Consider the following 71,180-nt stretch of genomic DNA (forward strand, 5'->3'; position numbering starts at 1 on the left):
AAACTCATCGCAAGGATTTTCAATGCCCGTGAATGGGTCTTTGTTGGAAATGTGCCCTAAAGCCAATCATATGATGATACTTTACGGACATTTCACATGTTAAACTAATCTAGTTTAAATATAAAGGGCAAATATTATTGTTTGAGCAGTCTCATATAAATGTTATATGCTTAAACGTAAAGTCCAAGGAATATGTGATTGGGAGAATGCAATCTAATGAAGTTAGATTCATGAGACCATTCTTTCGTAGACACATCCTAAATGTTCCTGATCATAGGATTGTCAATTGGGCATTGACAGTCCGTCAAGATTGGTACGTGCTATGTCTTCTCTCAGGGAGAGTGACTAGTCTCGAGTCATTGGTGTGTGTGACATCAAGACAAGTACGTAGGTGCTCAGTAGAGAATGAGTTCACTGAACGCGATCAACGAAGAGTTCTCATACTCATGTCACATAAGAACTCATGGTTGGGATAATGCAAAGTAGTCCTTTGACCTGAGGCATCACAGTTGTCTTGTGGTTAAGTCCTTGATCTTTGATTATGTCAAACGTCATTCCGTTGGGGTTAAGTCACTTAGCCATGGAGGCAAGTGAATGCGCAACAAGGGATCTCTAACCTTCAAACCGTTGGGGGAGAATACTCTATGATATGATTTAGAATCTCTGGCCAGAGTATGAATGAGATTTAGGAATGCGTTCCAAATCACATTCAAGGTAATCATATAAGCACACAAATCACATTGGATAGTAGACATGAATAAATAAACTATCAAACCAAACAATGTGGTCAAGAGTATTGTATTAGAGAAAGACCGTATTGCATTTGTAATCCCAAACTGAATAGGTTTTCTCTACCTCTTCTGATTAGCTTGGGTAACCATGATATGCTGCAAGGTGTCACTCATGGTTTGTGGAAGCCCTAAACGTGTGTAATCACTAAAGGGAGAATTGAAAGTAAGTTTCAATTCACAATCGATGTAAAATGGTTTTAATCGCCCACTGCCTCGCTAAAAGGAACCTAATGGATCGCACACCGTGTAAGGTGGAGATTGAAGAAACAATGGAGATGAGTAAGAATGATTAAATGGTTTAATCATTTATTTATGGCAAGGATTAATTAATATGTTAATTAATCAAACGAATAAGTTCGTTAAAGACCTCGGGATAGTTTTGGACCTTAAGGCCCAACGGGCTTCGAACGTCAAGCCCATTAACTTAAGTTGTATGACAACTTAATGAATAATGATTCACAAAGGCCCAATTAGTCCAAAATATCCTAATGGCCGGCCATATTGTTTAGGGTAGTGAACTTGGACTTATTTACAAGTTTGCCACTCAAATGAATAAAGGTATAAATATGACTTTATAGCCAAAATTCATTAGGTTTTTCTTTTGGAGAAAATTGGTGAGAACTTGTCTCTCCATTTCTCTCTAAAGAGGCCGGCCACCTTGGGGGGTGCATCTTGCAATCCCACTACTCCAAGGTCACTCATTTCTTTTCCAATCTCTCCTTGGTGAAGAGACTTAGAGGTTCTCAATTTTGGGAACTTGGAGAAACCTATTCTTCCATCCAAATCCATAGATTTAAGATGCAAGGAATGAAGGCCCTCTCTTTGGGTGATTAGCCTTTGCTTATGCAAAGAGGAATCTACAAAGGTATAAATTTCAACTCACTATGTTTTGAGTTGAGTCTTGGTTCACCAATCTACTAGGCTTTGAATTTCATGGGTAATGTTTTGTTTTTGAGTGCATGCTAGCATGATTCCGCCTTTAATTGTTAATTGCATGCTATATGATGTTATTCAAATGAACATGTTTTCACAAAATCATCCTTCAGTCTTTGCTTTTAAAGATTTCATATTAGTTTAGTTTCCATTTATATATTTGATAAAGAATTTTCCATATTACGCTTAGATTAGATTAATGTGCATGAAAATTAGCGTATTAATGGAATTTATGAAATTATGCTATGTCCTACAGGATGCATAGGTATGCGTATTATTATTGATGCCTTAATTGGATTTACGGTCATGAATATCATTGCATTGATTAGAAATATCAAATTATCGAATCTGTGGCATGTTCATATTTACGTTATTTGCTTATTGTGTGTTGCACTGGTGTTAGTACTCGCTCGAGGCCAAGGACAGTCTTTAACGTGTATATTCACATCGAACCGTACACTTACTTTGGATCCATTGTAGGTGCCAGTCCTATCATAGGTTATTACAGGCAATTATGACTCGTATGTGATGCGCGTAGCGCCAATATTTACATGATTGTATTACTATAACGTAAATCATTATTACACCCAGTCCTTTCATGTCGAAATATCTCTGCATGAACTCGTGTGTCAGCAGATGTCGATGAGCACTCGATATAATATGTTTACTTATGCGAGGTTATGCAATTACCAACGTCATGTGTTTATATACGAAAGTTTGTGAGGTATTGCATTCTTAAGATCATGCTAGTTATGGTAAGTATTTTCATATTATACATTGTATGTTATTTTTGAAAACTATATTTGTTTTATGGCGAGGGGTTATACATTTCTGAAAGGTTTTTACAAAACTTTATTTTCAGGCCCACTCATCCTTGTTTTTCACCCCTCCAAGTTTTAGTGGCAGTGTTCGTGTCGACAAGGATTTCTAGCAAACGCTGATATTGAAGACTACTTCCAATGGTATAAGTTTTATCCTCTTTTTAATGTACTTTGCCTATGCTCTGACATCACGTGTAAAATAGGTTCATTCCCTCTCACATGCGCACTCTTGCATCTAGGCACTTTTAGGTTCAAATTTATTCACATTTTCCATCTCACTTACACTGTATGACTTCGTTCCGGATGTCGACCATCACTTCTCGATTTAGAGTCCAGGTGAACATTTTGGGTCGGGATGTGTCAATTAGTTTTTCTGTTATCTGTCCATGTGGACAAACGTATTTTTTTTTTTTTTAAATCCCATTTAAGGAAAGTGTGATTAAAAAAAATATTTTAAAACTTAACAGAAGGAAAAACGAAAAAGAAAATCTGAAAACTTCACTCTCCTTCCTGAAGAGGAACTCATCCTGACGACCATCAACGACGAGGATCAGATGGCGCCACCTTTAACGCGGTGGAAACCGACGAGGATTGGCGTAGAACCCAGTTCTTCCACTTTACCAAATCCATCTCGATAATCCCCAACCCCCACAACTCGGATTCACCCCAGAATCCCATTTATTAGGACAGATGATACATCATCCATTTCTGTTAATGATAAATAGTTTGGAAAAACTAAATGTAGTTAGTTTTGTTATTAGTTGTGGTTAGTTAAGATTGTACAAGTTTAGTTAAGGAAGCTAAGGGTATAAATGTAAAGAGCCAAAGGCTATATAAATGTACATCCATGTAATTGTTTATTCAGTCAATGAAATACAATCTTACAGAAGAAGATTTGTTTCTCTTTATGGTATCTCGCCTTTTTGCTTCACAGCATCGTATCCATCTTCCGCATCGATCGATCTTCTCTTGATCGATTCTTGGTGTTTCAACTCTGATTCTTCACTCTTTCTTCTCTGATTTCTCTTCTGTTCGTCGATTGATTTTTGTTCGAGATCATGGCTTCTCCGTCAGATTCGTCCCCAATTGGATCTTCTCCGACTCCAAACCCTAATTCCTCTTCTAATCCTCCTTCTCTGAATTTGTACACTCCTCATCATTCTTTTACGCTGCAGAATGTTCTTCATGTTCCTTCCATGGCACATAATCTTTTATCTGCTTATCAATTTCTTAAGGATAATGATTGTGAATTAACTCTTGACCCTTATGGATCCACTGTCAAGGATCATACTTCGGGGAGGATGCTTTTGCGGGGACCGGTTAGAGATGGTTTCTATCCACTGCAAAGTTCCAGTACCTCTTCTCCTTCATTACACTCTGCCTTTCTCAGTGTTAAAGCTCCTGTCAAAGTGTGGCATCAACGCTTAGGTCATCCATCTTCTTCAATATTTCGCAGGGTCATCTCTACTAATAAGCTTGCAGTGCATGGTAAATCTTCGGTTGACTTATTCTGTTCAGACTGTGCTCTAGCTAAGAACCACAAGCTTCCTTTTGGAGTGGCTTCTTCAACTACAACTCGCAGCCTTCAACTGTTGCACTGTGATTTGTGGGGACCTGCTTCTGTTAAATCTAGTAGTGGCTTCCAGTACTACTTACTTCTGGTTGATGATTTTAGTAAATATAGCTGGTTTTTCCCTTTGAAAGCCAAGTCTGATGTATTTTCTACATTTGTTATCTTCAAAAACTATGTAGAAAATTTACTTGGAAATAAAATACAAACTTTGCGTTCAGATTCAGGGGGTGAGTTCACTGGTAACTCTTTTGCTTCCTTTCTTCGCACACATGGTATTCTTCATCAATTTAGCTGTCCGCATACTCCTGAACAAAATGGATGTGCCGAGAGGAAGCACCGCCATCTTGTTGAAACAGCTCGTACTTTACTTGTTGCTTCTCATGTACCTCATGTGTTTTGGGTAGAAGCCTTCTCGACTGCCATATACCTCATCAATCGCCTGCCCATCTCTGGTCTTACAATCTCTCCTTGGGAAATTTTATTTAATCAGCCGCCGGATTATTCCAAACTCAGAGTATTTGGCTGTCAATGCTTCCCATGGCTCAAACCTTATGTGCATAGTAAACTGGATGCTAAGAGCAAGAGCTGTATATTTTTGGGCTACAGTCTTCAACACAAAGGCTATCGCTGTGTTGATCCTATTGACAACCGAGTCTACATCTCTAGACATGTAATATTTCATGAAGACGCATATCCTTTTCAGTCCCTGCCTCTTCATTACTCTCGGTCAGCCACTGCTTCTCCAGTTTCTTCTTCTTCCATGGACCTTTACTTTAGCAAGTTTACTCAACCTGCTAATCCAGGTGCTGCTACCTCATCTTCCTCTAGCCCGAGGTCTCTTTCTTCACCGGGTGCTTCTCATCCTGCCTCTATGCCTGCAAGTCCTGCTGTATCACCAACTGCAAATCCTGATGTCTCACCACCTGCATCTCTGCCTGCAAGTCCTGATGTATCACCACCTGTGCCACGCCCTCTTCCCATTTCTGTTAATGTTCATCCTATGATTACTAGATCTAAGGCAGGAATTTACAAACCTAAGGCTTATGCAGCAACTAAACATCCACTCCCAGTTCCTCTTGATTTTGTTCCAAGCACCTATTTACAAGCGTCTAAGTATGCTCACTGGAAGGCTGCTATGCAGGATGAATATAATGCATTACTATCTACAGGGACTTGGTCTCTAGTTCCTTCTCTTTCCACTCAAAATGTCGTCGGCTGCAAGTGGGTGTTTCGTGTCAAGACAAAAGCTGATGGTACTGTTGATCGATACAAAGCCCGACTAGTGGCCAAGGGCTTTCATCAGCAAGAGGGAATTGATTTCCAAGAAACCTTTAGTCCGGTTGCTAAACCGGTTACCATTCGAATTCTGCTTACTCTTGCTGTTCAACACAATTGGTTCTTAAATCAATTAGATATTAGCAACGCCTTTCTTCATGGTGACTTAAAAGAGGTTGTTTACATGCAACAACCCCCTGGTTTCATTGATCCTCTCTTTCCAGATCATGTATGCAAGCTCAGAAAATCGTTGTATGGACTCAAACAAGCGCCTCGCGCTTGGTTTGATAAACTGTTTCAAGCATTACATGCTCTTGGTTTCACCCAATCCTCCTCTGATGCATCTTTATTTGTATTGAATGGTCCTCAGTTGGTTATAGTTCTTGTGTATGTGGATGACATTCTTGTCACTGGGCCTAACTCCACTCTCTATCATCAGTTTATTCAGCAGCTAAGTGACAGATTTCCAGTGAAGGATCTTGGTCCTTTACACTATTTTTTGGGGTTGGAAGTTCAGAGGTCTTCCCACGGGATCTTTCTTCATCAAACAAAATATTTACTTGATCTTCTCCAGCGGACAAATATGGAGGGTGCAAAGCCTTGCTGCACACCTCTTGGCTCTCAAAAACTGGATCACAGTGGGTCACTTCTCTCCAATCCGACTGAATATCGGTCTCTTGTTGGAGGTCTTCAATACCTCACCTGGACTAGACCGGACATTGCTTTTGCTGTTAATCAGTTATGTCAATTCATGCATGCTCCGCGTGATCACCACTTTCAGGCCGCTAAAAGAGTCCTCTGTTTTCTCAAAGGTTCTTTTTCCCAAGGACTGTGGTTTACCAAAGGTTCTGTTGCTCTCTCTGCCTACTCAGATGCTGATTGGGCTGGCTGCACATTTGATCGGCGATCGACTACTGGTTATTGTGTTTTTCTTGGCTCTAATCTCATCAGCTGGAGTGCCAAGAAACAAAGCACTGTTGCTCGTTCTTCTACAGAAGCCGAATATCGGTCTCTGGCTCACACAGCTGCAGAACTCACTTGGGTCTGCAAAATTCTTCGTGACCTTCACTGTTCTATTCCTAAACTGCCTACTCTGTGGTGTGATAACATCTCCGCCATTTCCTTAGCTTCAAATCCTGTTTTCCATGCTCGCACTAAGCATGTCGAGATTGACTACCACTACATTAGAGAACTGGTTTTAGCTCATCTGCTTAAAGTGCAGTTTGTGTGCAGTGCTGATCAATTGGCTGATCTACACACCAAGTCCTTGTCCAAAACCAGATTCCGCTACTTGTGTTCCAAGCTTCCTTTTGGCATCACTTCTGATTCCTCCTCTCGCTTGAGGGGGTGTATTAGGACAGATGATACATCATCCATTTCTGTTAATGATAAATAGTTTGGAAAAACTAAATGTAGTTAGTTTTGTTATTAGTTGTGGTTAGTTAGGATTGTACAAGTTTAGTTAAGGAAGCTAAGGGTATAAATGTAAAGAGCCAAAGGCTATATAAATGTACATCCATGTAATTGTTTATTCAGTCAATGAAATACAATCTTACATAAGAAGATTTGTTTCTCTTTACCATTATCCTCCATGTCTCTCTATATCTCCGCCATGGCTACGCTGTCGACCTAATCATAGAGCAAGAGACAAACCCATTAAACCCCCATCACCAAATTATGGATTGGGATCGACAGCGACACTCGATTCTTTCCATTAGAGAAGAGCTCCAAACCTTCGACGTCATTCTATTCTCTTCAAACTTTTGCGAACCGCCAACATACTCAACGCCTTTGAAGCCTCAAGGCCGCCTTGGAGAAGAGGATCACCTCGCAACTCCACCAAGCCTTGGAGAAGAACATCCCGAGCTACTCCTATCTGCACGAGACGTTGTACGATGTCGAGTGCATCGAGCGGATCCTCGGCTACTTCTTGAATGGCTTGGATCAGGGAAAAATGCAGTAATCAAAGACGACGACAGTTTGGACGGCGGCTTCCGATCCCCGTCGCTGATGGTTGTCGGGATGAGTTCTCTTCGGGGAGGAGAGTGAAGTTTTCAGATTTTATTTTTCGTTTTTTAAGTTTTAAAATAATTTTATTTTTAATCATATTTTTTAAATGTTTTAAGTTTATCCACATGGCACAAATTTTGTGTGGTCCAGAACGTCCACATGGACAGATAACACGAAAACTAACAGAATTTTTAATGGGTATATAAAATTGAAATGAAATAAAAATAAATATATGAATTTAAAATGTTTTAAAGATGTTGTATGAGGTTGTAATTGCACTCAAATCTGAAGATGCAAAATGTAATTTGAAGTGCGTGAATATAATTTTTTTTTTTTTAACCCCTAGTCTCCCACCTCAAAACCTATCCTTCCAAATTCCACGCCCAATTTTATTTCCTTTTTTCTTAAGAAAAAAAAGTAATACAAATCCTTTTATAACATACAATAGACAAATTTAATTGTCACTTACTATTATGATTTAGTAGTATTCCTGTTCACTTCTAAGTGAGAGACCTTAGGTTAGATTATCGCCAAAGGTGAATTTGAACCACATTAATATTGTTTGTTCAAAAATATACAAATTTAATATGGCTAGTATATATGAAGGTGCATCCCGAAATAGTGAAACATTTAAGATACCAGAGGTTTTGTGGAAAATTTCATATCTAAAACGGACTCTGTATTCGAAAGAGAGAAATGAGGGTATATATTTGAAATTTTGAAAAATTCTTTTATCAACATTGTTCACCCGCCTCTTGAAAAATAACAGCTAGTTGGTAGGCAAGAAAGTGAGAGAAAATTTTGCCCGAATGATCAAGGGTCATGAGTAGATCTAGCATTTTAGACCCAACTTCGTTAACCTAACTCAACCAATTCGTTAAAATTAGTATTTGGGTGGAAGATTAATGAGTCGGATCGCTAGTGGATGAACCTGTTAAATAACGGATCATTTTAGATCAACCTACCAAACCCATTAACACCTATTATTTAAGGATGTTCGTGTAATTTTAGTAAAGTCTTACCAACAACAAAACCTTATGCTGACTCTCGTTTTGCATTGTGCGACTCGCACTCTGCTTCTGGCTCTCTACCCTCCCGTGCCTCGCTTCTGGGCCTTTGGCTCCTTCTCGCTCTCTACTCTCTCTGCTTGACTCTTGATTAAACAATACTACAAGTCTTCCATCTCAGCCTTTATACTTGATTAACAAAGAGAGGAGTAGTTTCTTTACATTTTCATCTAAACGATGTACTTCTTAGATCTTCATGTAGATACCATTTTAGATTTTTGGGTTTTCTTCCATGGCATCGAATTCATCCATGTTTGTTATTAGTTCAATTATGAACTAAATCCTTTTACTAGGGTTACGGTGTACTCTTATCATGAACATATAATTCTCGTTTTTATATTAATCTCAGTTATTTTCCAAGTTGAGTAATTGTTATTGTGCTATGTTGTTCTCAAATGACTTGTCCATTATTTGTATGAAGAACTAAATTGTGACTAATAGGTTGAGTTTAGTATATTGCTTTTCATAACAATTACCATGAATTCATAGCCAAGTAGACATACTGGTTACGATTTGTGTAGTTCCATATAATTATTCATTGAGCATAAAGGGTTTCAATTATCTATATGTGGCTAGACATAGCATGGGTAGAGAGTTAGAAACACGGTTAGTATATTTTGACAGGAAATATTGACGAATCAAGGGATAATTGCTAGCAACATGAGAATAATTTGATGTTAATATGAAGAACGTGGTTAGATGGGATTGAGAATGAGGAACTTGATGTCTTAGTGTTTCCATACATTAATATTTTATAATTCATTCACTTTTTCTTTGTCTTCGATCAATTGTTATTTTTATTTGTGTTTCGTTCTTTTGCATAATTTAATTTGTCAATGTTACGTCTTCTTTTATTTAACTTTAGTTTAAAGTTAGTCACAATAGTAATTTTAGGATAACCTGATTCTTGTTAGAACGACACTTTACTTATCACTATATTACTTGGACGATATTGTGCACTTGCAATTATCACAACACAACCCATTTGTTTCCACTTGATGCTCCAGGTTTTCATTGTTAATATAAAAACAATATAAGAAAATTAGAAGTCGAGTATAATAAAGCATCATTGTTATAAGTAGAGAGTAATAGTAATAACATATAAGTGGAGAGTAATTGTTACACTAACGCGATGAATTAAGTGAAGGTCGCGCAAAAACAGCTTAAAAAAAAAGTAAAAAAACTTGTGCGACGAAGAATCGCGTTGTGGAAGACACATTTGCACGATTGCCTAATATCATATAACATATGAACTATAATTGTACACCCATATTCCACATAGACCGTCGCACTAAATATATCTCCTACTCTTCACAAACTCAGCCAACAAAGACGGAAATAGATCTCTTCCACCAAATCCTCTCAATCAATTAATTCGGGTCCTTAAAATTTGATCCAACGGCTACAAACAAAAAATTCATTTTAAAGTTATAATAATTTTAGCCGTTTGATTAAATTTCAATGACCCAGATTAATTGATTATGAAAATTTTGTGGAACAGATCCGGAGATGATCAATTTCCAACAAAGACAACCCTAATCGGGCAACCCTACTGGAAATTTGCTTAAGTGGAAGATGAGGTTTAGCAATATAGTAAAGCAAATAGAGTCGGGCACAAAAGAAAGAAGACCCATCACCTATCCACGGATTATAAAGTAGAAATTAAAAAACTGAAACCCAAAACTTCGAAAGCACCATAGAGAGAATTGCATGACGCATGCAGGCGCGTGGGTTTTCCCACGACAGAAAAGCAAGAATAAATAAATAAAACCCAATTTGCCTCTTGCCCTCTCTTATTCTTGGCAATTTTTTTATTATTTCTTTTCTTTTTCTTTACTCGGATGCCACTTTTCCTCTCTCTCTCTCTCCCTCTCTCTCTCTCCGTTTCATGAGTTTTTTCTTGTTATCCTCGTCTCCCTCTCTCTCTCTCTCTCTCTCTCTCTCTCCCTCCCCCTCTCTCTCTCTCTAGGAACAAGTTCCCTGGATAAAAATAGTGTCTTTGGCTTTTTTGCCTCCTCTGTTGAATACAATGAGCAACCCAGAAGAAGAGAGGGCTTCAAACATGCAGTCTGTATTCTCAGGTCACTTTTCCCACTTTATATTTCCCATTATTTTTTTATTTCTTCATATAAATTTGGTGGGTTTTACTCTTTTGCAGTTGATTTGTTAGTTTTATGTACTTTATGATTATCGTATTCCACAATGACAATGTATGTCATCACAAAAGTATTATTTGCATCTGAGTATGCCTTTCTTTTATATTTGCCTCTCCCCCTTTTTTAGTACACATAAATATTGCTGTTATCCCCAATGTATATGTTGCCCAATGCCTAATTTTTTATTTTTTTTTTAATAATTAGGTTATGCTGATGATTCAGGTTATGATTTTTCTGGGGTTTTGGGGTTTTTTGTATTTTTTTAAATAATCAGACATGGCTGTTTGTTCTTGCTAGAAAGTATTTAGGGAGACACTGTTTAGATTGACTAATGACGGCAACCAGCATTGCCTGTCGTAAAACTTTGTTTGCCCTTGAACAATTATTACTCATTGATATTGTGGTAAAGCTGTTTTGTCATAAGTTATTTTTTTCGTTAAGTTTTGTGAACTCGGAATCCTAATGGGGTTTTAGGAATGAAGTTTATGTTTCTATGGGAGTGGACGCTGAAATAGTAGTCCGTCGTTTGTCATTGTCAAATGACTAATTTCTGTCGATATATTTGAGTTATACGACGATACATCTCAAGAAGAACAATTGTGATTTGAGAGCTACTTGTTTTATAAGAACGAACAACTTGTCTGGTGGGGTTGTAGCTCGTGTGGTATGATGTATTTTAGTCACACTGAAGGCGAGAGTTCGAACCTCTCCATTAATTTTCCTTGTGCCAAAAGGAACCAGAGTCCATATGTGAACACCATTTTGGTAAAGTCTACCAAAATTAAAGGGCTATCTCAGGTTCACAAATTAAAACTTACCTGGCAAAAGAAAGAAACAACTTATGGTTGAACAAATTTGGAGAAGACCAAAGAGGTAACGAGTTATTTTGCAGCAAGCTTAGGTGTGGCCTGATTCCCTTTGGTACTTTGTCAGTGCATGGATATTCATTTTCAGTCTGAGTGTGGTTGATTTATATGAACACCAAAGATAAACCATGAACGTGAATCGTATATTGTCCTGTATGAGTATCTACTAGGTTTAAGTGATTATATTCAACATTTTCTTGGTTGCAGATAATCTGTAATTTCATCAACTTGTGTTATAAAACATAAGACATGAAATTCAGTTTGACATTTGGTTTTTTTATTTCCTCAGGTTTTGTACTTGACCCTGAAAAATGTAGCAGCCTAAGCTTGGGAGAAAAGAGAGAACTAGTCCGTGAGATCGCCAAATGGTCAAACGATGCCCCAGAGATTCTAAGTTCCTTTACCCGTAGGGAGCTTCTTGAAATTATCTGCGCCGAGATGGGTAAAGAGAGGAAGTACAGAGGATATTCAAAACATCTAATGATACAGCAGCTTCTGAAGGTAATTGATTTGAATTCTAAGAGCAATACTAATGGTAATCCTGAAGTTGCTCAAGCCAAAATTCAAACTGGAAAGAAAAGGAAAAGGGAAGCTTCCTTTCAACCTCTCTCTGACACAGGTCATGTTTCTCCGGTGACAACTAAAGAAGGAAATCCTAAAATCCAAGTTTGTCATAATGTAGCATGCAGAGCTGTCTTCGGGTTAGAGGAGTCTTTTTGCAAAAGATGTTCTTGTTGTATCTGTCATCTTTTCGATGATAACAAGGATCCTAGTCTATGGTTGACCTGTGGCTCTAATTCTGCTGATGAGAATGGTCCATGTGGAATGTCATGTCATCTGGAATGTGCTCTAATGCATGAAAAATCTGGCTTTATGAAGAGTGGGTTCTGTCCAGAATTGGATGGAAGCTTCTATTGCGTTGCTTGTGGAAGGGTTAATGATTTAATGAGGTAATGAATATTTTTAAGCACCTATGACCATTTAATCTCAATTACTTACTCTTAACTGCATTGTATGATATTATGATGCTAGCCGTGTATGTCTTGGTCAGTAGGACAGAGTCCCAACCTAGAAAACCAATTGCCTATTTATCAACTTTAAAGACATCTACAGGTGTTGCGTTTGTGTGCCTGTCCACGCATGCGCACACAAAGGAATGCGGACAGCAAATGCTACATATTTTGCTTCTCCGATGTATCAGTGATTGAACACTACAGAATCTACCAAGCTATCTCTTAAGTACATAGGAAATGGCACACTTTCTACAGCTAGAAATGAAAGATGTAGGTCATGATAATTCCTTCGAAGTATATAGAAACAACCTTTTTTTTTAATATGTCACCTGTATATGTTTTCGTTGGTAATATTTTTGGTTACAAACTATTCCGAGAAAATTTAAATCAATCCACAACAAACTGGAAACTAGAAGTAAAACAGTTAAGACTAACAACTTATTCCAAGGAAATATTTTCATCGATACGAATGTAGAAAATGGTTGGTAAGGATGAGGTTGACAATTCAGGTTATTTGACCTAATCTAGAATGAAAAATATTTCACTTTTCTTCAATTGCCGAATAAAACTGTTTGCTAATTAGATGGTTGGTTTTGTTTACAGAACCTGGAGAAAACAATTGATGATCGCAAAGGAGGCTAGAAGAGTGGATGTACTGTGTCTACGAATTTCTCTATCTTACAAAATTCTTTTAGGAACGAAGAAATACCAAAATCTGCAGAACACAGTAGGAACTGCGATGAAAAAACTGAAAAATGAAGTAGGGCCTTTGGAACAGGTCTGTGCAAAGATGGCACGTGGAATTGTTAACAGGCTCTCTTGTGGTGCTGAAGTTCAGAAATTGTGCAGTGCAGCAGTGGAAACGTTTGACACAATGTTTTCTGTTCCTTGCCCTGTCCATGCAGAAAAGGAAGAGCAAGCCAGTAAGTTATTGTTTTGTTGTTTTCAATAATTTGATGTCCGCATTCACATATGCAGCATCTAGATTGAACACAGCACCATGCATTTCATTTTATATGAGTTCCGTCTGACCCTCTGACTACAGTTGGGAATGAAAACTATTGGCCAGTATCATCACCCTAGTTAGTTAAGTTATAACCAATTCATATATATTTATTGTTCACTGATGTTACTTAATAACTCTATTGTATCAGCTTGCTGCATCCAGTTTGAAGACTCATCCCCGACTTCTGTTGTCATTGTGCTAGAATATGAGGACCGACTTTTTAATAACTTCTTGGGTTGCAGGCTGTGGTATCGTAAGTCTGATGCGAAGGATTACCCAGACCAACCCTCTTTCATTGTTTTGAGGCCTGAGAAGAAATTTAGCATCACCAATCTCCATCCCTCATCTGAATATTTCTGCAAGGTTTCTCTGTTTAGCAACTCAGGAATATTGGGAGTTTGGGAAGCTAAATGGGTCACGCCTGCATCATATGATAGCTCTATTGTGTCAGAGAAAAAGCGGAGGGAAGAGAATGTAGTAGTTGTTCAAAATCATTCCCAAGCTGAATCAACCAATTCTAGTGACATCAAATTAGCTTCTGGAGACCGTCCCGCAAATCTTCAGTTATCAGATGGCGTTGGCAAGAACCAGAGCAAACGTCTCTACTCATTGCCTCCTTTAACTGAAACTGTTTCTTTGATCAAGGATGCAGTTTCTCCATTGACACCTTGTAAATCTAACGGAATGCGCAAAGTACCAGTTTTCAGATGTGCAAAGCGAGCAGAGGAAAGTGATTACGACTACTCTGTGAGAGCAATCAAATGGTTAGAGCATGAGGGCCACGTAGATGAAGATTTTAGAGTAAAATTTCTGACTTGGTTCAGTCTGAAAGCAAATGTGCAAGAACGAAGGGTGGTCAGAGTATTCGTGGACACCTTCATCGATGATCCATCAAGCTTGGCTGGTCAGCTCATTCACAGCTTTGTGGATAAGATTCGCTGCCAGCAAAAGGAAAACCAATTTCTCAGCATGGGTCTTCCACAAGGTTGTGCCATTAAATTTTGAACAAGGGGATCAGCTTTATGCGAAAATGTCTAGTAGTAGGTAGGACATGGTTTAGAAATGTAGGTCTTTGTTTTTTCCTTCTGTTTTATCTTTTGGTTGAAGAAATGTAGGATGTTCAGGGAAACGGGAAACATAGTCAAATGCTTGATCGAAAAGGGTTAAGCTCTTTGGTATTAAATGTCCTACCCTTCGCCTTTGGGTGAGGGTGGACACTTTGCATCCTAAAACATCTTACTCGGAGGAGCTAATATTGAATAGTCCTCAATTTTTTTTTTTTTAACAAACGATATTATTTACATTAAAGAGAATGGGTGAGTTAAGTCTTATAATGGGCTAGCGATAAATTAGACGTTAGATTCACAACTTATATGAAATGTTAAGGGCTTAGAGGCGAGAGAATGACGGTATTACACTCTAAAACGTGTCAAATAACTTAAGTTGACCAAAAATTTGGATAAAATAACTTAGAATATAATAGTAGGGATGAAATTAACAATTTTTAATGGATTTAGGGACTTATTTTACCGAAAAAATAATTCAACGCCTAATTTTCACTTAGGTGATAGTTTTGGGACTAAATTGGCACTTCCCTCTAAAAAAAAGTTGCAACTTTTCAACCAATGTTTTTTTTTTGGGCGCGAAATTTAAGCAATGTCTTTTGAAATGTAATGAAAAGTCACATGTGGTCGTATCATTATGCAGAAGTAATATTTTCCGATGAGGTGCAAACCAAGACACCGTTTAACTTCGAGATTCTTTGCAACCATTTCAAGCCGATCAACATAAAGAAAAATGTCACAAAAGTGTCTTTACGTGGTCTCCTTAGCATTACACTTTTTTATATTTAAGATGTACTGTTTTCGAAATTTGCGTTTCTAATGAGTAAGATGTGCTATGACAGTCAGTAGTCGCACACATAAACACAACTAATTTATCAGGTCTTATGTAATTCCATTTATTACCGGAGGATATATATTCTTACATATAGGCTAGTGATCGATCAGGTCGAACAAATTCAACTAGATCAAGTTGGTTTTTGGTTTGTAACCTAAGCAACATCCTCGGCTTCAAGAAAATAGCAGATGGGAACGGTTCCTCGCTCAACGTTGTTCTCTTTGAAGGCAGAATGATTTGGTTACCATTGAGATGTGTCTTGATGGCAGGCTGCTACTGCTTTGGCTTTCGACCCGTCAGCTCCTTGCAGAGGCACCACATAAGTCGTCGTTTTTTCAATTGAATGGCAGTAGAAGACGGCATACGAATAGTTCATCTTATGACACACCATGATGTTGCTGGCTGCCAGCCTCTTCGCTCCATCTGCGGTTATTGTGCACTTCTGCATGGGGGCAGCTCCTTGTTCCACCTCCGTTGCGATTGCAAGAACATTTCTTGATCCCAGCGTGGAGGTGGCATAGTCGATCATTGACACTAACGAGGTGGCACATTGTTTTGCTTCGTCACTCGCGCCTTGACTTTCACAATTTTGAATGGTTACCTTAATCAAGTCAGCTTCATCAGACCCCGGTTTCACTGATAATTTATCCAGAATTTTTGGCGGTTGGCTTGAACTGAAGGGGATCGACTCTGCAGTTTTTCGGGACAGGAAAGGTGTGGTACTAGAATTTCCACTTCCAGCTAAGCGGTAATTCATTACCCTGCCAGGATGAAGGTCATTCTCCAAGAAGAAAATTGTTCTGTTTCGGTCGACTTCAACTTGTGTTTCGGCTTCAGCGCGAGCGTTCTCTGCAGCAACATTCTGGAAACGAAACAGAGTGCTCTCACCGCCGCCACCGCCTGAATATTTCGCATAAACCCAATTCTCTTCCTTTTGAATTGGGTTGTGAAGAATAACTCCCCCTTTGCCAACACTAAGGAAGTCTGCAGATTTAATTAGCAAGAACATGATAAATCGAAAATAAGTAAGATTATGAGTCTATGAGCATCAGTAAATCAATGGTGGAAGAGGCCGATCGAGGTCTATATGAGAGTGTATGAGTTGTATATATTCTATATATACTAAAACCCAAACACTGGTTACTGTTCTAGGGCAGTGTGCGGACCAAAATGCCCCTCAATTCGTTTGTTAAGCCAATTTTTTGCCAACTTTTCTACAGTAAAATGACTTACTTACCCTCCGAGGCCACGCGTTTATCCTCTCCGGTTTCGATTTCTTTGGGTGCTTCGGTTCTCTCTCTCCCCATCATCAGCTTTTCCTTATTTTGTTTGACTCCTGCTCTCCCCGTCTCCCTCCTCGCCTCACTCTTCTCTGCACCAAGCAGCTCGATTTAGGGCTTCACCATTTCTCTTCGAATCAAGGTCTCTATTTCTCTCCCTATTTTCCGAATCTAGGTTTCCTATCTGTCTGTGGAAAACCCTAGATCTCGCCACTGCCGGAGAGTCCAAGCTCGGCCCTTCGAGCTTCAATCTGCCTTGCAGATCGGCTCTTCTCGGCGCCTCCACCTAAACCCCTCTGGTAAATTTCCCAACTTTTCCCCCAATTCTTTTCTCTCTATTTCTGCGCTTTCGATAGGTTTCAGATTTTCCCTTTCTTAAGCTTATTTTTCTGAAAGGACCTTGATTTTGTGTTTAATTCGGGTTGTTGCGTCGTGAATTTTGAATTTTATGTTTAATTTGGGTCTTTACATAGTGAATTTTGAATCTTTAGCCTGATTATGCTGTAATTAATTTTAATTTTGTGGGTTCGAGTAAATTCCTCACCTTTTCTTTTCGTTCTTTAATTTTTGAGTTCGATCTGTTAAATATGTGTGATTACTGGGTTTTTCCTATCTGTTAAAGATTGAGACTTTTGTTCTACCAAATTTGAGTTGCAGCAGAAGGAAGCTAGGAGGTGCAGCAACTGGAAGTCGGATTTCACTCCTGTCATTGCAATTAGATCAGGTTCTGGCTGATTTGATCTGAGCATGCACATGTACTCTTCTTCTACTCTTTCCAATTATACACTTTCCATTAAAAAATTTCATGTAAAACCTGAAATTTGTAGTGACTCATTGTTTACGTTAGTACGTGGGAGTAATAAGGTGGGGGAGCTACTCAGCTGATCTAATTATGAAAGGGGAAATCAAATGGAAACAGAAGGTTTCAATTTTTGTACGTTTTTAAATAAAATGGAAATCAAACTTTTATGGGTAGGTAAATAAAAACAAAAAGTTTGATTATTTTAACTCTTTAAATGTTTAATTAAATTCCAATTGAGGAAAGTAGTTTAATTTTTTCAATTTTCAGATTGAAAATCTGAAGGTTGTCTGTAATCTTTGAATTCCGCAGGACTCCGTTTGAAGCATCACCAGGAACTAGAAAATTAAACACTTACAACACAGCTGTTAAAGACGTTAAAGTATTTCAATTTGGCTATTGGCAAATATGTTTGGTGTTTTATGGCGAGAGATGGTTGGTTTCTGCTTCTAATTATGTTAGCAGGAGGTACATGAGTGATCACTGCGACGGTTGGTGGACCTCAACAAGAGGTATTTACTCGAAGGGTGACATTTTTGTTCAGTTGCATTTAGAATTTTAGTTAGAGTAACCGTTATTTGATTAATATAGTTTGCTTAATATTGTTTGTATGAGTTGTTGGGATAAAGATTTCCCATGAATGTTGCATCATATATGCATTATTGGGCATGTTTATTGCATAATGTTGATGTACTTTTGGAGTTTCCTTTATTGATTTTATAATTAATCAAAATGTAGCATATCCAGGAGCTTATTCGTTATCTGCAATTTGGACTCTGATGGCTGGCTCTTGGTGTAGCATCATCTATTGGTCTTGGTAAGTGCGAGTTATATTCAAAATAGCATGAAAACTCACAACCTGGATACTGGAAATCATTATACAATCCATACTTGAGGGCAAGTTCTCTTTTCTTTTTTGTTTAGTGTGGATTCTCTCTCTTTTGGAGTTTCCTTTATTGATTTTATAATTAATCAAAATGTAGCATATCCAGGAGCTTATTCGTTATCTGCAATTTGGACTCTGATGGCTGGCTCTTGGTGTAGCATCATCTATTGGTCTTGGTAAGTGCGAGTTATATTCAAAATAGCATGAAAACTCACAACCTGGACACTGGAAATCATTATACAATCCATACTTGAGGGCAAGTTCTCTTTTCTTTTTTGTTTAGTGTGGATTCTCTCTCTTTTTTTTTTGTAATTTCTGGTGCTTTCAGTAACTTAAATGATAATTAGTTTTTTTTTTTCCTTTTTGAGGTTTTCTTTTTTGTTTTAATTTACAATTTTACTGATTTTTATGTATTTTTTGAAGGTTGTGATACACTCATAAAAAGCATACGATTTCTTCAGAAAATTGGCAATTGACTCATCAGTAAGTCTATTTTTTGAATAGGAACTATTCAAAACGATGTATGATTTATTTTTTCATAAACTATTAAATCACGTGCCTTTGTTATTTTATAAACCCTCTATAAATCCACTATGTAGCGCCATTTTTACGTTTTTTTTATTATAATTGACTAATTTGTGATTGTGTTTGGTTAGGGAAATGCAGAGAGAAGACGTTCCCAGTAGGTTTAGCAGAAATACCAAAGGAAATGAGGCAATCCAAATCAATGGCATACAGAGTGTTCGGAACTCAACGAAAAATGAGAAAGGAGCTGTAGTTGATTAGAAAGAGCAACAGGTTTGATGATGGTTGCACTGAATTCCTTATGTGATGATTCAATTTTGGGTTTTAAATAATGCTCCTGTTTGAATTTTAAACTCTTGATTTTCCATTCAGTGATTCAACAAAAATTCTCCCCAATGCTGATTTGCTTACGGCGGTGTTTAAGGTAAATTTTGCTCCCTTCCAAAATAATTTTCAATGAATTATGTCTTCTGAGTAGTATTGAAGCCAGACATTGTATCTTTGAGAAAGTTTATGTATAGTTTCTGCAAAAGTTTAGTTTGGAAGTAGTATATATCTGTATGTGGAGTTTTGCTTTTTTCCACTGTGAAATCAAACCCCTCTATCCAGTCTCTTACATTCTTGATATGCTCATCCCCCGAAATCTTCCTTTCTCATCTAAAGGCAGATCAGAGAATTCAACATTCTCAGTGGTCAAATTTTTTACCCAAGGTGGGTCTCGAGTCAATCAGCGGTATGCCTTCAGCTTTGAATGAGAGCTTTGGCATGTACTCGGGATCTAGGGGATAGTTGGTTCAACCTCTCCCGTGGTAGGTAAACTTAATTTGGAAGGAAAGCAACTCAATGCTTTTTTTTTTTTTTTTTTGTAAGAATGCTACTAGATGAATGGCAGATTTATCATATGAGCGTCATTGAAGTTTTATCTTGAATCTGAACAAGTTTTTGTCAATTGTTATTTTCAAAGGTTGTGACAGTTTGTGCTGGCCTTGCAGAAATTTTTGTGATCATAAAATTGTCATGTGATATTACTATTGTCAATGTTATGCAAGGAATAAAGTTTGTAGAAGGTTGCTGATCTACCTATGCTGCCACCAAAATAATGTATGTAAAAAGTTGCTGATCAACGATAATAGGTAGCTTGCAATTTTTTTTTTAATGTATCTTATTAAATGGATTTGAGAGCTGCGATATTACTGAATTATTTTAACAATTTACATTAGTAGCTTTTACTTTTTCACATTGTTACCGAGAAGCATGAATATCATAAAAAATAAAAGAAGTTCTGAAGTGATGATCGAAGAATTTAAAACTGCTGATTAGTGTATGTGTGCAAATACTGTAAACAGGAATACGAATCCATAATTGAATCCCTATTTTGGTTGTACATGTGTGTAGAATTTTTTACATATTTTATACGCTTTAAAAACCCGCAGCAACGCGCGGGTACTTATACTAGTAATATACTATTTGTTGGAAAATATTGGTATATTATGATTATTTGAGTTTGTTTGTTAGTTAGTATATCGGTCTATCCCATCCGAATTAAACTTTCTAGGTTTTGCTTTCTATAAATATATCTTATGGTTTAGCATGAATAATAAGCCATTCACATTGTAGGTTTTGCTTTCTAGGTTTTGCTTTCTATAAATATATCTAATAGTTGTGCATTCTGATATTCAACTTGGTATCAAAGCAGGTTTGATTTTTCGAGACTTAATCTGTTCTTGATAGGTATTCATGTTGTTTGTTTGATATTAGTATTCAGTATTAGTTTTGAAAAAAAAAAGAAATTTGAATCAGTTTGCTGCATCATGTCATCATCCTCTGCTACACATCGAAACATCACCGCATCCCGCCGACCGAGATCTTGTGTACTCGCAACATCGACCGCCATTGGTTTTGACGAAGCCCAGACTCGAGAACCACAAACTCGGATCCAGTTCGTCTCCACCTTGGATCACTGCCGTTGTTTCTGACTCGCACGCCGCTGCACCATGAACCAGACCCGCATCGTACCCACACCCCACTGCCTGCCTGAACTTTCCGCTGCATCGTCACCACGCCACCAAGTCCCTCCTGCAACCTCGCTATCTGACCACCACATGCTATAAACCCACATCGCTTGCTGCCTTGCCTTCACACTCTGGAGCCTGCGTGTTTTATTGCTTGTCTTGCTAATCTAAAGGAAAAAAATTCATTTGCTTAAGTCACTGTTATTTAGTTGTTTAAAAAGTGTGATGTTGCACTTGTTCGCCCAGAAGAAAAGAGAAGGAAAGAAAAAAGAATAAGAGAGAAAAAAAAGAGAGAAAAAAGAAGGAAAAAGAAAAAAATTGTTTGGAGTTTTTGAGGCCCACACAAGTTGTTAGCTTGTTTGAGATTGTTTTGTGACTGTCACTCGAGTGTTTGGAATTGTGACCACTCAAGTGATAGTGTTTGTGTTTGTTCGGTCGTAGTTACAATTGAGATATGGAAATCTCGTCCGTTTAGTAACGGGTTCTTTCCATATTCTTAACTCTAGCCAATCAGAACCAGAATCAGTTTGCCATCAAGAATGAAGAATCAGTTTGCCAGTTAAGTCAAGTTTGCATGCCTACCAGTCCGCATCTGCTTGTTTGTAAACTCATGTCGTAACCGTCATGAGTTTGACGGGGGGGGTGTTGGAAAATATTAGTATATTACTATTATTTGAGTTTGTTTGTTAGTTCGTATATGGGTCTAACCCATCCGAATTAGGGTTTCTAGGTTTTGCTCTCTATAAATAGAGCTTATAGTTTAGCATGAATAATAAGTCATTCACAACGTAGCCTTTCGGCGTTCTCATTAGTTTAATAATATTCTTATTTTATTAGTCTTGTTCGTTGCGCACTCTGATATTCAACTCTATTTACCCTGCCTGACGAGTTGGCTGATATATTTCGGCATTGGTGTGTTTGGGAAGACAGAGTTCCAATAACGTTGCGATAGTGGTAAAGGTAAGGTAGCAGCATGGCTTCCCACCATTGTGAGCTGGCATGCAACATTTGAGATCTCAATTAGTACGAGATATTAAAGAAAGCGATGAACTTAGTAAATTATGAGTTCAATTTGAGATCTCAATTTGTGGAAACTATCAATCATATATATATATATATATATATATACTGTAAAAATGAAAAGACCCACTTACCTAAGGTCCGCGCTACAACTCCTTAGCACGAATATTGAAGCGTCACAAATGATCAACACCTAGAACAATTATCAAATCACGTCTCAGAATTCTTATCGATTGAACACGTAACTTATATAAAACACATCCCCAAGGACGTTCTAGAATGATTTGAAACCCATTGACCAAAAAGTCAACCGTCAGTCAAAGGTCGACGGTAGGGTCCATGATCCTACATAACTCAATTCAGAAGATCCACTCCTCGGATTTCTGATACGTAACTTCCAAAGATACACATTATGCTTCTAGAACATGATATTAAAGTTTCATTACGATCCAACGGTTAGATGTCCGCCAATTGCAAATTCAAGTGGCGGTCAACGTTTTATTTTACGAACTTACAAATCCAATTTGGGAAGATCCGTACATCGGATTCCCAATCCATAAGTTTCTAATATTCTCAAATATTATGTACTAGAATGTATTAAAGTTTAGTGACGATCAAACGGTCGAATCGTTGATTGCTATAATATTTGAATGGCGGATCTTAACGAAATTATACTCAAACAATGGAATTCCGCCAATCAGGTATCAAATATGGAATCAGGGCATCCAAATTACCCTAGGATAGGCTGGTCAGGTCTCGACCCATGCGCCGCCGCACGTGGTGGTTTCCAGCAACCAGAAACCCACGTTTTTTACTAACTCCAAATTCTACCAAAATTACAGGAAGTTAAAGCTCAACAAGAGGAACAAGTTTTATACATGCCACGAAGTCCAGAAGTGGACGGAAGATGGTTAATTTCGCCAATAAAGCCAGTGGGTGCCTAAAGCTTCCCGGTGTTGATTTGTCGCCTACGGTAGTCCAACGTGGTCAAATCTAATCGGGATTTACTCCTAGGATGATGCGCTACAAAACCCAAGTGGCGGTGTCGGCCATCATTTTTCCGATTCACTAGAAAAATGAAAAGGGTGGCCGAAGCACCATTGGTTTCCATCAGGTTTTGTGGCCTCGCACCGCCACGCACAGAGGTTAATCAAGGTGGTTCTTGGTTGAGTTTTGTAGAGAGGAGTGAGAGCTTCAAAAGGGTGGTGGTGGTGTCGAAAAATTCCACTGGAGTTGGCCGAAATCGGCAACGAAAAATGGGAGGTCACGATGGGTAGATAGGAAGAGAAGGCTGGGAGCTTTCTCTCCCCTCTCCTAATTGGCTATCTCTCTCTTCTCTAATTTCTGATTGGTCCTTCCCCCTTTAATTTGATTGGTTACAATTCCCACATGGTGGGTGGGAGTTTAATTAGTTTATAAACTAAAATTTGAGTAAACAGTTTCAAATGTCCATAACTATACCGATGCAATCCGGACTCGCAAACGACTTTCGTCTATCCGTTCGAAGCTTCAAGATCTATTCAGAAACATTAATTGTGAGAAACATTAATTGTGACTTCGAACGGTCAACGAAGGTCAAACATTTCATAAAAATTACTATTTTAAAATTTATATAACTTAAAATCAAGGACGGGTTGTTGCAATTAATTTAAATTGTATTTTTGCCTGAAATTTGTCTTCTTTTTAAGTTTCATTTATGTGGGAATAATAGATTATTAATAATACTTGCATTTTTCCTTCGGATGAGCTCATTCAACTTGCAAATAACGTATCTTCATAATAGAAATTTCATATCCAGAATTGCTTTTATTTGAAAATCATCCTTATAAAAAATCATTCAAATTGGAGAGCATTTACTCATTCAAATGCATCAAATAAATCAACAATATTATGGGTGTCAAGTAACATATTAATAATGAATTGTCCATTTATTTGATACATTTGAATGACCAAACAATCTCTTATTTTAAATGATTTTTTGCAAGGATAACCTTCAGATGAAGATTAAGAAATTAAATAGTTCTGATTGAGAAAATTCTACGATAAAGATATATTATTTACAAGTGGAGAAATGACTGCAGGTATTATTCATATAAATGTGAAATTTCATTTATTTTTCTCTCTTTAATTGGTAGGACCTAAAAAATGTGGAAAAACAAATTTATTTTTTTAGGGTTTTATTAACACCTCGCATATTGTTGAATACACCCCACTTTTAATTTTTCAATTAAATTTATCTTAATACACCCCACTAATTTTTCTGTATTACCCTCACACCCTACACTTTCTACATACACCCCACATTCTTCACATACATTCAACATTCCCTCATTATTCATTCTCTCCACACCTCCAAATTTCAACACTCTTGCTAAACATGTAAATGCTAAGGCCATCTCCAATCAAAGGGTCCAGAGGGCCAGAGGGCCGAAAATAGCCCTAAAACCGTCTCCAACCGAGGGCTAGGCCAGAGGGCTTGGGAATCTGGGAGGGCCCCACGGGATCGGAGAGGGCTGGAGGGCTGGCTATTTTTTTTTTTAATGTTTCTTATTTCTGTCGGTTATAACCGACAGAAATAATATAATATATATTATTTCTGTCGGTTACAACCGACAGAAATAACATTTTGAATTCAAACTTCCAACGGCTAGCGCCACTAGCCGTTGTAAATCCTTTTTTTTTTATGAATTTAAACCTTTTTTTTTATGAATTTAAACCTTTTTTTTTCTTTTTTTTTCTATAACTTCCTATAACTTCTATTTTACAAAATTTGTTTCAATTTTTTTTTAATTCTATTTTTTTCCTATAACTTATATTTTACAAAATTTGGTTCATATTTTTTTCATATAACTTCTATTTTACAAAATTTGTTTCATATTTTTTTTTTAAATTCCATTTTTTCCTATAACTTCTATTTCACAAAATTTGTTTCATATTTTTTTTAAATTCTAATTTTTTCCTATAACTTCCTAAGCCATTATACAACATTAAATTAAATTAAGTAACATGAAACAACATTAAACAATATGAAACAACATTAAATAACATTAACCGACATAAAAATTATACAACACTAACCAACATGATTTTTAAATAAGTTGTAGTTTTTAAATAATAAATTATGTTTGGCCCTATGGCCCTTTGGCCCTCGGTTGGAGACGGTTTTTTTTTACAGGGCTAAAACGAGCCCTCTGGCCCTCTGGCCCTCGGTTGGAGACGGAGGCAAATATGACCTTGTACTGTTCATTAAAATATTAATATCTTGGAGAATCTTGGAGGGCCAGAGGGTTAAAACGAGCCATCTGGCCAGCCATCGGTTGGAGATGGCCTAATGAGGTCGATTACATGGCATTCAATTGTTGGTTGATATTACTGGGAGAGCACAAATCCACAATTTGCAACCCTCTCTGTTACTCATTTAGAGTCAATCTCACAAAATTTTGACCCAAAAAAGAATGACACGACATGGTGAACTTTTATCTTTTTGAAAATTATAATGGGTTCAATTCTTTTTACTGTAAAAAACTTAAAAGAAAGCTGCCAAGCTTATCACTTGGAGAAAATTTGTTTATATTATAATGGATTTATTCATATTTTTTCAAAATTATAATGGGAACAATTACAATGGGTTCAGTTCTTACATTTTTATTTTTATTTTTAGGGTTTAGGTTTTTATCAATTCGGGAGTTTCGGTGAATTAGGGATTTTTAAGATTTTATGGTTATGGTTTCGACATCTATGTAAGAACGTATAAACATAGGAAAATTTTCATATTAGTAAATAATTTTTGTGTGGTGTGTATTCAATTTTTATTTTTTTAATTTGGGGTTAAATAGTCATTTCATGTTAAAATACATGAATCATTTAATAATAAATATTTATGTTGGCGAGTCAACAATATGTAGTACTAATAAAAAAATCATATTTTTACTTCCATTTTTATGCCAAAATAGAAATTCTACATCTCGTCCATTAGAGAGCTTGCCAGCCGAAAATGTAAAATACCCGTTTCAAAGCATGATAAGAGACTTGGGAAGAAAGAAGATGCTCTTAATAATCCATGGGAGATACGATCGATCTTAGCCACTGAAAGTTTTGGATATTTAATTGTTTAGAAAGTGTGTAATTGTTAGAGATCTAATATCTATGGGTTTTAAATTCTAGTTGTTTTTTTTTTTGGTTAACAAGGTAAACGCCAAAAAAATAAAACAATAAAACAATGCTGTGCTTTGAAAAAAAAATTGTTGTAAGAATAAACGGCTGTGAAATAAATCAGCAGAGTGTTTGGTAAATTTTTTTGTAAAAGTGATTTTGGAAAGAAAAAAAGCAATTTGATAGTGGGTGTTTTCATTAAAGGAGCACTGTAGCTCCGTGTGCTTTGCAAAAAAAGCCATTTTTCCAAAGCTGCAAATAGCAGCTTCAACTTTTTCCTTTGATTTCAGCTTATTTTCACAGCAGCTTCTAAAATAAGCTTTTTTTTTTCAGTTTACCAAACACCTAAAACCCTCACAGCTTTTTTTCATTGGTGCTTTTTTTTTAAGCACCTCACTCTCAAACCACCCCTAAGAGGTCCCAACCGAGTCCACCTTGTCGAAAAGAGGCAAGAGCTTGATCGAAATCAAATGAGCCAAGAAAACACAATAAACACAAATTAGTTAGTTCATCCGTCGTAAAATACTTAAAACGATAAACATGACAAAGTTTATAAATCCAATTCATGTGTAACAACTCACGACCAGCCTGCACTAATTCACCAAGAAGATAATTGTCACTAATTCACCAAGAAACCCATTTTGCCACGGGATTTCTAATCCCAAAATTCTTATTGGTTTTTTTAACTTACGATTAGAGGTTAAGTTGCATATTATATCATCAAAATTTATTTTTCTTTCTTTATTTCAAATTGAAAAGCAAAAGGATATAGTGGTTTGACAATTACTAATATTTGTACAATAAAGCAGCCAAGTAAAAGTTTTGAAATGAACTGCAAACTAGTTTTGAATTTTTACGAGGGGTAACTAGGGATTTTCAGTATCATTCATGAAATGAACTGCAAACTTGAACAAAAAATTTCAGCACAAGGAGATCTTTCTTGGGTGAGCATAACAAGCAAAATTGAACTTTTCCTGCAAATGGAACTTCTGTAATTGCAACCTTAACTTGGGAAACATACAGACTAATCCCGAGATTACATGTTAAACAAATCCAGAAACCAGCATCCAGTTGATAATAAAGCCACGCTGGTTTTCGAAAATTATTACAAGCCAACTCATCAAACTTCAGGCGCTTTTAGAAATACATCGATCCAGTTGGTGCCTATCTAGCACCAGTTTTGTTTTCCGTCTTGCCCGCAAGTGCATTAGTATTGCTTAGTTCTTCCTGGAATCAGGAACAACTGTTGTATACTTGGTGCACTGTTGACAGCTTTACTGAATGAGGTAGCCTGAGTGCTCTGTCAAGCTTGGCAGCCAAATGCAGTTGTTTGAACCTTCTGAAAACTTGCTTCCGTGCTCCGCTTTGCCATCTTTATGACGGGTGCATTGTATCGTGAGAGACTCTCACTAGAACTCAGGAGCAAAGGTTATGTACTTGGTGCATCATTGACAGCTTCATTTAATGAGGCGGCCAAGAACTCTGCCAAGCTTGGCTGCGGCATGGACTTGTTTAACGCTTCTGAAATGCTTGCATTATTTGTGCTACTAGATCTACCAATTGAGGGTTTTGAAGAGCCATGGGTGTTCAAACATCTCAAGGGAGTATCTACCCCCTTCCAGATTACAGGTTCTAGAAATTTCCATGGGTCTTCAACCATGGAAGCATTGTAAAACCGCTCTGGCCCTGATTGTCTGTCCATTGCCCGACCATGAGAACCACGCCACCCACCTCTTCCTGAACTTGAACTAGGACTAGGGCTGCCTCCATGTACTGATTGAGGTCTTGGAGTATGGCTGAACCAGTGCCCCCTGCCTTGCCCAATAATGGAACCAGGGCTTCCTGGTGGCCTAAATCCAGGGCTTGTCGGTGGTCTAAATCCAGGGCTTCCAGGTGGTTGAAATCTAGGGCTTCCTGGTGGTCTAAATCCCGGGCTTCCTTGTGGCCTAAATCTAGGGCTTCCTTGTGGTCCATACCCAGGGCTTGCTGGTGGTCTAAATTCAGCTCCATTCCAAACTTCAGGTCGATTCCCGTGATGCATAGGGAAAGGTCTTTCCATTCCTATGGGGCTTCTTTGAGGACTAAAATTTTGATAGGAACCTAGTACTTGGTACATTCTCTGGTCAGGCGAATAAATTCTTTGAAACTGATGAGCAGGAGAAGCAGTCATTTGAGGGTTCCTTGGTCCTCCTAAATCATGATTAAGAGAACCAAAATTAAGACGAAAGAACAACATTAAAAAATAAAATAAAAGGCAGAAAACAAAGACGAATTTCAAGTGTTCAACACTTTGGCATAGAGCATCCAAGCATGCATCAACTATTACAATATTACATTTATTTGATAAGAATACGACTCTAACAATAAAATGAAATTAAACCAAAAACGACCAATTTTTTCCATCACACGTCAGTGAGAAAGTACTGGTCTAGTGACAAGGAAGCATAGTGTTACCGGTAGTTTCCAACTCCATACCCTAAGCTTGCAAAAGTTATCCAAGAACAAAGTTTGTGCCTTAGAATACGAGTTATGCAATACATCGCGACATGACTAGAGTGTATGAAATTTGAAAATAAAGTCAAATGCGAAATCTACGTGTGATCATACGACAACGTCAAAGAAAACTTTGTTAAGATAATTACACATTACCTGAAAGAGGTGACGGAAGCCTTGCCCCCGGAAACCCACCAGTATTTGAATGACTAAAATTATCTTGTGCAATCTGGTCGCCGACTTTAATCCTTTTATTGTCGGAAGAGAAGGCTGCCATAGGATCTGAGTAAAAGTCAAACCTAAAAGGAGCACAGGGCTCCTCCAGGACTGGTATAGCTGTAGTATCTTCGGCCAACGGATTGGAAAGGTAACCAGGGACGGCTGAAGTTGTAACATTATGTGAAGCTTCGGTCTCTTCAGCTTCGACGCGCATTGCTCTAAGCCGTTCCTTTCTCTTCTCGGATTCGTCCATTTAACCTGGATACACAGATTGCGCAAAACCCATTTGAATAAAGTAACGTTCATCAACCTAAACACTAAATTTTTGTCAAATTAATATGAATTGAGGCTAATTTTGAAACCCTTAGTAAAAAAAATCTTCAAAGCAAGAGCCTTTCGACTAAGCCCTAATTTCACATGAAATTGAAAACCCCAAAACCCTAAAAAAATTTTATGATTTTAAATTTAACATGGCAATTGTACATGTATCAAATTCTTCAAACGCTGAGTAAAAGTAAGGATTTGTATGAACTGTATTATGAAAGGGGACTCACAAAAGTTAGATAAAAAAAAAAACAACAATAATTATTCTGGAAATAAAACCAGGGAGAGTCTGCAATTTAGAAAAAGCTATGAGACTGTTATAATATGAGTCTGAAATTAAACGCTAGCAGAGCAGAGAGCGGGAGATGAGGGAGGGAGAGGGAGAGGGAGAGAGAGTACCTGAATCGGAGGCGGTCCGTTTTGTCTTCTGTTGGGAATACCCGAGTTTGTCTGCCTTGGGCTGGGATGCAGAGGAAGAGACTGGTCACTGGTTGACGAAAAACCAGCGACTTTAATGAAAAGTAACCTAATTACCAAATATATATATTTTTTACCAACGATATTATCTATGCTAAAATAAGGGATGAGCTCCATAGTCGGTTAAAATTAATATTCTTTAAATTTGTCTTTGGTGGGAATTGAACATAAGAACTCACACTTATAAAGTGAAGTTAATTGTAATTTAAGTGGCAATTACCAAATTATTTCTTTTCACAGGATAATTTTGTTCTATATTTTACTAAATAAAGTACGGGTTATGTCTTAGGAAAACAAAATACTAGTTTAGGAAGATTTTGCCTTACGTGATTTTAAACTCGGAACGTATAGATAGAAATTCAACACCGTATCTATTAGGTTATTGGATCAGGTACTTAACTTGTTTTATTGAAGACATATGCTAAACATTTAACAGTGTGATGCTTAACTAATTCTCTCACATTCTTAATGTAGATAATATCGTTTATTAAAAAAAAAAAACTATGTGTCAACAAATGAGATAGGTCACAAACGGACCAAATGCAATTTTGAGTGCTGAAAATTTGAAGTCGGATGATGTACGGTTTGGAAGCGTGTTACTCATGACATGCTAACTGGTAATAAAAAGTAGGATAAAAATTGAAAAATTGTTTCGAATCCAATCCTTTCGAAAAATCAACCCATGAAGTGGTAGAAAAACAGGAGTATTTTGCTCACCAATATAACTGTAGTGTATGATTACTGTATACATATTATTTGCTATATGTCTTTTTATTTAACGTTAACTTTTACATTAGATGCTATTTTTTAATTTAAAAAAAATTAAGTAAAATTAAATGAAAATACACTTAATAAATTATTAAGTATATGATAGGGATGGTGAGTAAAATTGCTTCCTAGAAAAGGACAATGATTCACATGCCCGCGGTCTTTGTTTTATAATTTATCTTTTATTTACTATTGAAATATTCACATGTATTTGATACAATCCCCATACACCGGTCAAATATAATTCATATGAATATATATATATATATATATATATATATATATATATATATTAGATGTTAGATTAGCCACCGACAGGATTCAAACTCACTCCGTCATACAAAGGCCCAACTCATTTCCACCACTGTGATAAAGAACCATTTGCATATATATATATATATATATATATATATATATTTAATAAGATTACCATTTGACCATCTTGTATTAAATACTTGTAACTATTGTAGCAGTCCCTAAAAAAACAAAGAAAAACTAATAAAAAATGCTTCAAATTTTTGAATTTTAACCAAAAACCATATACAAACTTTATTTAATGATAATGACAAGAAATAAAAAACAATCCAACCCAACCACATGTAAGCACACACCAACCAATTCAATTATCAAATCAAAACTTTGCTGTGATTGTGAGCAGATATAATTGATAAGAAGACTAACGTGCAGTGCAAAATAAGTAGTGGAAGTAGTACAATGAATGATGAGATGGAATGGATGGATAAAATAAATTATTTTTAAAATGATGAGATGGAATGGATGGATGAAATAAATTATTTTTAAAACATTTCATTGGGAAGGAAAACGTGAGAGTGAAGTTTCAATGGTTTTTTTTCTTAGAAAAACTAATCAAAAATAGTTTGAAATCTTTGAGTTTTAAAAATAAGGACAAAATAAAAGGTAAAATGAATAGTACCAGGTTTGACTTTTAGTGTAAAAATATGATTTTTCGTTAAAGTGAACAGTACCGCGGATTTTTTGTTATAACTCTCTTTCTTCTTTTAGAGAGGGAGAGAGAGAAATCTGTTTACGTACAGAAAGAAAGAAAAGAAAAGTAGTAATTTTCAACAAAAAATCAACAGTGCAAAAGCAGCACCCAAATTACTTTTTAAATATTTCATCTGGAAGGAAAAGGCTCACAGAGAGAGAGAGAGAGAGAGAGAGATGGAGTGTAAGGAAGAGATTGTGGGGGTAGAGCCAACCACATCCTTTCAAACTGACATCAACAAACTCCAAAAAAAATGTAAAAAGAGAGAGAAATTTGAGATTAAAAAAATATATATATTGCTGACATCAATACATGACAGTAATTTGTAAGGAAATAGTTTAAAAAATAGTGATAGTGATAGTGCTAGTGTTCGATTTTAAGAAATAATCAGTATTTAGTTTCCGAAATAGTTAATTTTTTGTTTAAGAAATAGTCAGTGCTTAGTTTATGAAATAGTGACAGTACTAGTTTACGAAACAGTGATAATACTAGTGTTTGGTTTGAAAAATAGTCAGTGCTTAGTTTACGAAATAGCGATAGTACTATTACTTGGTTTAATATATAGTCTATTGTGTTCAATTTAAGAAATAATCAGTGTTTAGTTTACGAAATAGTAATAGTACTAGAGTTCAGTTTAAGAAATAGTCATTGTTCAGTTTACGAAATAGTCAGTGTTTAGTTCAAGAAGTAATGATAGTATTAGTGTTCCATTTAAGATATAGTTAGTGTTTAGTTTAAGAAATATTGTTCAGTTTAAAAAGTAGTCAATGTTCAGTTTAAAAAATAATGTTCAGTTTAAGAAGTAGTCAATATTCAATTTAAGAAATAGTGTTCAGTTTAAGAAGTAGTCAATGTTCTGTTTAATAAATAGTCACAGTATTAATGTTCATAAAACTGAATAATTGTTGTGGTCTATTTTATCTGACAGAGGGACTAGGGCCGGCGGCAGAGCGAGAGAGGAGAGAGATGTGTGTTTGTAGAATTGTAGGGGAATGTGTGTGTTGTTATCCCTCCTACATTGTGCCCTTATTTATAGTAGTAAAGGGAGAGAAGATATTTCTTCTCCTCCAAGTAATACAAGTTGTAATAGGAAAGGATAACTAGAATCAAATCTTATCTAGGATTTACACAATCATACTTAAACTAGGAATGTTTACAACACTCCCCCTTGAGTGGGTAAATACTCAAGGTAGATTCAGCATCATGCAGAAGTTGAGGAAGTCGACTCGCCGGCACTGATTCCAAGGAACAACGCTTATTCTCAATAAGGTAGGAACTTGCATAAGTAGTAAGTCTCACTAAAAAACCCTAAGGCTATGGCAAAAACCCAAGTAGGGACAAAATCCATAGTCTAAGGAAAAATGCGTGAGAAATGCAAAGTCAAAAGAAACGTCTACAGGACGTCATCAGGGATATGACCAGCCCAAGGTGGGTGCCTCGTTAAAACCTAGTTAGGTAGCAAAAACCCAGTGGGAAAAATGCTCCTAATCGTAGGGAAAAAGAGTACATTAAGATCAAGCAAGTATCTAGAAGATACTCCCCCTGAGTTTGACATAATTCCAAAGAGAAATAGCAAAGTTACAACTCAGAAAGTTTACGCATACCAATTCCATGAACAAGCTTCTGAAACGTCGCCTTCGGTAGTGATTTGGTGAGGAGGTCGGCCAGATTGTCTTGTGATCGGATTTGCGTGACTTCAATCTTCTGATGCTCTTGTTGTTGATGTGTAAAGAAAAACTTCGGCGCAATATGCTTGGTGTTGTCTCCTTTGATGTAACCCTTCTTGAGCTGTTCGATGCAAGCTGCGTTGTCTTCAAAAATCGTCGTCGGGGCATTAACGGCGGGATGAAGATCACAGGAGCTTCGAATATGGCCCACTACTGCTCTCAACCAAAAGCATTCCCGAGTTGCTTCATGTAAGGCGAGAATTTCAGCATGGTTAGACGAAGTGGCAACTAAGGTCTGTTTAGTTGACCTCCAAGATATTGCGGTGCCTCCAACGGTAAAGACATAACCCGTTTGAGAACGCGCCTTGTGCGGATCAGATAAGTATCCAGCGTCGGCATAACCAACAAGGCGAGAATCAACCCGATGAGCATAGGGTGCGGCATCACTCGAGGATTCGTAGGGATAGAATAAGCCCAAATCCGTAGTACCCTTAAGGTAACGGAAGATGTCTTTCACGCCAGTCCAATGTCTGCGTGTTGGTGCATTGCTGTATCTTGCCAAAAGATTAACAGCGAAGGAGATGTCGGGTCTAGTGCATTGAGCTAAGTACAATAAAGCGCCTATCGCACTTAGATAAGGAACTTCAGGCTCCAAAATCTCTTCATCATCCTCCTTCGGACGGAAAGGATCTCGCTTTGCATCTAGCGTACGAACGACCATAGGAGTACTCGAAGGCTTCGCTTTATCCTCATTAAAATGGCGCAACACCTTCTGGGTGTAGTTCGATTGATGTACTAAGATTCCATCCGAACAATGCTCTATCTCGAGACCGAGACAGTATCGAGTCTTACCTAGATCTTTCATCTCAAATTCCAACTTCAGGTGCGAAGCAGTTCTCGCGAGCTCTTCAGGAGTTCCGATGAGATTCATGTCATCGACATATACTGCAACAATCGCAAATCCGGAATGTGACTTCTTAATGAAAACACAAGGGCATAGTTCGTTATTCACATATCCCTGACTAGTCAAATACTTACTTAAACGGTTATACCACATTCTTCCGGATTGTTTCAAACCGTATAGTGAACGCCTCAGCCGAATTGAGAGCGTGTTCCGGGGTTTGGAAATATTTGAACCAGTCAATGTAAGTCATTCGGGAACTTTCATATAAATTTCCGTATCAAGATCCCCATAGAGATACGCGGTTACTACGTCCATCAGCTGCATATCCAGTTTTTCGGAAACTACCAAACTGATAAGGTATTGAAAAGTAATCACATCCATAACGGGTGAGTAAGTTTCGTCATAGTCAATCCCGGGGCGTTGTGAGAAACCTTGTGCTACAAGACGAGCTTTGTAACGCACAATTTCGTTCTTCTCATTACGCTTTCGAACGAAAACCCACTTGTAGCCAACGGGCTTCACATGTGGAGGAGTAGGAACTACAGGTCCAAACACCTTACGTTTCGCAAGTGAATCAAGTTCGACTTGGATTGCTTGTTTCCAGTTTGACCAATCAGCTCTACGTCGACATTCATCAACGGAACACGGTTCAATGTCATCGCTCAACATGATCTCAGTAGCTACTGCAAATGCTAATGCATCGTCGACAATCATCTCATTTCTACGCCACACATCATCTAAGCTAGCATAATAGACCGAAATCTCACGATTTTCGGGAGGAGGATTCGTCTCTTCAAGGACGCTTCCATAATCTAGAATTTCCTCATGAGTTGGGTAAAATGAGTAAGCGATAGTCGGATTCACGGTAGGCTCTTCAGGACCTTGTGCCGTGGTTTTCCTCTTCCGAGGGTGTGAATCCTTTGAACCAAGGGGTCTGCCACGCTTTTGTGTAGGGGCAGATGATTGGCTAGCCGCTAATGTACGTGGATCACCAGAATTGGCGTCCCGGGCTTCTAGGAGGGTAGTCCGTCGTACATTTGGTACATCCATCTTTGCAGGCGTATTCGCAGCTGGAATATGTGATCTTGTCACGCGCGCTAGATCGGTGAAAGCATCTGGCATACTCTGAGCTATGCTCTGGAGATCTAATATGCGCTGCACTTCAGCTTCAGACTGAGCGGTGCGGGGATCTAAATGAGACAAAGTGGGAGTCGTCCACGATAATTCGCGTCGTTCATTAGAAACGTTGACGTTCTTATCTCCCCCTAACGACGGGAAAACTGTCTCATAGAAGTGACAATCCACGAAACGAGCGGTAAACAGATCGCCTGTCAAAGGTTCTAAGTAACGAATAATCGAAGGAGAATCATATCCGACATAGATTCCCATCCTTCGCTGAGGCCCCATTTTTGTACGTAAGGGCGGCGAGATCGGCACATAGACCGCACAACCAAAAACGCGCAGATGCGATATGTCGGGTTCGCATCCGGTGACCAACTGAAGGGCACTAAATGGTTGTGTCGCAACAGGCCTCAGGCGGACCAACTTTGCTGCGTGCAATATTGCATGGCCCCAAGCAGCGATCGGGAGCTTGGTACGTATGACCAACGATCGAGCAATCATTTGTAAACGCTTAATGAAAGCCTCTGCCAGACCGTTCTGGGTGTGAACATGGGGTACAGGATGTTCAACTTCAACCCCAACCGACATGCAATAGTCATCAAAAGTTTTAGATGTGAATTCTCCAGCATTATCCAATCGAATAGATTTGATCGGATAATCAGGGTGGTGAGCCCTGAGCTTGATAACCTGAGCCAACAGTTTGGAGAATGCAACGTTCCTTGTGGACAACAAGCACACGTGTGACCAACGTGTAGAAGCGTCAACCAAAACCATAAAATATCTAAATGGTCCGCAGGGAGGTTGAATCGGTCCACAAATGTCCCCCTGAATCCGTTGTAGAAAAATGGGAGGATTCGAACGAATCTTGTCATAAGAAGGCTTAGTAATAAGCTTTCCCATAGAACATGTTTAACATGCAATTTCATGGATCGAACCTAAGCTTCGGGTTAGTGGATGCCCGTGTGAAGTTTTGAGGATACGGCGTATCGTTATTCGTCCAGGATGTCCCAAACGATCATGCCAAAGTGTAATTTCGTGCGCGGTCCCTATGGTAGGGCCGGCCACATAGTGGCATTCTATGGGGCGTATGGTCGTAGTATACAGACCACTCGGGTTACGCTCCATCTTCTCTAGAATACGCTTCTGGCCATATTCGTAGGAAGTTACGCACAGAAATTCAACTCCGTTTTCTACGTGGGTTTCAGCGTGGTAATTGTTATCTCTAATGTCCTTGAAACTGAGTAACGTTCTTCCGGAACGTGGAGAATAGAGTGCCTCAGCAATGGTCAAGATTGTACCATTGGACAACATTATACGTGCCTTACCGTATCCTTCGATCAGGTTGGATGGGCCTGAGAGGGTTGTCAGAGGTGCATTCTTAGGTACGAAGTTAGTGAAATAGATGCGTTCACGCAAAACAGTATGTGTGGTTGCACTATCTGCCAGACAACTAACTTTCCCACTAGTCATACCTAGAATGAAAAATTAATTTGAATCGGTCACATGCATAAAAGTTTATACAAACAAGTATCAATTCAAAATAATTTCATTTATTCAAGGATTAAAAACTTAATATCCAAAATAAATCGCCAACTAATAATCCAAAACATAAAGGAAAATTGTTCAAAATCAACCAAAAAAACAAGGTGGGGTTCTGCCACAAGGTGGAATTCGGCCCCAATTGTCTTATTTTAACTGAAAAAGAAGTCTATGTCTAAGATTCTAATCTTCCATAGGAGTGGTATCCTCCTGAAAATCAGAAACCTCCATCTTTGTAGTCTCCGGTTCGTCCACTTGCAGGAAGTTTGATTCAAACTTCGTACGACGAGAATGATATGCATCCACAACCTTCTTGGGAGCACGGCAAATACGGGACCAATGGTTCTTGGAACCACAACGATAGCACATATCGTCATTCATTGTGGCAGGTGCTTTGCCCTTATTCTTGAAGTTCGGGGCCTTGGGAGCGAGGTTTGGGCACTTCTGGGCTTTGTTTCCTCCCGTGGATGGGCCTTGGCTCTGTTGACCTTGGTGGGATGGCTTCTGGCCGCCCTTACCATGCCTCTTTTGGCGTTTTGGGTGCTGATTAGTGCTATAATGTGCTTCAGGCACAGCAGTAGCCCCAGTAGGTCGAGCTTGATGATTCTTCATTAACAGCTGGTTCTGCTTTTCAGCAAGAAGTAAAACAGAGATCAAATCCAAGAACTTAGTGAACTTCTGAGCTCTATATTGTTGCTGCAGGACAATATTAGAAGCAGAGAAGGTCGAGTAGGTCTTCTCCAGGAGATCCTCTTCAGTCAAAGTTTCATTGCAAAACTTGAGAAGTGATCGGATTCGACAAACTTCAGAATTATATTCATTCACAGACTTAAAGTCTTGGAAGCGCAAGTGCTGCCAGTCGTGTCTTGCTTCAGGCAAGAATATGTCCTTTTGGTGATCGAAACGATCAGCCAAAGCGACCCATAATGCACGTGGATCCTCCTCAGCAAGGTACTCAGTTTGTAGAGCGTCATGGATATGTCTTCGGATGAAGATCATAGCAGTGGCTTTTTCAGCCTCGCCAACAGGTTTATCTGTTGCTTCTTCAATAGCAGGACGCAAGTTCTTTGCAGTGAGGTGGAGCTTCACATCTTGAACCCACTTGAGGTAGTTCCTTCCAGAAACCTCCAAAGCGGTGAAGTCGAGTTTGTTCAAGTTCGACATGTTCCTATCACAAAATAGATGGACAAGATGTGGTTAGTATAATGGAGAAAAATCAATCCATTCACATAGGAGTAGAACATACAGGTTCTAATAGACATGTATTGGTTGAATTTTGCATGAAAAACTTCGGGTTTTCATGGGTGATATGTTTAAGTGAAAACTTCGGGTTTTCTAACAAGGCATGTGTATAAGAAACTTCGGGTTTCAAAATAATTATGAACTTCAGGTTCATATATTCCTGCAGGCAAACACAAATATATATGCAAACAAATATGCAAAGAATATATGCAGAAATATTGTATAATGATAAGTGAATTAATTTATTTTTGGTCTTCGGGGCCAAATTAAAGTGTGGGTGAAAATATAAAAACCCATATTATTTAAAAAAAAATTAAATAATAAAATCTCGGGGCCTAAAAATATAGGCCGAGGACCCCCGGGTGTAGGCTGCAGGCCCACGGGGTGAGAAGGGAATGGGCTGCTGTGTGCAGCCCTAAAAAAAAATTTTTCGTCAGCCCAAGACAGTGGGCAGAGGAATTGTTCGAGTGGCAAGCCCTAAATGATGGGCTGGATCCAAAGTGGCCCGTGCAAGGGCAGTGATCCAGTGCTGCGAACAGAACATCAAAGCCCAAAGGGCTGATGTTAAGGCTGTGTGCAGCTAAGCCTTAATGGGCTCGGGTTGCAGGACCAAAACATCCCAGCCGTAGCTGGGTGTGTCCATCGGGGAAGAAGGCCGGTCTTTGATTGACGGCGCCAGTGCAGGGGACAGTCCATGGTCTGTGCAAACCATGTGTCGTCGGAGAACCAAGTACTCATCGACGGAGATGAAATCTCGACGTCGGGGCAAAGAGAACCAAAAAAAATTCAACTGAATTCAAATGAAAAAACCCATGGAATTCTTCTGGAATTGCACGGAATCGTTATTGAAAACGATGGGTTGTGTCCAAGTTGCATGACTGCCTGTCGTGTTGCGTCGGAAGACTCGACGGCAAGGACCTGGGCTTCAGGCCGTAGGTCGGGACAAGGTGCTTCAAACGCACCGTGTGGTTCCATGCTTGCGGGTGTGGGTTCTCGGTTTGGGTTGGGCCATCGCAGGCTGCGGGCCTAGTGGCTTGCGGCCTTGCATGGTGCAAAGGCACGGGTTCGACTAGAACCCTAATTCCCAAATCGCAAAAAATATTTTTTTCAATTTAATTATATTATATGCATGTATAATTTTAATGAATCACATATTTATGTTGATGCATATGCAAATAATAGTTTCAATGCATGTACATATGTAAGATTCAATTCATGACAAATATCAAATTCACATAATTGTAGCAATTTTGATTATGAAGCATACACAATTTACGTAGAATCTAAAATACGTAAAACGTAAAGTTGGGTCATGCATCATGGTGAATGTTCATGCTATCAGGGCTTGCAAAATATCGAGTTAAAAACCGTTGTTTGGAAAGAACCTGATTGCGTGATGATATGGATGAACTGGTTTGATGCAGAAAAAATTTCCAACGTCAGATTCCTAAGCGCAGCGGTAGGAGCGTGCTGATAACGTGTTGTGGTCTATTTTATCTGACAGAGGGACTAGGGCCGGCGGCAGAGAGAGAGAGGAGAGAGATGTGTGTTTGTAGAATTGTAGGGGAATGTGTGTGTTGTTATCCCTCCTACATTGTGCCTTTATTTATAGTAGTAAAGGGAGAGAAAATATTTCTTCTCCTCCAAGTAATACAAGTTGTAATAGGAAAGGATAACTAGAATCAAATCTTATCTAGGATTTACACAATCATACTTAAACTAGGAATGTTTACAACAATAATGAAATTTTTCTTTATTTTTGATTTTGTAATATTATTACTTAGTTTGTTCTAAAACAATTGAAAGAATAGTCAAATAAACAAATAATAAAATAAAAATAAAATGTTTATGGAGTGAGGTGAAAGGAGAGAGAAGAGTGGGGAGAGGTGAAAAAAAAATAAAAAAGAGAAAAAGTTGATGAGGATGGGTGAGGTGAAATGAGAGAAAAAAATGGATGAGAATATATGAAAGAGGAAGAGAGAGAAAAAGGTTGAACGGCTAAGAGCAGTTCCACAGTGGGAACCATACCCCCAGGCAATACACTATGCTATCCACCCAGTGAACAGTAACTGCCGTTAATAAACAGTAACCGTCTTTTGCATCTCCACTGTTGCACTTCAATAGCCCTGACAATAGGCAATAAAATATTAGTATTTTTTTTATTTATAAAATAATACAAAATAATTTCATTTGTAATTTCGGATAAGATTTTTAATCGTTCTCGTTGCGCTACGTGTCATTATCCGAAAAGTTATAAAATAATACAAAATAATTTTATTTGTAATTTCGAATAAGATTTTAAATTGTTCTCGTTGCGTCACGTGTCATATTCCGAAAAAGACAATTATTGGTGATGGATTTCCGATAAGATTTTTAATCATTCTCGTTGCGCCACGTGTCATTATCCGAAAATACAATTATTGGTGATGAATTTCCGATAAGATTATTAACCAATCACGTCGCGCCACGTGTCATAATCTGTTTACAATCTTTGAAGATAGATTTCCATCATATTTTTAACGAATGACGGCATGCCACGTGACATTATCTACAACCTAATCATTTCTGAATCCTCCATATAATCCACCATCCATCCTCATAAATCTCACACCAATTTTCTCAAGATCTCTATCATTATTCATAGTTTATGCTTCATTCTTCACCAAATTCTCTACCATTTTTGCAATGTCTTCTTCTTCAAGGATGATGTGGGAAATCGATCAGCAAGAGGAAGAATTGTTTAACCAATCAGAAGGAATGTTTAATCACCAGGTGGTCCAAACTGAAAGGAAAGATGATGAGAAGCGTAGAAGGAGAGATGACGAAATAAGAATGGCCAAACTTAGACGTGCTAGTTTCAGCCCCAACTTTAAGGCCAAGTATGTTAGTAAATTCTTGTAAGCATTTGCAGTTCAACCATAGAGACATTACAGAGTGTGGGCTAATGTTGTAACTGCAGACGGGGGAATGCAAGACTTGTTAATTTTATGATGCCTAATTTGGTTAGCCTTTTGCGGTCCTTTTATTCCATTTTCTTATGTTGTTAGTAATTTCTTTGTTACACTATCTACGTGGGCATTAATATGCAGAATTATTAACTATCATTTTTACAAGAGAATTTATTAACCTTTTAGGATGGGTGGTTTGATGACTTGGCCCTTTATTTTTGCAGTGAAGTTGGAGATGAGGCGGTCCTAAACATACTTTGGGATTGATATGAAAAAGCTGTTGATAAGGTATGCTTGGAAGTTTATTAATTTCTCAAATTCTTTCTTCGAAGATTCTTCATTGTTCTTCACAGAGGCTACTTTAAACTTTTTTTCTTTCTGATGTAATAAAATGAACTATGCCAAAAACAAGGGTTGTGTGTCGACAATTACATTTTGTTGAGCTATTTATAAACTTTTCCTCATGCACTATGCTCAAGACTGGCAATGGATTTTCTGTCTTGTGTTAGTTTCTCTAACCATGACAATATATATATTACATGCTCAGACAAAGACTTATAACCTAACCTTCATGAAATTAGATATCCTTCAAGGAATTTAATTTACAGGATTTGAGAATAGATACTGTGGAATTGTTTTCTATCTTTGAACACAACTGTTTCGGAAGAATACATAATCTTTACAAATGAATTGATATCAAATAATGACAATAATATCTTTTCTTGTTCCTTGTGCGCTCTAGTTGTCTTATGCTTTAACTTTGTGATATATTGTATGTTATATATAGGTGGAAAAGAGGAGGCTGTTTCATGTTTTTCTTAAGTAGTTTCTGGATGTATACGAGAATTGGGAACCAGTAAATACAGGCCAAATGTCAGAGGCTTCTTCAACTACCATTCAATCTACAGAATATTCATCACATTCAGATGATGTTAGTTATTGGCTGCTTTGTTGGACATCCTGCAGAAGTCATCTTAGCATTGACGGAAGAGATTAGACAATTAACTTCTATGGTTGCTGAATGTAAGTTGAAATTCATGTTTGCTTTTTAGCAATTGGCAATTTACTTTGGTGTGCTGTATTAAAAATTTTTGCGAAACATATTTTCTTTTATTTTTATGAGAGAATTTTGGCAGTATGCTTGATACCGCTATAAAATCCAACTAAGAATAGTCTGTATGACTAGCCAAATGTTAGCTGCCCGATTTTGGAAATTTTATTGTTTAAATTAATTTATATATTTGACCTTGTACGTGAAGATAAACATTCTCTACTTGAGTTGAGTAAGAATGGGAATTGGCTCTATAGCTTCCAATCTTCTTTCCAGCCAAAATGTAGGTAGTTAGTTGTTGTGTCTTTATGTTTTTTTTTTTTTTTATTATTGTTATTGCGTGAGTTTGAGTTTATTTGGGATCTTGTTGTTGATCAACTGCCAGGCATACTCATCATAAATTGATCTAAAGGAAGGATCTTGGTTTTGTTTTCTTAAATATTTAGAAAAAGAAGTAATTCATTCTGTTGTCATATATTTTATAACTAAGTTGATTTTACTTGTGCTCATCAGCATGGTAGGTGTGCATGAGGAAATGATAAGCGATTTTGGACAAATTTGTAACTGCACATTATTCATTGGACTTCATCATTGCCATCTAAATTGTATCTTGTTCCTTTTCTTTTCACTTTTGGAAGGCGTTTGGTGAACTCTTTTCAGGATTGTGGTCAGGGTACCATACAATCATATTTTAGCTATTCATGTTTGGTTGATTAGTTCCTTATGGCCCTTTTGTCCCTCCTTTATTATTTAGTTATGATCTTCGTTCCTTCAAATCGGGTTTTCTTGCATGTAATTTATGGTTACTTTGTTTCTCCCATGGTTAATACAGTAAACACCAGTACAGTGCAATCGTCAGCAGGCTTCTCTGATCATTCTGCAACCTTAAATATCATTGCAGAATGAATGCCACTCGTGGAGGCTCTTATGATTGTTACTGGTTCCTTGCATAATTGCAGAGTTTTTGGATACCACAGTGTGATTCAAAAGCTAACGGCATTAATGAAAGGTATTAGTAGTATTACTCTCCTAGTGTAATTTCTCTTTATGATGACATATTTTGAAATGGTGTTCAAATAACTTGAATTGTTGCAATTGTTAACTTATTTAAACGACTTTTTTTGAACGGCTTTTGACTTAACTTATTTCAGTTGCTAACATTTTGAACGGCTTGTTTTGTAAATGCATTTTCTAACTGTTATTAGTTTGGGTATGTTAGTTATATCATGCCATGGTACTTTTGGGTGTTGATCATCAGTTGAAGTTAGACATAATGACTCGTTAGGTTTTGACTGCATTGCGATTTTTTTACCCAGGTGAGAAGCCTCTAGCCATGAGGTCCTTCTAGGACACAGATGTCAAGCTCCCACAACCCACTACACTTCAAAACAAGACCCCAGCCATTGTCCAAATCACTGCAGAGCAAACCCTCCATGAGGCATATGGGCATTAGGAGGCTGATATCCAACTTCCCAAACAGGAGATTACTGATCCCACTGAGCTTGCAAATCACTGCTCCCAAAATTGCAAGGAATACGAGGACCAAGTACGTGTTGCTATCACTGCTTTCCTAGAACATTGCAAAGAAACTGATGGTATACCCAAAAGAAGGGCCGAGGACTTCCTGGATGCTAGGAAGCTGAACAAAAGGATGCCAATAGTAACTGAAGCCGGCCTTGCTGGGCATGTGGAGTGGCAGAAGCAACGGGTGAAACAACATGGAACCACCATCATTTTGGTGGCTTTACCCCATCATGTCCTTATCGCAGCAGATTCAAGACTGACTTCTTATACATATGAAATCCAGCGCTGACCACAACATTTAAAAATTTGTGAGTTAAGTTTCTCACCATCGGCATTTGGTTGCTTTTGCAGGGATGTCGGTGAAGGGACACAACTATTGGCTCATTTGGAAGGGATGAACGAGATGTACTTAATAGATAGCGCAAGGCAATATCTGTATCAACTCGTGCATCAAGAATATGGTGCCTTTCTTGGCTTGAAGCTGCTAGAGTCTGAGGTGTGTTTTATAAATTTTAGCATTTGATTTTTGAAGTTTTAGTTTTAGTTCAAGGAAATTGGCATCCTAATTTATTAAATTTGACATGTAGGAACCCCGTAGGATATAGGTTATTCAATACAATTGAGGTCCCCGAACATCGTTTTGGATGTGGATACAAGCTAAATTGGTCGACGGGCAATTGCCCACGGTCTCAAAATGACAGTGGTTTGAGCAGGATGGAAAGAGGAATTCACTTTATGGGAAGTGGTGCTGAGCATGCAAGGAACTATTGCGATTTTATATGCAGGCAAAACATATTAAGGCCGGAGGAATATCATCGGGCTTACTGTCTTTCGTTGTTAGGCGATATGGATATTGGGGTTAATGAAGCAACGCAGGTTGCATTTAAAAACTTCTTGATGACTTCTCTTTTTGATCCATCCTCAGGCGGACCATTTAATGGTTAGTGTCTTTGTTATTATCATTTAGTGGATAGTATTTTGTTATTATTGATAACATTTACAGTTTCTTGTAACTCTTTTTTTATTTTTCCAAACTTATGACAGTCCATCGCATGAGCAATGGGTAATCAACACTGATGGAGGAAAGGCAAACTTTTATAGAGGCTGCCAGGACATATTATGACTATCATACATGAGGAAATGAACCTATCAATTTTATTCTGATAGAGTCATAATATGTTCTGGTAGTCTCTATAAAAGTTTGTCTTTCCTCCATTAGTGTTGATTTGCCATTGTTCATGGGATGGACTGCCATAAGTTTGGAAAATTAAAAAAGAGAGTTACAAAATACTGCAAATGTTATCAATAATAACAAAATACTATCCACTAAATGGTAATAACAAAGACACTAACCATTAAACGGTCCGCTTGAGGACGGATCAAAAAGAGAAGCCATCAACAAGCTTTTAAATGCAACTTGTGTTGCTTCATTAACCTCAACATCCATGTCGCCTAACAACGAAAGACAGTAAGCCTGATGATATTCCTCCGGTCTTAATATGTTTTGCTTGTACATACCACAAACCTAACAACATATTACGTAGCCCTTGCCAATCTTCGTTACGCCATCCGGGACACGACACAAGTAGGGGCAGAATGACATCCAGTGGCGACCATGAATGTAGTTTGGAGTTGTATCATCTGGATGGATTGGAATTCTCTCCTCTGGAGAAACTGGAGTTGTATCCTCTGGAGAGATTGGAGTTGTATCCTCTGGAGAAGCTAGAGTTTTATCCTCTGGAGTTTCATCCTCTTGGCATATTGGACTTCTCTCATCTCAAGAAGCTAGAGTTGTATCCTCCTCCATAAGTTTGAGAATTCCTAGTTTTCGAAACCTAAAACAAGTTGCATACCAAGAGGAGTCCGTATCTCACCTTGTTCCTTCGGTTGGCCTCGATTATACCAATTGATTGATTTTGAGAGCTTGGCCACAGATGGACGATCACTGGCTCTGGGTCAACAACTCATTTTGGATAACTGTGAGAGAAAGTCCTCTGATCGGCGATCATTGGCTAAGGGTCAGGAGTTCATGTGCTCTGTCTGAAGAGAGATTATTTCGAGTTTAGGTTTAGGGTTATCTTACAACATTTTGCCTTTATTTATAGAAGTGGGCAAAGTAAATTTCTTATCCCAATAGGATTACAACTCTAATAGGATAATATCTAGTCCAACGGATATGGTAGAATCTCATAACGATATGCCGGATATGATAAGATTTATATAAAGGAAAACTAATGAAAATAACTTGAAAACTTTGAATGTTAACAAAAAAACCATGCACTAACTTTATTTAATGGTTAGGACAAAATCCAACACTAAACTAGTCCAATTAAAATGGCCCAAACAATGCGTTTTCGAATTTGCCCCTAAAGGCAAGTCTTTGTCCGTCTAATCTTCAGGATCTTTTTACTATGCTGTCTCCCCCTTCTCTCCATGACAGATCAACGACGATCTCCTCTCGAAGAAGATGAGGAGATGAGAGGAGAGATCGTTGTGTTTTTGAAGAACATTCGGGTACCGCCACCACTGCAACCTCAGACCTGCCCCGGCCCAAAATACCAACCGACGAAAAGCTTAGGTCCATTGACCTCAATTCAATCTTCCAATCTTTGGGTCCATTGCTACCACAGAGCTACATCAGCGTATACAACGATGACGTTGGAGTTCCTGTCGAGATTCACCAGTAGGAGAGGGTCTACGTCCCGAAGTTAATCTTCGGACACCTCCTGACCAGTAGCAATTAGGATTTGGTCTTCTATTTAAAGGCTAGTGCATATAAATTTTTGTGTATTTTGGTTTGCCCTTTGGACTTGCAGAACTTTCTGAAATTAGTTGCTGCCCCTCTAAACACTCTTCCATTTGCTAATGAGCCCTTCACCCTCTCTCCAACATTATGATGATGAAAGGGAGTGAGGAAGAAGCTGAACTTTGAAGCTGCATTGTTTGATCTAATACAAGCCAAAATCAAGTGCAACAAAATTGCAATCTTAGCCAATCTCATTAAAATTGAGATAGACCTAGAAGAGAATAAGGAAGACCGAAATATATGTAGGAAAATCCCACAAAAACACATATAAAAGGACCTTTGAGAGGGGGAGATAGAGAGGCCGAAGGGAATTTGGGGATTTGATATTTTGGAGAGCAAAAACAAAAACAAGGACTAAGAGCTAGATTTATATGGGGGTGCATTTTAGCAACAACTTGAAATGGAGAATTGGCCACATCTTACTGTAAAGTTGAGAAAAATTTGTATACATTCAGTTGTTTATTACATACAATGTCTCTCTTGCATATTTTTGTATACACCTCTTGAGCATACAATTGTACTTGTGTAAGATCAAGTCACATGCATAGGCATGCATGTGAAGGACAAATGTTCTCTAGCTTTAAAAATGAAAATATTTTTAAGGGTAAATTACACTTTACCATCTCAGGTTTGAGGTCTATTGCAACCTCATACAACATTTTCAAAACATTTCATTTTCATACCTTAAGTACTATTTTATTTCAATATAATACATCTGTTACATGTTCTATCTATTGTTCCATTAATAGTTGACGTGGCAACTACGTTTTGTGCCATGTGGCTGCCAAATTTGTGCTGGCAAAAAAATAATTTTTTATACATTAAAAATTAATTAATTAAAAAAAACGCAGAAACTCATCCCTTCCACACAACCCCCACCCCTCTCCTCCATTCTGTTCACCTCCCCCAACCAATCCATGCCTCCCATAACCACATAGCACATCAAGTGCAGAGACGCCCCGAGAGCTCTAAACTGGTCGGCCAACTGGTACGCTCCCTCGTCGGCGTGACCACCATCGCAAAAACCCCAAAAGGGTTCTCAGGTAGCCGCTACAGAATCGGTAGATCGAACGCCGCCATCTTGCCACTGCCGATTTGGGCGATGCCCAGCACATCCCGGCCTGCTAGGATTTCAGGGCGAATGTGGCTGCGGAGTCGGGGGTTAGGATTTGTGGATATTTCGATTTTGAGGTCAGGGGCGGAGGAGGGTACGACAGTTGCGGCGGGAATAAGGTTTTTTGAAGGTTTTGGGGATTTGGGGGCATATTGTGTGGTAGTGAATATATTTTTAGTCCTCTATGCATCCAATTGAAAGGACAAGGATTGTCTGCCCTCCTTGTTCCCGTGCCCTCCCATGCCCTCTTGTTTGTGTGGTCACGGTTAAACCACGTCAACATTTTATATTACTATTCATTTTTGTCTTATTATCTCTATAAAAAAAACAATATAAAATATTGACGTGGCTTAACCGTGACCACACAAAACAGGAGGTCACGGGAACAAGAAGGGCAGACAATCCTTGTCCCAAGTGAAAAGCCAAAAATGTTAAAGTGCAGAACCAAAAAAGAGAGAGAGATATATATATATATATATATATATAAATGTCGTTTAAATTCTCCTTGGCGAGAACCGAACCTAAAATATCTCACTTACAGGTGAAGAGGAATACCTCTAATCATAGTACTAAGTGACAATATAGGTTGTGTCTTAAGAAAACAAAATACTAGTTTAGGAAGATATTGCCTTACGTGACTTTGTACTTTAACTTGTTCTATTGAAGACATATGTTGAACATTTAACAGTTGCGGCGGGAATAAGGTTTTTTAAGGGTTTTGGGGATTTGGGGGCGGAGGATTTGGGGGCATATTGTGTGGCAGTGAATATCATTTTAGTCCTCTATGCATCCAATTGAAAGGACAAGGATTGTCTGCCTCCTTGTTCCTGTGCCCTCCCATGCCCTTCTGTTTGTGTGGGTAAGGTTAAACTACGTCAACATTTTATATTAATATTCATTTTTGTCTTATTATCTCTATAAAAAAAATATATATAAAATATTGACGTGGCTTAACCGTGACCATACAAAACAGAAGGGCACAGGAACAAGGAGGGCAGACAATCCTTGTCCCAATTGAAAAGCCAAAACTGTTAAAGTGCAGAACCAAAATAGATATATATATATATATGTCGTTTAAATTCGCCTTGGTGAGAATCGAACCTAAAACATCTCACTTATAGGTAGGGGTGGTTCGGTATGGGATCCCATACCGAAACCCTTGTCCCGATTCCCAAACCAAAATTTTCGGGAATCCCAATTTCAATACCGATCCCAAACCAAATTTTCGGGAATCCCGAAATAGTTTCGGGATTTCAGGACAAATCGGGAATCCCGAAATGGTTTTGGGCTTTTGGACAAAAATTTGACATATTATGCTTTTGGGCTAAAATTCAACATTTTATATTGAAAATTTGACATATAGGCAAGCCCAATCTGCCAATTTGTTTCTACTAATCTGTGCACAAATCTGCCAATTCAAAAGCATCTGTGCACAATCTGCCTATTCAAAAGCAATCTGCCAATCTGCCTAATCTGTGCACAAATCTGCCTATTCAAAAGCAATCTGCCAATCTGTGCACAAATCTGTGCACAATAGCATCTGCCTATTCAATTTCTACTACACATGCATGCAATAACAATGCACATTAATATATCACAACCACAGTTCAACATATATCCAAATTCCAATAAATAAATAAAATAAATGGTTCAAAAACCTGAGTATTCAACATAGAAATATATGGTTGTGAGAAAAAGAACTCAAATATATCACAACCACAGTTCACCTTGGTGTTGCTGCCACTTAAGAGCCTGACCAATTAGAGCTGTTAATCTTGATGGTGGGACCACACTAACTTCCGCAACAAGTGCTGAGAAATTCAAAAGAAAATAAAACTCGTCAAAGACCACAAACTTCAAAGAAAAAACTTCAACAACTACAAAGATTTTTTCATTTGCTATCTACAATTTTTGTCAAATTTCAATGTCAGACACCTCTGACTGTATATCACATTTAAACTCTCCATATCCAAGGCCTGGTCTAAATCCATAAACAGGAACAAGTAAAACAAATTAAAGGAAATACTAAACGGAAAACTGGCATACATTGATACAACACCTATTACAAATAGCATACATACAGATACAGAGGCGGATACAATCATACAATTAGCATACATACATACATACAAAACAAATAGCATACAGAATCAGAGAATCCCCAATTTGGCAATTTCAGATGGAGTCATGGAACTATATAAAAACCCCAATTTCAAAATCGGAGAATCAACTATTTCATAATCCAAACCCCTAATTTCGAAACCCCATTTCCGAATCCCAATCCCTAATCCCCAATCCCCAATTTCGGAATCCCAATCCCTAATTTCGAAACCCAGGTCCCCAATTTCAGAATCCAATTCCAATTCCAATTCAAATTTTCAATCAAAAAATTCCTAAGTTCGAAATCACAAAATCCCTAAGTTTAATACAAATCAGAAACCCCAAACTCCAATTTCAGAAGCCCTAATCCCAATTTGAATTCAAACCAAAGTTGGCAAATGAAAAGTATGAAATGATTCAGGAAGGAAGGTCGCAATTTCTTACCTTCAGCCTTGTGCAGTGTAATGCAGACCAAATCGAACGAGAGAGAGACACCGATAGAAGTCTCCAGGGAGAGAGAGAGAGAAAGAGAACCGAGACTGACAGAGGAGTCTCTAGAGATCGAAGATGGTGTGGTGTAGGTGTGATCATTGGTGCGGCCGGATTCAAAGACGGAGAAAGAATAGGGAGGAGAGGTCGAGACTTAAAGCAGAGTGGGTGAGGTGAGTAACGGAAGTGAAATGGGAGATCAGATCATCAGACCTAAAAACAAATGAACGGAATAGATTAAATCCAAAATAATGAACGGTTGAAATAATTTTCTTATAATTAAAAAATAATATATATATATATAATATTTATTTTCGGTTCGATATGGGAATACCGAAAAAATGGAGATGCAAAACCAAATCCCATACCAAAAATTTCGGTTTGGTTCGGGATGTTATACTGAAAATTTCGGGAATTTTGGTTTGGGATCGGGATTTTTTCGGTTTGGTTTGGGATTTTTTTCCAACCCTACTTATAGGTAAAGAGGAATACCTCTAATCATAGTACTAAGTGACAATAGAGGTTGTGTCTTAAGAAAGCAAAATACTAGTTTAGGAAGATATTGCCTTACGTGACTTTGTACTTTAACTTGTTCTATTGAAGACATATGTTGAACACAATGTGAAGCTTAACGCACTTTCCCACACTCTTAGTATAGATAATATTATTTGTTAAAAAATTAATTAATTAATTAATTAATGATCGTATGTCAACAAATGAGATAGGTCACAAACGGACCAAATGCAATTTTGAGTGCTAAAAATTTGAAGTCGGGATATGTGAGGTTTGGAAGCGTGTTATTCATGACACACTAACGGGTAATAAAAAGTTGGATAAAAATTGAAAACTTGTTTCGAATCCAATCCTGCGAAAATCAGCCCACAATTGCTAGCATAGTAGAAAAACGAAAGCATTTTTGCTCACTAATATAACTATGGGGTATATTTACTATATATCTAATTATTTGCTATTTATCGTTTCATCTAATGTTAACTTTCACATAAATGTGTTTTTTTTTTTCAATTTAAAAAAATAACTAAAATTAATTGAAAAGACAGTAACAAATTATTAAGTATACAATGAGGATACACCAAAATTAAGGGGTGGTGAGCAAAATTGCCCGCTATAAAAAATAAAATTTTAACAAAATATTTTTAGTTCTATTTATTTCAACGAAAAATCACATTTTCATACAAAAAGTCAATGCTATGATTATTCACTTTACACTCCTATATTTTGTGCTTATTAAAACTCAAAGTTTCTTTAGTTTTCTTAGAAAAACGCTAGTACATGAAAAGTCCCAATTCCCAGACGATCTGATCTTATTGCCCCGCAAATTTCAAATCGCGAAAGCAATTCGATCCTTCGCCCCCGCCGGAAAGCAGAAGCAAAATGCACGGACGACCTCGCAAGCCCGCGAAGCCGGAAGACGAATCGGCTTCTGCCGCCAGAGCCGAAGCGCTCCGAGCTCTCCAGTCGCAATTCTTCTCCAACCACCACAACAAGGTTTACACCGACGAAGCCCTACAGTTGAGCGGCAGACTCATCGAGCAAAACCCCGAGTTTTACACTGCTTGGAACTACAGAAAACTCGTCGTCCAGCAAAACCTCGATCGGTGCTCCGAGTCCGATCCCGACGCGCTCAAGTCCATCATTGACCAAGAACTCAGACTCGTATGCACGCATTTACTTATTCGATTGTGGAATGTCGAAATCGTGTTTTGTTTTGTTGAGATGAAGTTCGAATTCATTAAATTGTTGAATTGATTGGGGTTTGCTGTGTGTGTAGGTAGAAATTGCTCTGAGACAAAATTTTAAGTCCTACGGAGCTTGGCATCATCGAAAATGGGTGCTAAGCAAGGGGCATTCGGTTTTGGACCGCGAAATGAAGCTTCTCAAACAGTTCCAGCTGCTGGATCCCCGGAATTTTCATGCTTGGAACTACCGCAGGTACAAGTTAGTTACAACTCCTGTTTTAGGAATGAGGGGTCTGCTATTTCATATCTGCGTTGGATGATATTTTTTTTATGTTGCTACATTTGCAGATTTGTAGCTGCATTGTTGAACCGATCGGACGAGGAAGAGTTGGAGTATACTAGGGAAATGGTAGAAAACAATTTCAGCAATTACTCGGCCTGGCATAATCGTAGGTACGGTACAGTGGGGTTTGGTTTTAGTTTTGAGCACTCTGATACTCTTTTGTCAACTAAAAGTTTAGATTGGATTGAAAACATTGTGAAACATGTGGTTTATTTTCCATTTGCAATTTTTGATATTATGAATGCTACTTGTTTTATTTAATTAGTGCATTTTAAACATTTCATGCATGCTGTATTGCGACAAGCAATCATACAGATGATACATGAGCAAGTCTTAAGCCCCGTTGTAGAAAGAATAAATGGTGTAATTGGTTACCAATCACTGCAAGACAAAATATAGCAGAAAAAAAGAAAAAGGAAATGTGGATTGAATATTGAAACAAATAATCTAAATATGGGAAGTATCTCTGTGTTACAGCTAACCCCTTTTCAGATTCACTTAGCGCATGTTTACTTAACAGATATTGGAGCAGGAAGGAATGGAAGAACTTAGAAATAGGGGAAGTAAGGAAAGTGATTCAGATCACCTAGACCTTCCTAGTTGATCCATTTTTTAGGTATTTGATTATGGATTGCAGAGAAGACTTGCAGTTAGTAACTGCAGGAAACTAAAGTAAAGATCCCCTTAGTTGAAGAGAAATACAGTCATTTGGTTACATTTCTCAATAATCTTTAGATAAATGTTTTGTTTCTCTCTCCTTGGTTATTTCCAAGAATGTGGAGAGAATGTATAAAGAAAATTTTACATATCTTTGTCACTAATTGCTTTTTTTCTTCTATATGTATATAAAAACGACTTTCTTTCCTCTGCTTATTTACAAGCCAAATGAATGTAGTAGTCTCTTCAAATGTTGAACTGAATATGCTGCCTGTTATATTCTGTCTCCAGGCTAAGTCAAATTGAAAAGATAATTGTGTAATTGCATCAAATAATTATATCTTCTTAAGGATTCTTTCCACTCTTCCCGAGTTGCACTATATCTACTCATTGGTTATATTACAAAAAAATTGCAACATTGCGAAAAGCTAAATTTTTTATTTTATGTTTTATCTCACGAAACATGTCTATTAACTGATTGAATATATTGGGAAAATTGCAGTGTACTCCTGTCTAATTTGATGAAGAAAAAGGCTGAAGGGTTTTTCCCAAAAGCGAAGGTTCTGAACAATGAGTATGAACATGTACACGATGCTATTTTTACGGATCCAGATGATCAAAGTGGTTGGTTTTATTATACTTGGCTTCTTGATCAAACGGTGAAGACAGATGCTCCTCTTCTTGTTTCTTCTTGGCCGGCCCATGGATCTTCCGTAATTTTGTCGAGAAATAGGCACTCAAGTGACTGTTCTTCATCTCCATTTGATAGTTTCCGTTCTGATTCCGGAACAGTGCCACTGCTTATTTATTTCAATCAAGCAGTTGAAGGTGTAAATTCATCCAGTATAACCATTGAATCTTCATTTTGCACAAAAGATCTTATTTGGAAACCAGTCTTACAAAATAACTCCCAGCTCTCTCAAGTTTGGGTTACTCATATTAAATTTCCAAATGCAAAGTCTCATTCTTCAGAAGCGTATCAGCTGAAAGTTAGTGTTGGGCCGATTCAGGGTATCATTTCTGCAAGTGGCTTTGATTATAGTCATCCTACACAGTTTGCATTCAAAGTGTGTGTACGCCCTATTGAAACTGAACCAGCTGAAAAGCAGGGCGAGGACATAATTTTATGGACAGATGAAAATTTTCATGCGTTCCAAACACAATATCAGGAGCTACATGAAGTAGTTCCTGTTGATCAACAAAGTGTTAATGATGTACATGAGCCAACGGCTTCAAATTGGCGTGCAGAGACTATTGCTAAGGAAATAGCTCTCTTCCGAGAATTGGTGTCAGAGATAAATTGGTAGGCTTCTTATACTTTATGGGAACCTTTAAGGCTCGAAATTTCTAAAATCTTTTAATAATCCTCTTTTGATATTCCTTTTGCAGTAAAATTGGAAAGCTTACACTAGCAAGGCTATTAACAGCTCATGATGTTATCTTGTCTCCATGTACAAGCAAAATGTTCCACTCTGACGAAGTTCTTCAACTATATATCGACTTAATAAAGTTGGACCCATCACATTCTCAGTATTACAAAGATGAGCACAGCTTAGTATTCCTGCAGAAGGTAATTATCTCTTCTCCACCTCTTGTAGCAATTTATGATCCTTTATTCTATCAGTATGCCATTGCATGTGCATCTGGATTTGTATTCTTCTTCTGTGACTATCAGTGGCTGAAGGTCCTTACCTTTTTATGGATTACACCGACTCATAGATTCTAATTAAATAATCTAATTTCTTCAGCAAAAAAAGTTTATGTATATGGTAATGCCGCACATGTTTTGTCATTGCTTTTGACTGAGTACGACCAAATTGGGTACTATGGGATCCTGGCTGATAGAATGGATTACACTTATGCTCGATTGTTTAATTTATGACTGTTATATAAGTGGTCCCTTGCTGAGACTGGTCCAATATAATGTAGGTATTTGTTTATAGAAGCCTCATTTGAATTTTGGTAGGCAACTACTTTTGTGTTCTGGTGTTCATCAAATGAGAACTTCTTAGAACTTTCATTTACTTTAGGCTTCCCATTTTGAAGTTTTGCAGTTTGTTACATGTTTATAACTATTGCAGGTAACTTCCAATAGGGAGTCTCTGCTCAGGCATTGCTTTAGCCATAAAAACTTGGCTTCTTCGAGCATTGGTAATCATATATGCCTACGACTAAACAACTTATCATTATCGCGGATGGGGTCTGTTGAGAAATTACTGTGGGTCCGAATGCTGGACCTCAGCCATAATGAACTTCATTCAATTGAAGGTATGCTTCTTTTGCTCACGTTGTGCATCTTTTATGACTCTGTGGTGTCCACATATTTTTATTCAATTATTTTCCTCAGATTTATTTAAAAGTTGTATAGTTGGAGTTGCATATGTGGTTGACTCAATATGAGGAATTTGAACAGTCCTATTCATATATAAAGGGGTTGTCTTATGGTTTTCACCTCATCCGAAGGCACCTAAGCCCTAAGTCTCTAATTTAATGAGGCTTTGACTGTACATTATGCATCATTGTACTCAATAAACTTTGTGGTTGATTGTTTCTCGTTAAAGAGGAAAATGTCTTACACTTGGGCCTTTGGACAGGATTGGAGGCCATGCAGCTTCTATCTCGCTTAAATCTGAGTAACAACAAGCTCGGCAGTTTTACTGCTCTGGGTCCTTTGAAACAGTTGAAGTTACTGCAAGTGTTGGATATCTCATACAATGAGATAGGTGCACACTCTATCGACACAACACGGTATCAATGTTCTACTCCTCTTTCTCATACAGAAGAAGCTAGTTGGAACAGTGAAGAAATTGGGACTGGGGGTGCCGGTGTGAAAGGTTATTGGGAAGCTTTTCTGATATTTAAAAGCATGAGCTTGACGCAGTTAGTCACTCTAGGAAATGCAATTCCTGGCGAAAACTTCAAGTCATTTGTGGTCATGTTTGTTCCTACACTCGAGTGGCTGGATGGCGATAAGTTGCATTGACCTTTAATTCTGTTTATTTTTACAGTTAGCAAAAGAGAACTACTTTGTTCGATACACTGGTCCTCAATACATGATACATTGTCCAGTTTTAACCCAGATTATTAACTTGTCGGTAGAGAATAGACTGCAGAATCTAAAAGTTTGAATGCAAGTTTTACATTGTCGTATATTCTGGTGAAAATGGGTGTGTTTTGATGAATGTGCATTCTTTTGCCTAGTTTTGACTGAAATTATTATCTTATCACAAGGGGAGGTCCGTTGCCGGACATGGAAGAAACCGATCGAATAAATGCTTCCCAGGATAGCATTGAAGTAGAAAACGGCGGTGGCTGCAGCGGCGACAAACATCGGAACTGTAGAGACCTTGAAAGGAAGAAATGGAGGAATTTAACTGGCAGGGCGACCAAGCCATCTTGTATTCTTCTCGCTGCAGTGTCGGATTGCAGAATAATATCACAACACTAAACAAATGTTTTCACTAAAACGCAACTTTTTCATTTTAAAAGGTTAACATGTTTGTTTTATTTTATTAAAAAAAAAAACGGGAGAAAAAGATATTTTATTTCAACGTTAAGAAAAGATGTACTGTTAAACTAAAAATTAGCCGACACATGAGGTAGACAACGATTGCGAAGATGATTTAGAACTCACCAAACATTGTGCAAGACTGACGCTGTTATGTTGTTCCTCAAAATGAATCGGAATCCCATGAAAGCAGGAGCTGAAAACAACACCTGCAAAAATACCTAATAAGGCATAAAGATAAAGGGAAGTGTTATTGACACTCCAAAAATTTCATTCTACACTCTTTACAAGTGTATTTTTCTTTCTAAATATAGAACGTTTGAAGTGTAGAATAGGAATTTTGGAGTGCCAATAACAATTCCCAAGATAAATAGCCTTGTTCTTTTTGTTCGACTTGAAGCCATTCTCTCGCTCTCTAGATCCCTGTGGCTGCTAATTAGCTCAGAGGCAATCACTCTCCTCTCTCTCTCTCTCTCTAGATTTCTGTGGCTACATTTGAATTAGCTCAGAGGCACTCCTTTTGTGTAACAAGAGACTTGACGCCCCCAAGTCATGTATTCTCACTAGTTTGGCCCCAAGTCATGTATTTTCACTAGTTTGGCCTGCTGTCGAATTTCAAGCGTTTTTGTTATGACCGAAGTTATTACTGAGGTTTTATGCTTTATTACTGTGAGGAATTTGTTAATATGCCAGCTAGCATTTAAAAGTGTAGAGGCTGTATAAAAGGAGCGCAGCTCCCTCAAATGTATTAGATCAAAATTTACAAAAAGAAATTAAACACAAAAATATTTGGAGTTGTGCTTCTTCTTCTCTCCTTCTCTCTTCTTCCATAGCTTTCTTGTGCTACTTACAGGTTGATTAAGGGAATTGAGAATTGGATCATATCAATGGTATCATCCTTCTCGAATCCTGGTTTCCCTCCTGTGCACACCCACCCGACCCGTCTTCCTACCATGGATGCACACCTCTCTGCTGCAATCGACTCATTTGAAGCTTCGATGCGTGCTGCGATCCGTGATGCGATCCGCGAAGCTATGGATTCTGCACTCACAGCCATTCACAAGGCTGTGAATCTTGTACTCGTCGAAATCCGCAATGACCTTGCTCAGTTACACCGTGACTTGGCTCTCGACGTTGCGGGAGATTCTGATCCAGCCTCGACGTGTTCTGAGGAAGCTGCATCGATCGAGGTCGGTCACCAAAAACCTCACAACGGAGACGGCAACCCACTCCGAATTTCGTCGACAATCCACGACCATTCCATTCCACCATTGCTCTCATCTTCACCGATGTTGCGAGCACTAGCAAATTCAACCGTCAAGCCACACTCGAACAAGTTTGCTGCATCTACAGTCTTGCTTCCGGAATCGAAGACGATGATCTCTGCTCCGCAGCTACTCCATAAGCACTTGTTCTCCGATAGTACGAAAACTAGACTTGAGGTAGTTCTTAATTTAAGTATCATTTCAGCAACTCCGAAGGCTAAGGTCCCTTCTCTTATGACTGATAACTATGGTGCATACGTAAAAGATAAATTTGGATGAGTTAATTGGTATCTTGTGGGTAAGTCTGTGAAGAAGGATCTGTGTGCATCGACCCTGTTTGATGAAATGTCTAACAGACAGGGTGACGAAAATATGGGAACACTCTTCAATTTCATTTACTATCTCATACATCACCTGCAAAGGCTTATTCCTTGTCATATCACCTCCAATCTTAATAGTGCTTGTGCAAATCAGTTGACTATATATGAGCCATCCCTCTACGTCTATGTTGCATCTCAATCATTGTGGAGCAATCTGGATGCCTTGGTATATTTGAAGCTCTTGATATATGGTTATTTAGCTCTTTACTTGTTAGGGTCCTGCATCAATAACAGTATTATGAATACTCTTAGTGGAACAGTAATTGAATATAGTTGTGAATCATGTCCAAGGGTTCAGGTCATCCCTAACCAGTGGGTTGCATATGTGCAACTTCGCTAGCATGTTTCTCACAGATGTCGGTTTTCCTATCTGGAGCAGCTGATCTTGAAACTTAGTTTTGCTGCTAGTGCCATATGGATTAAACAAATGGTTAAAGAAATTTCTTATGAAGAAAAAGCTAATGTATCCCACGTTGAGATCAAGATGATTGAAAGCAAAGGCTTAGATGAAAAATATTCCCCTGTAGACATTGTGATGTTTCGATTAGCTAAAAGCACGGTTGGCATAAATCAAACTACACACTCTGTTGGTTTGGATGATATTGAGTTAGATGCCCAGGGTGATTTGAGTGGGCATCCTAGCAGCAAAGTACCCATAGAAGAAAACCTTGTTTAAGTACCTATTAACTTGGTTTATGATGCTGGTTTATTTTACTTGGGAAACACCTATTATATGAACTCCACCATACATTTTCTGCATTCTGTTCCAGAGTTGAAATCAGCTTTGATCAAGTATTCTCATTTTGAAAGAAATGATGGGGGGGATCAAACTTCTCATAGGCTGAATATTACAGCTTGTGCTTTAATTAGTGAATTGGATAAAGGTATCAAGGCTATGGCACCTGTGCAATTTTGGATGGTATTGCTCAACAAGTACCCTCATTTTGGTCAGCAATATAACAATATCTTCATGCAACAGGATGTGAAAGAATGTTGGTCACAACTTTTATACACCCTTTCTCATTCTCTACGATAGTCAGGTTCTAGTGAAAGTCCAAACTCTGTTAAAGCCCTTTTCGGCATTGAACTTGTTAGCATGGTGTATTGCATAGAAAGTGGGGAAAATGGCTCAGGGTTAGTTCAATCTTTTGAGGGCCACATATCACATGAAGTGAAACATTTACAATGTCCATATTCTTGTGAATTTTTGCTTGAGTCAATTATGGCTTGCACTTTAACGAAGCTTGTTTTGAGATTGGAGGAGATTTAGCCTTCAAAGGTTGAAGTGAACAAGGTTGAACTTATAGAAATAGATTGGACCTTCAAATTTGATAAGAAAATCATGCCAAAAAAGGGTAGCGGTCATGTTGTGCTAATTGTTCAGAGACATCACTTTGCTTCCTACTTGGAAAGGGAATGGCAGTGCTTAACCTATGATATTCAAGTAGCAAATGTGTTGATTGGAGCTTATGATAAAACATGGACCATGACTACAAACCAGATGGCAGTGGCAAAACTTGTAGCTTGGAGTCCTAGGCCTATTATACTACTGAAGTTTAGGGTGGATGGAATTATATGCAATCCACATGATGGTGAAATTCTTAACTAGCCAACTAGTCAAATGGATGCTAATCTTCAAATGATCGCAAAGGTAGCTACTTTCTACAATAATCCTAGCATTAAACAAGCAGAAAAGAAGTATGTTGCCCATGGAATGCCTACTGAGGCAGCTCCAAAGTTTTTAGTTGAGAAGATGGTCGTCCTTTCTGAAGAGTCCAAGGGTGTGGAATCATCAAATGGAAGGGATTTTTTTGGTTGTTGCCATAAGTGGAGTGAATTTGAACGCCGAATTGCAACCCTTGAGTTTGATCGCGATAAGAAATCCACGGGTGTAATTGTCAACTCTGTTTTAGGGGAGGAGTCATTGCTAGTGAAGGGTGTTGTAGAGAATTTGCTTGAGAAAAGCACTAAGGTTCAGTTGCTTGATGGCACTGTTGTACCACTGGATGATAGCTCAAGGAACTATATCGTGCAAGCCCTTCATGAGATGTCAACTAGTGCTTTGAAACCACTAAATGATTCACCTGTTTTGAAACTTGCTGATACTGGGATTGCAATGGGCATATCTAGAATTGAGAACATGACCATCACAAGGGAACGTGTTGCTGCTTTCAAACAAGTTCCCACATCCAAATTTTTTAGCCTTGTGGACAAGGCTAATTTTCAAGGGGGAAGTATTGTTATGACCGAAGTTATTATTGAGGTTTTATGCTTTATTACTGTGAGGAATTTGTTAATATGCCAGCTGACGTTTAAAAGTATAGAGGCTGTATAAAAGGAGTGCAGCTCCCTCAAATGTATCAAATCAGAATTTACAAAAAGAAATTAAACACAAAAATAATTGGAGCTTTGCTCCTTCTCTCCTTCCCTCTTCTTCCGTAGCTTTCTTGTGCTACTTGCAAGTTATTGAGAATTGGATCGTATCAGTTTTATTTGTTTATTTGAATTTGGAGGTAATTATATTTCTTCTCTGTCATGCATGGCGCCCAAGTTCTCCAAACCCTCTAAATATGGGTTGTTTGTAATAGTTTAGCATAATTTAGGTAACTTTGATTTTTAATTTATTTAGATTAATTTGGTTGTAATTTAGGTAACTTAATTTGGGGGATTGTTAAATTTTTGTTAATTAATTCGAACCATCTCTGCAATTAACTCATTTATTATAGGAATGCAGTTTTTGAATTGTAGTTAGGGTTGAATACCTACTATAATGGCAAGTGGCTTTTTACCACAGTGATGGAAAAGAGTTGAGCTTTGCATGACAGCGTGGGTTCGAGTCCTGTCGGTGACTAATCTAACATCTAATCTAACAAAATGTATCGTTTGACAAAAAAAAAAAAAATAAATAAATAAATAATACCTACTATAATGGGCCAACAATACCCATATATAGAATATAATATACCATATACACTTTTAGTAATTAAGTAATCATATTTCTAGAGTCACATTTTTTAGAAAGTTGTAGAGAAAATTGCCCCACAACATTTTTTGAGCTTGATTGAGTTCGCTACAAGAACTTGAAATGCATAAATGTTTGACTACCAGAATGATCCTTCCCCGAATAAGAGACCCTTGACAACGCTTTCAGTTTTTAAAATGGGCATGGATCCCCCATCAAGAGTATTTTGCACACAATTGGGTTGCATCGCATTCTAAAGGAGGATGTGTCCGGGACCTCCCACAATTTTTTTTTTTTTTTGAGGAGTTGCAGTATGTACCCTTACCACTAAACTAGTTGCTGTGGTTTTAATTTGTCATTTACTTTAGTTCTTTATTTACTTTTCAGGCGTTAGAGCATTATATAGAGATATATTGTAATTGTATATTGATATTAGACATTAAAATTTTAGTAATCGATATTAATCGATTTATAAACTATAAAGATAGGTTCACCAATTACAAATTTAACTAAAGGTCCTTAACATAGGTTCGTTAACATTATTAACCACATCAAATGAGTTTGAAAATCATCACAAATATATATAGAAATGATAGGTTGATTAACATTGTAAACCACATGGATAGGTCTGATAAATCATCAAGTTTGTTGCTACAACTCGAGTCCCTGGATGGCGATAAGTTGCATTGACCAGTGATTCTGTATATTTTTACAGTTTCGATGAGGATGTTAGGGATCCTCACATCCTATCTGTACATCGTACGGCCTGCTTTCGTTAGGTACTGTTTGTATTTAATTTTAAATAATAAAAAATTTAAAAAGGTTTCTAACCACACGATGTACACTGAACGGAAGTTTTACCCCAGATTATTAACTCGTCCGTAGAAAATAGACTGCAGAATAAAAAAAGTTTGAAAGTTTTCCGTTGTCGTATTTTCTGGTGAAAGTGGGTGTTTTGATAAATATGTACTGTATGGAGTGACATTTACTTTCCAGTCACGGTAGTTTACATGCCAAAACAACAGAGGGGAAAACAACAACGCATTGTTTTGCCAAGTTTTGAATTAAATTATTATCTTATTACATAGAGAGGTCCATCGTCGGACATGGAAGAAACCGATCGAGTAAATGCTACCCAGAATAGCATTGAAGTAGAAAACGGCGGTGGCTGCAGCGCGGACAAATGACGGAACTGTAGAGACCTTGAAAGGAAGAAATGGAGGAATTTAACTGGCAGGGCGATCAAGCCATCTTGTATTCTTCTTGCTACGGTGTCTTGTATTTGGACTGCACAGTCAGATTGCGGAATAATATTAGAACACTAAATAAACGTTGAGAAGAGATGTATCACTAGACCAAGAATTTGTTGCGATAAATAACTTAGAACTCACCAAAACCTTGTGTAAGATGGGCACTGTTAAGTTGTTCCTCAAAATTCATTGGAAAGCAGGAGCTGAAAACAACACCTGCAAACATCCCTAATAAGGCACAAAGATAAACAGCCTTGTTCTTTTTCTTTGACTCTGATGCCATTCTCTCTCTCTCTGGCTGCTTCTAAATGAGCTCAGTGGCTCTCTCTCTCTCTCTCTCTCTCTCTCTCTCTCTAGATTTCTGTGGCTGCATTTAAATTAGTTCAGAGGCACTACTTTTATATAACAAAAGACTTGACGCCCAAGTCATGAATTTCACTAATTTGGCCTGGTGTCGAATTTCAAGTGTTTTATTTCTTTTCTGTTTGGGATTTAATATCTTTGATAATTTTGGTAGCTAAGATTTTATTTATTTATTTAAATTTGGATGGTTCGCAATTATATTTCTTCAGGTATGCTTGGCGCCCAAGTTTTATAAACCCTCTAAATATGGATTCTTTGTAATAGTTTAGGATCAGTTAGGAAACTTAGATTTTTAATTTATTTAAATTTGGTTGTAGTTATATTTCTTTTCTATCAAGTATGGTTGGTGCCCGAGTTCTCTAAACCCACTAAATTTGGGTTCTTTGATAATAGTTTCATTTATTTGGTTTCTATTTTTAATACATTTATTGTATCAGGTTCCTTTAATATAAACCTACCTCCAGTTTTTTATTGTTGCACCGAAGAAGATTGTCAAATTTGTAGGGGTACGCAAATCGATAAACGTTAATGTGAGATCAGAGTTAATTAATTCAGAATTATCTCCGTTATTAACTCATGTATTGTATGGATTTAAATTTTCCATTGTAGTTAGTGTAGGATTCCCATTATAATTGTGTAGATTTGTTTGTATGCATTATATAGAGATATATTGTTGTTGACCCTAAAAACTAGCCTACGTGTCGCACATACCGAATAGTTGATGAGCTAACTACGTCCTTATGGTAACTGTAGGCATGCCAACTCAACGACTGGACTCGGTCGGTGAGTAGATTGAATGTAATGGAGGTGTCAAACACGCTGTTGACTTATGTTATCCAAGTAATCACGGCCGAGGAAGGAACTTGTCTCAGCCTTTGAGTTTTAGAGCCTAAGGGCAAGGCTACTAGTCACTGCGAAGTTCAGCATCGTCAGCACCTACTTCGATTGTTTCAATTATATTTGTGAAAACATAAGTGCACCGAATTGGGATGAAATTATATGAACACAAATACTTAGAAGAGATAAGTGTCTTGATTGTAATTGTGTTTCGGCACTCAGAATGCCGAACTCTGAAATTAATGCACTTGAGAATATCCATTCATAAAAAAGGCTCGGTTTTCAATGTGTCAAACACTGTAATCTGGTAACACCCAAACTTGCCAAGAGGCTAAGAGATGACGTCTTCCAACAATGACTCAAGGACTCCTTGTTAACAGAGACTTGGATAAATAACCAACTGAATTCGAAGTAGTGTTGTTACTCCAAATTGAAGGTGCTCATCAGTCGCTTGATTCTACGACTCCAGTGTTGTTAATTGATGAGTCGATTTTATACTATATATTATTCCCTAGTCTTAGTATATTTTGGTTATCATTTTGGTGAGATTTTGATGCTTTGCTATGTGTTTTTAATGTAGGACATGTGAACTTGTTTGGAGCATAAAGTAATCAAACGGTGGAATTTTTGAGTGAATCCAATTGGAGCAGGTTCGTGAATCTGTCAAGAAGGTTGTGTCAAAATTTCATACTTTTATCCCGAAGTATCTGATCGTGGTGAATTAATTTATACCTAGCGTGCAGTGCTGGCAGATTGGGCTGCATAGCTTATTTGTGATTTTTGGGCTCGAAGATGATGGATTCTGGATTTGGGCTCTTCTTGGAACTTGAAGAGGAGGTCCTAATCTTTAATTTGAGTCATTTTAGACCTGTTTTGGAGCCATGAAGGTCCAGAAACGCAGCTATTTCTTTGCTGGGCAGATTTCCTAGTCATAATGGGAATGTAATTCCTAGTTATCATTTTATTATTTTATTTCCTAATTTTTAGAAAAACATTTTCTATGGGGGTTTTAATTTGGAGTAGTATAAATAAGGTTTTTAGCCATTAGGGTTCTCTACGCAACATTGATAGAATTTAGCAAGCTTTGGAGAATTTCAGACTTTTTACCTACAAGGTGTTTTCATTCTTTTTCTAGTTAATGATATTTTCTTCGATTTTTATTATGAGTATGCGTAACTAAATCCTTTTGCTAGGGTTAGGCCATGAACCTTAGTATGAATATGTAATTTTATTAATTTGCTTATGAATGGATGCATGCTTACTTTGAATTATTAATCACTGCGATTAAAACTATCTATATATTTTAATTATTGATCACCATTAGGATATTTAAACAAGTATTTTAATGCAATTTCTGTTGGAACATCACCCTGAAATTGAGGAGGGCTTAGTAATTGTAAGTTCACTTAAGGCGAATATCACGCTCTTAAGGGTTGCATGGTTTTTCAAAGGGTTTTCACAAAGCTTAATGAGTCTTGCATGTTTATATTTGATCTGAACATTACATATGGGTTGCATGTTAAATATAAGTTTTTGTTTGAACATCATGAGGAAAATATGCATTAGGAAAACCTAACCTTCAAAGCATGTATGTGGAAATCCACAAGTAATTAGTAGAATTGCATAGGATTGTAACGGTGACGGTTAAACCCTAGATTTATCTAAATTGTTAATTTTAAAACGTTTTTTTCTTTGCTACCATTATTTCCAAATTTCCAATTTCTTTTATTGTTTATCTACTCTTTTCAAATTCATAAATCTCAAATTCTTTATAAATTCTGTTTTAATAATTAATTAAGAGTTAAGTTAATTACAAATTAGACAAACAATCTTCTTTTTTTTTTTGTCTAAATTTGAATATTATTAAATACGAATCGAAATGTTTACGTCAGATGCTAGAGTGTTAAACAACCACTGTGGTTCAAAACCATCCCAATAATGACTATCCCCATCCCCCACACGCATGACCTAAGAAGCCATAAGATGCGCAACCTCATTACAGGCACGATGAGCATATAAGAACTCAATAACGTCAAATTGTTGCTTAAGAAGACTAATATCCCTTAAGATATCATCTAGAACTGCCTCCGGTTGTAAACGGCCATGAATCATGTCGACTAGAACCTGAGAGTCATTCTCCAACTGTATAGACTCAAAACCTCTCTCCACACAAGCCAACAAAGCCACTCACATTGCTTCCGCTTCTACCATAATACTCGAGACACAAAGAATTTTTCCAACAGCTCTAGCACCTTTGAAGTGCCCACAAAATCCTTCGCCACCCACCCAACACCACCTATACCAGTTTGACTGCACCATGCTCCATCATAATTAATTTTAAAAGTTCCAAAAGGTGGCTTGATCCACCCTCGAAGACCCACTCTACTCACTTGCCGCCCACAGGGTAGCAGATGCACCTGTGCTTCTTCACAAACCTTCAACTCCTCCCATTGTTGTTTAAGTAATTGTATTGCAACAAGGGGCTCTAACGCAACCTTCTCAAAAACCAAACTATTCCGACATTTCCATATCCCCCATAAACCACCAACCACCCATCGCATAAGGTCACAAGCCTCCCATTCCTTACCATATTTTGCACATAACCACTTCCAACATTCCAAAAAATCCACACCTACCACCATGGTCACATCTAATTGAAGCGGGAACCAAACCAAAAAACATGAGCAAATGGGCAACAAAAAAAAATATGTACCTGTGTTTCCACCTCACCTTCACAAAAAGGGCAACTAGTCTCCAGACGTATCCCCCGCCGCTGCAAGTTTGGATGCACTACCAAAATGTTCCTGCACCCCTTCCAAACAAAATGACATAATTTGGGTGGAACCTTCAATCTCCAAATATCCCTTCACACTGAATCCCATTATCCGCCATGCTCGATTGACCCACACATTTCCGTCCGAGCTTCCCATTTCTACTCATTTATTGCGCCACCATATACCCAGACTTCACCGAATAAACTCCATTTTGTGTATAATGCCACATCATACTATCCAAGCATCCAAATCGACTAAGTAGGATACTTAAAATAGTATGAGCTTCCTCTTCATTAAAACACAACTCAATGACCTCACGCTTCCAATGACCCCCCAGATCCACCAAGTTGGCAACCAATGTAAACATCTCCTGATGATGTGAATTAGATTGAAACGTCCTTGGTATAGGTAGCCACGAGTCCGTTGCAATTTGAATACACCTCCCATCCCCTACCCGTCACCGTACACCAGCCTTTAGGATTTTCCTTCCCTGTAAAATCCCCTTCCAACCCCAAGATGTGCTTCTACCCACCGGTGCATCCATGAATGATAAAGAAGGATAATATTTAGCTTGCAGTACTCTAGCCAAAAGTGAGTCTGAATTACATATGAGCCGCCACCCCACCTTAGCCAACATAGCTAAGTTAAAATCAATAATCTCCTTGAACCCAAGACCCCCAGAATCCTTTTTTGCAACTTTGTTCCAAGCCATCCAATGAATTTCCTTTTTTGTCTTCTGATCCCTCCACCAAAATCTTGCAATAACTTGTTCAATTTCCTTTGCCAATTGGATGGACAATTGAAAACATGACATAGTATATATAGGTAAAGTAGCCGCAACACTCTTAATCAACACCTCATTCCCGGCTACTGACAAAAATTGTTCCGCCCACCCATTAATTCTCTCATCCAATCTATTCCATACTTCTTCGAACACTCTCCTCTTCAATGCTCCAAAATCTGCTTGAATGCCCAAATACTTCCCAAAACCTTCCTGGTGTTTAATGCCCAAAATCTGTGACAAGTGAGCTTTCAATCCCTGCAAACACCCTACACTAAAATGTATCGAACTTTTATCCAAATTAATGAATTGTCCAAACCCCTCAACATACTATTAGAGCAAACCTTTAACATTCAGAGAGTCAATCTCTGTAGCTCGACAAAAAAGCATTGAGTCATCCGGAGAAAAAAAAGACATATGATAGAGGGTCGGCACAAGCACTTACCGACATGCCACGGATACATCCCATTCTTGCTTCATTATGGATTAACGATGAGAACCCTTCTGCACAAATAAGGAAAAAAAAAGCGATAACGGATCTCCTTGCCGAATTCCCCTTCGAGGCATGATATAGCCCATTGTCTCACCATTAATACACTATAAGAAACCGTTTGCACACACTCCATCACCCATTGGCAAAACATATCATTGAAACCCAACTTATGCAACATTGCATTCAAAAAATGACCATTCAACCCGATCATAAGCTTTTGCCATGTCTAATTTCATTGTCATATAATCAATACCCTCCTCATTCCCATGTTGCATAGAATGTAGAAGTTCATGCACCACTATAATATTATTAGAAATTTGCCTTCCCACCACAAATGCTGATTGATTATGACTAATGACTTTAGGAAGAATTTTCTTCAATCTATCATTAGAACTTTGGAAATAATTTTGTACACCACATTGCAAAGCAAAATCGAATGAAATTGGGATATTTTCGTGGGATTATCCACTTTAGGGATAAGCACAATATTAGTATGATTCAACTCATTCAACATTCCTCCAGAAACAAAGAAAGATTTTACCATAGCAATAACCACACCCCCAATCGTCTCCCAATGATGATGGTAAAAGCCTGCATAAAACCGCCTGAACCCGGTGATTTCATTGGGTGCATATGATAAATAGCAGTTTCAATCTCCACATTAGTCACTGAGGCAATCAATATAACATTATCCATCTCACCCACCCTAGTCGGCACACATTGCAAAATCTCCAAGAAATCAGTAGGCCTATCAGTGGTAAATAGAGATGTAAAATAATCAATGGCAATGCCATAAATTCGATTCCCATCAATACACCATGTCCCATCCTCCGCCTCTAGTCCCCGAATCATATTCCTCTTACGGCGTTTCAAAGTTTGCGCATGAAAGAAACGAGTATTTTTATCACCTTCTCATAACCACTGTACTCGAGACTTCGTATGCCAATAGATTTCTTCCCTTCAAACTGCCCGTGTAAGCTCTTCTTCCAAACCTTGAATCCGGTGACCATCAACACTGGTTGCTAATACGCATCAAGGATTACTTCCTTCAAATGACAAATCTCCCTTTGTTTATTACGCCCCTCATTTTTCCGCCACGTCACCAACCCATGCTTGACCTTGCAAAGATTATGCATGAGATGTTGTGCATGAGTTCCACCGTATGCACCACCCCAGCAATCACGCACCACCTCATCACATTTTGGATCCTAATTGTACCGAGGATTGTACATGAACTGTTTCTTACGCTTAGGTTGATTCACTTCCGTTGATAGCACTAACATAGCATGATCTGAGCCCTCCAACACCACGTGTTTCACTACTGCTTGTTGATAACTTTGAACCCAATTATGCGTGGCCAACACATGATCTAGTATTTCCTGGATAAACCCCTCATCCCGTCTATTCCTCCATATATAAGGGTATCCTTCAAATCCTAAGTCTAACAAACTTGCTTGAGCCATAAAAGTTTGAAAAGCTCTCATGCTTGCAGTGGTTCTTCCATTCAATGACCTTGCATGAGCGATTATACTACAATTACCTTATATTCTTGTAAGTATTTTCAGTGATTTTAACCCTATTTGCGCAGGTGCTAAAAATCCCATCATTAATGTTGCCGGTTCTCAACGCATTGTTGTTAATCTAAACTGAAGGTGTGTTGACGAAGTTAGGAAGGTTGGTGTTTTCTCAAAGGTTTGATGAAAGGGTTTCATGTAGAGCGAGATTGCAGGGCATTTTTGTATGTTGAATTAAAGGTCTTTTGAATGTTGCATAACTTCTTCTATTTATAGGAGTGATTTTTCGTGCTAATCACTTCATATCGAAGTAGAGTCCTACTTGGATTATACCTCTTCAGCATTCCTTGATCCAATATCAAACCATCATGATCTCTGCATGGAACTCGGTCACTCCTACTGGACTTGGGACTCTGAATCCAGTCCCTTTTTTATATTCAAATCACTCATGATCATGATGAACCATGAACCTTGATTCTTGGAATATCACAAATCCTACCAATGTTCATCTTGATCTTTAAAACAAAATCAGTCATATTAGGACTTAGCCTAATCATTCCAACCTGACTCCTTAAGAGGCCTTCACCTATTAGGATTCAGCCATCCTACGTTGGGCTGGACTTAACGTTTCAAAAACACGACATGGGCCAAAGATCTCTGTTATGTGTCAAGCCCACAGTTATAGTTGGCCCACACCTAATATTTTGGGTCCAAACAATTGTACATTGATATTTGACATTAAAATTTTAGTCGTTGATATCATAGATTTATAAACTACATGGATAGGTTCCTCAAATTACAAATTTAACCAAAGGTCCTTAACATAGGTTCATTAACAATATAAATCACATTAAATGAGTTTGAAAAATCATCACAAATACAAAAACGACAGGTTGATTAACATTATAAACAACATGGATAGGTTTGATAAATCATCTAATTAACCTGCTGAAGAGGTTGATTAGCATTATAAAGTAATAAACCAAATGATAGGTTTGATAAATCATCACAAATATTGACATGGAGAACAATTAAGGGTCGCTAAACCAGCCAACCAATCATTCTTATTCCAAATCGTCTCCCGAAACAGAAATAAATATGGAATTAAGGTATAGCAACAAAGTCTGAATGAATTATGAGATGAAAATAAGGGAGACTTTGAACGCGGTTCTTAACCACTAATATTTTTTTTACTGAAATCTTATTAGTTTTCAAATTTTTATCAACGTTCTTTGATTTTGTACACCTCAGCATGTTAGTAATAATAGATTTCCATCAACTTTTTTATTTTCTAAATTAAAAATTGTACTTTTTCAAGGTAATTAATTTTTTTTCACAATTGGCATAATTAATTGTCTGAATCAATGTAATCCTAGAAATTCAAAATTCTTATCTTTATCACCTAAATTCAAAGAAAACCAAATTGTAAACAAATAAGATTTGCAATGTACCAATGTAAATAAGAGTATTAAGGAAACAAACACAAAACAATATTGTACCCATTAACTACAAAATGTGCCCTGATTACCTTCCTCAACCATGATTAAATGTACCACTGGTTGCAAGCTGTGCTTATATTTTTTTAGAACGTTTTGTTGTTTTGAACATGGTTTGTACTAATTTACCAAATAATCTTTTCTCTCGTCATTTTTATGTTGGAAAATATACCATTACTGAAATCTAAATCTAATACACCACAGAATAGTGTACCCATATACTCATATAGACGGACCCAATTGCAAAATCAATAAAAAAAATTTTGCAATAGAAATGTACCCTTATGACAGAAAAATACATTCACCTCATAAAAAAGCGCATAAAGAAGACAGAAAAATTAACAAAGAATATAAACATGTGTACAATATTTAAATACTATGGATACACACGTATAAATATTAATTTGTGGGTACAAATTCAACCAACAACAAAAATTGTGCCATTACATACACTTGGAAAACATTTTACCCATCATATATGTAATCCTTAAAAAAATAAAAAAAATGTATCAGCTGAGAATGAAAAAGTTATCTTTTTATTTTTTTGGCAACGAAAAGTTTAGAGGGGGATTGGATACTCTCACCATTAGGACATACCTACAACCTCGAGTTGGAATGACTTACGTGTAGCATCTAACTGCCAACTACTACCGATAGGAATTCACATATCACACACCAACGATGACTGTTGACAGCAGAACTCGACCAAGGCGACATACAAAGTATGGACCTTACCAACTGATCCAATCCTCGTTGGCATAATTATGCTTTTTTTGTTAAACAAAATCAAGGGCATGTACCCATATTACGAGTTCCTGAACCAGACAACAAAAGGCTCCGTCCATATTAAACTGACTAGCCCACAAAAAGAAAAAGAAACAGATTACAAAAGCTAAGTATGTATGTACCGTGGATGGAGAGACAGGGAGAAGTGATCCTTTTGGATGAGAGCTTAAAAGCATAGGTGAGGCATGTGGTCATGG

At 37.7% G+C, this 71,180-nt stretch overlaps 5 protein-coding genes, 2 long non-coding RNA genes and 1 pseudogene across 56 annotated transcripts; 4 read left to right on the plus strand and 4 right to left on the minus strand.

Annotated features, from left to right (window-relative positions):
• Window positions 1-10,260: 10,260 nt before the first annotated feature.
• On the plus strand, window positions 10,261-14,743 carry LOC114826603 (VIN3-like protein 2). The gene is made up of 4 exons (XM_029107219.2): window positions 10,261-10,551; window positions 11,782-12,442; window positions 13,109-13,428; window positions 13,660-14,743. The coding sequence occupies exons 1-4, from the start codon at window positions 10,500-10,502 to the stop codon at window positions 14,514-14,516; spliced, it is 1,890 nt and encodes a 629-aa protein (XP_028963052.2). The 5' UTR covers window positions 10,261-10,499; the 3' UTR covers window positions 14,517-14,743.
• Window positions 14,744-15,433: 690 nt separating this feature from the next.
• On the minus strand, window positions 15,434-16,477 carry LOC114826604 (BURP domain protein RD22-like; annotated as a pseudogene).
• Window positions 16,478-16,629: 152 nt separating this feature from the next.
• LOC103425660 (uncharacterized) lies at window positions 16,630-21,475 on the plus strand. Of its 50 annotated transcripts, none has more exons than XM_070825894.1 (11): window positions 16,630-16,989; window positions 17,348-17,445; window positions 17,802-18,001; window positions 18,228-18,306; window positions 18,473-18,551; window positions 18,799-18,858; window positions 19,032-19,173; window positions 19,273-19,324; window positions 19,564-19,709; window positions 19,893-20,001; window positions 20,701-21,475. In XM_070825894.1, the coding sequence occupies exons 2-5, from the start codon at window positions 17,438-17,440 to the stop codon at window positions 18,531-18,533; spliced, it is 348 nt and encodes a 115-aa protein (XP_070681995.1). In that variant the 5' UTR covers window positions 16,630-16,989; window positions 17,348-17,437; the 3' UTR covers window positions 18,534-18,551; window positions 18,799-18,858; window positions 19,032-19,173; window positions 19,273-19,324; window positions 19,564-19,709; window positions 19,893-20,001; window positions 20,701-21,475. The 50 variants fall into 50 exon arrangements, 49 of the variants coding, with proteins under 49 accessions (XP_070681995.1, XP_070681996.1, XP_070682001.1 ...); XM_070825895.1 differs by having other exon boundaries at window positions 19,950-20,001; window positions 20,701-21,253; XM_070825921.1 differs by having other exon boundaries at window positions 16,690-16,989; window positions 17,351-17,445; window positions 18,237-18,306.
• A 5,578-nt stretch (window positions 21,476-27,053) lies between these two features.
• Window positions 27,054-29,736, minus strand: LOC114826605 (protein SICKLE). Its single transcript, XM_029107221.2, has 3 exons — window positions 29,520-29,736; window positions 28,734-29,054; window positions 27,054-28,274 (listed from the first exon to the last, which is right to left on the minus strand). The coding sequence occupies exons 2-3, from the start codon at window positions 29,047-29,049 to the stop codon at window positions 27,514-27,516; spliced, it is 1,077 nt and encodes a 358-aa protein (XP_028963054.2). The 5' UTR covers window positions 29,050-29,054; window positions 29,520-29,736; the 3' UTR covers window positions 27,054-27,513.
• Window positions 29,737-36,656: 6,920 nt separating this feature from the next.
• On the minus strand, window positions 36,657-39,355 carry LOC139197908 (uncharacterized). Its single transcript, XM_070825885.1, has 2 exons — window positions 39,231-39,355; window positions 36,657-37,771 (listed from the first exon to the last, which is right to left on the minus strand). Exon 2 carries the CDS (start codon window positions 37,765-37,767, stop codon window positions 36,787-36,789), a length of 981 nt encoding a protein of 326 aa, XP_070681986.1. The 5' UTR covers window positions 37,768-37,771; window positions 39,231-39,355; the 3' UTR covers window positions 36,657-36,786.
• Window positions 39,356-41,674: 2,319 nt separating this feature from the next.
• On the plus strand, window positions 41,675-43,329 carry LOC139197909 (uncharacterized). Its single transcript, XR_011583293.1, has 3 exons — window positions 41,675-41,816; window positions 42,677-42,853; window positions 43,161-43,329. It is a non-coding gene; the product is annotated as an uncharacterized lncRNA (long non-coding RNA).
• A 5,326-nt stretch (window positions 43,330-48,655) lies between these two features.
• Window positions 48,656-50,095, minus strand: LOC103410838 (uncharacterized). The gene is made up of 3 exons (XR_525418.4): window positions 49,833-50,095; window positions 48,770-49,099; window positions 48,656-48,684 (listed from the first exon to the last, which is right to left on the minus strand). It is a non-coding gene; the product is annotated as an uncharacterized lncRNA (long non-coding RNA).
• Window positions 50,096-51,115: 1,020 nt separating this feature from the next.
• On the plus strand, window positions 51,116-55,724 carry LOC103441676 (geranylgeranyl transferase type-2 subunit alpha 1-like). Its single transcript, XM_008380375.4, has 7 exons — window positions 51,116-51,551; window positions 51,667-51,827; window positions 51,923-52,027; window positions 53,077-53,877; window positions 53,964-54,144; window positions 54,656-54,842; window positions 55,169-55,724. Exons 1-7 carry the CDS (start codon window positions 51,270-51,272, stop codon window positions 55,555-55,557), a joined length of 2,106 nt encoding a protein of 701 aa, XP_008378597.3. The 5' UTR covers window positions 51,116-51,269; the 3' UTR covers window positions 55,558-55,724.
• The last annotated feature ends 15,456 nt before the right edge of the window (window positions 55,725-71,180 follow it).

Source organism: Malus domestica, chromosome 08 (genome assembly GCF_042453785.1).
Source record: "Malus domestica chromosome 08, GDT2T_hap1".
NCBI classification, from domain to species: Eukaryota; Viridiplantae; Streptophyta; class Magnoliopsida; order Rosales; family Rosaceae; genus Malus; species Malus domestica.

Coding starts and splice junctions, on each gene's coding strand:
- LOC114826603 (XM_029107219.2), top strand. CDS start 10,500: ATGAGCAACCCAGAAGAAGAGAGGGCTTCAAACATGCAGTCTGTATTC. Junction 10,552..11,781: donor CATGCAGTCTGTATTCTCAG/GTCACTTTTCCC, acceptor TTATTTCCTCAG/GTTTTGTACTTGACCCTGAA. Junction 12,443..13,108: donor AGGGTTAATGATTTAATGAG/GTAATGAATATT, acceptor TTTTGTTTACAG/AACCTGGAGAAAACAATTGA.
- LOC114826605 (XM_029107221.2), bottom strand. CDS start 29,049: ATGGACGAATCCGAGAAGAGAAAGGAACGGCTTAGAGCAATGCGCGTC. Junction 28,275..28,733: donor GCTTCCGTCACCTCTTTCAG/GTAATGTGTAAT, acceptor ATCATGATTTAG/GAGGACCAAGGAACCCTCAA.
- LOC103425660 (XM_070825892.1), top strand. Junction 18,002..18,227: donor TTGGTGGACCTCAACAAGAG/GTATTTACTCGA, acceptor ATCAAAATGTAG/CATATCCAGGAGCTTATTCG. Junction 18,307..18,472: donor AGCATCATCTATTGGTCTTG/GTAAGTGCGAGT, acceptor ATCAAAATGTAG/CATATCCAGGAGCTTATTCG.
- LOC139197908 (XM_070825885.1), bottom strand. CDS start 37,767: ATGTCGAACTTGAACAAACTCGACTTCACCGCTTTGGAGGTTTCTGGA.
- LOC103441676 (XM_008380375.4), top strand. CDS start 51,270: ATGCACGGACGACCTCGCAAGCCCGCGAAGCCGGAAGACGAATCGGCT. Junction 51,552..51,666: donor TTGACCAAGAACTCAGACTC/GTATGCACGCAT, acceptor CTGTGTGTGTAG/GTAGAAATTGCTCTGAGACA. Junction 53,878..53,963: donor TTGGTGTCAGAGATAAATTG/GTAGGCTTCTTA, acceptor TTCCTTTTGCAG/TAAAATTGGAAAGCTTACAC.